The 72,089-nt window shown below is 33.4% G+C and overlaps 3 protein-coding genes across 3 annotated transcripts; 2 read left to right on the plus strand and 1 right to left on the minus strand.

The window, feature by feature from the left end:
* Window positions 1-5: 5 nt before the first annotated feature.
* LOC132719363 (DNA-directed RNA polymerase I subunit RPA1-like) lies at window positions 6-36,419 on the plus strand (the record flags this gene model as incomplete). The annotated part of the gene is given in 30 exon segments (XM_060703124.1): window positions 6-35; window positions 3,083-3,232; window positions 4,433-4,573; window positions 5,315-5,535; window positions 5,985-6,120; window positions 6,827-6,910; window positions 7,902-8,040; window positions 8,736-8,850; window positions 9,569-9,677; window positions 10,531-10,614; window positions 11,182-11,340; window positions 11,906-12,022; window positions 12,808-13,019; window positions 18,086-18,170; window positions 18,923-19,123; window positions 19,655-19,783; window positions 20,255-20,416; window positions 21,339-21,532; window positions 21,706-21,826; window positions 22,341-22,430; window positions 23,118-23,342; window positions 23,966-24,021; window positions 25,834-25,995; window positions 27,753-27,985; window positions 29,129-29,241; window positions 29,966-30,008; window positions 30,011-30,045; window positions 31,255-31,419; window positions 32,746-32,856; window positions 36,040-36,419. Coding segments are annotated over 30 exon segments (4,119 nt in total), but the record flags the coding sequence as incomplete, so codon positions are not given.
* A 2,820-nt stretch (window positions 36,420-39,239) lies between these two features.
* LOC132719361 (heat shock 70 kDa protein 12A-like) lies at window positions 39,240-50,098 on the plus strand. The gene is made up of 7 exons (XM_060703122.1): window positions 39,240-39,337; window positions 41,021-41,085; window positions 42,153-42,274; window positions 44,301-44,481; window positions 45,858-46,079; window positions 46,413-46,575; window positions 47,341-50,098. The coding sequence occupies exons 2-7, from the start codon at window positions 41,065-41,067 to the stop codon at window positions 48,399-48,401; spliced, it is 1,770 nt and encodes a 589-aa protein (XP_060559105.1). The 5' UTR covers window positions 39,240-39,337; window positions 41,021-41,064; the 3' UTR covers window positions 48,402-50,098.
* A 14,659-nt stretch (window positions 50,099-64,757) lies between these two features.
* LOC132719362 (heat shock 70 kDa protein 12A-like) lies at window positions 64,758-69,682 on the minus strand. The gene is made up of 5 exons (XM_060703123.1): window positions 69,573-69,682; window positions 68,569-68,749; window positions 68,034-68,255; window positions 67,570-67,735; window positions 64,758-67,238 (listed from the first exon to the last, which is right to left on the minus strand). Exons 1-5 carry the CDS (start codon window positions 69,659-69,661, stop codon window positions 66,172-66,174), a joined length of 1,725 nt encoding a protein of 574 aa, XP_060559106.1. The 5' UTR covers window positions 69,662-69,682; the 3' UTR covers window positions 64,758-66,171.
* Between the last annotated feature and the right edge of the window lie 2,407 nt (window positions 69,683-72,089).

Genomic DNA, 72,089 nt, shown 5'->3' on the forward strand with positions numbered 1-72,089 from the left:
AGGTTGTTCCAATCCCTGCTACAAAGTTTAGACCAGTGAGTAATTGTATACTTATTTATTCAAATACATGTACTTTGCTTGATCTATAAATACGTACCTATGTTTCAACAAGTAACTGCAAACTTGTCATTCAGAATAGTTTGTGTTGTTGGGTTTAGCATTAATAATATCTCAGTTAAATGTGGGCAGGTTTCCGAACGAATAATTGTAAATATTGTTTCATTACATGTGCTTTTTCTCCAAATCATTGCCAACCTTTAGGTGATGAGATGTATTGTTGTGTTGAGATGTATTGTTGTGTTGAGATGTATTGTTGTGTTGAGATGTGTTGTTGTGTTGAGATGTGTTGTTGTGTTGAGATGTATTTTTGTGTTGAGATGTATTGTTGTGTTGAGATGTGTTGTTGTGTTGAGATGTGTTGTTGTGTTGAGATGTGTTGTTGTGTTGAGATGTGTTGTTGTGTTGAGATGTTTGAGATGTGTTGTTGTGTTGAGATGTGTTGTTGTGTTGAGATGTGTTGTTGTGTTGAGATGTGTTGTTGTGTTGAGATGTATTGTTGTGTTGAGATGTGTTGTTGTGTTGGTTTATACAGAATTTATTATGTCTCCCCCACCTCGGGGGGAGACATATTGTTTTTGCCCTGTCCGTCCGTCCGTCAGTCCGTCCGTCCGTCAGTCCGTCAGTCCGTCCATTCTTCGTTTCCGGACGATAACTAGAGTTCCTTTTGACCTACAGCTCTCAAACTTCATAGGATGAATGGTCTTATTGAGCAGATGATCCCTATTGTTTTTGGGGTCAGTAGTTCAAAGGTCAAGGTCACAGTGACCGTTGGTCAATTTCTCGTTTCCGGATGATAACTAGAGTTCCTTTTGACCTACAGACCTCAAACTTCATAGGATGATTGGTCTTATTGAGCAGATGATCCCTATTGTTTTTGGGGTCAGTAGGTCAAAGGTCAAGGTCACAGTGACCGTTGGTCAATTTCTCATTTCCGGATGATAACTAGAGTTCCTTTTGACCTACAGCCCTCAAACTTCATAGGATGATTGGTCTTATAGAGCAGATGATCCCTATTGTTTTTGGGGTCAGTAGGTCAAAGGTCAAGGTCACAGTGACCGTTGGTCAATTTCTCATTTCCGGATGATAACTAGAGTTCCTTTTGACCTACAACCCTCAAACTGGGGGGAGACATATTGTTTTTGCCCTGTCCGTCCGTCAGTCCGTCCGTCCGTCAGTCCGTCCGTCCATTCTTCGTTTCCGGACGATAACTAGAGTTCCTTTTGACCTACAGCTCTCAAACTTCATAGGATGAATGGTCTTATTGAGCAGATGATCCCTATTGTTTTTGGGGTCAGTAGTTCAAAGGTCAAGGTCACAGTGACCGTTGGTCAATTTCTCGTTTCCGGATGATAACTAGAGTTCCTTTTGACCTACAGCCCTCAAACTTCATAGGATGATTGGTCTTATAGAGCTGATGATCCCTATTGTTTTTGGGGTCAGTAGGTCAAAGGTCAAGGTCACACTGACCGTTGGTCAATTTCTCGTTTCCGGATGATAACTAGAGTTCCTTTAGACCTACAGACCTCAAACTTCATAGCTTACCCTTGTCTTGGAAAATTCACCAACAGAAAACTGCATAGTTCTAGGAGACTTCAACATTGACCTCATTCAATATTTAGAACATCCATTGACCCACACTATGTTACGACATCGCTTTAAACAAATAATAAACAAGGCTACTACAGCACACAACACACTTATTGACCATATCTACCAGAGAGGCTTGATTGTGAAAACGAGTGGAGTCATCCCAACACACTACAGTTATCATGATTTGACATACATTGAAATTTGAGTTGTCTTTCAATAGTGTAAAAAATCTGACAATATGAACGTTTGTTTCAAGTATCATCAAAATCCTTCAAAGGGTTGAAGAGTTATGGAGCAGACACAATTTCCTTTAATTTCGTTTGTGAAACTATATATGATATGACATTCAAGTGTCAAGTAGACCTTGACCTTGGAACCAGCCATACGAAACATGTACTCTACACGTTCTCTGGATGTGGTGAATTTTTGTTTCAAGTATCTACCAGAGAGGCTTCATTGTGAAAACGAGTGGAGTCATCCCAACACACTACAGTTATCATGATTTTACATACATTGTAATTTGAGTTGTCTTTCAATAGTGTAAAAAAATCTGACAATATGAACGTTTGTTTCAAGTATCATCAAAATCCTTTAAAGGTTTGAAGAATTATGGAGCAGACACAATTTCATTTAATTTCATTTGTGAAACTATATATGATATGACCATCAAGTGCAATTTCGTTTGACGCCCGCCTGCCATACGCTGATTGAATAACCAGGATTTTCAAAATTGAATACCTGGTTAAAAACAAACAGTTTAGGAAGCATCTTCTCATACAACCTTAACAATAGAAATCATCCATAGACAGCCTTCATTGAAGTGACTACCGGGTATTTACATTATCTTATCTCCATTTCCATTCCTGTTTCCATTCACAGTTATTCTCAGCAGTGGGGGAGACATGCGCTTTTTTACAAAAGCATCCTCTAGTTTTAGTTCGATTGTGTAGGAAGCTATTAGCTTATAAACACACTTTCAAATCCGTTCCTGAAACCAACCAGTACTGAGCAATTAGTATAAAGTTTCTTGCTCATGGAAACAACGACTTGCCCCTGTCAGGGTTTGAACCCATGCGGCTAGTGATCATAAGATTACTAGTCCGAAGCGTTAACCACTCGGCCATGCCGCCACTGTTTGTTGTTGTGTTGAGATGTGTTGTTGTGTTGAGATTTATTGTTGTGTTGAGATTTATTGTTATGTTGAGATGTATTGTTATGTTGAGATGCATTGTTATGTTGAGATGCATTGTTGTGTTACATATCATTAGGGCAGAAGCTTTTGCTGAACCAAGGTTTTTGTACATATGAATGCAGTTTATTAGAAAGTTTTTGTTTGCTAACCATTTATTACTTTAGATATTTGGGACAGAGACTTTGTGCATTATATTATATTACACATACATTACAAATACATCTTGATTTTATCTTGCAGATTTCTATGATGAGTGGTAGAAAATACGAGCATCCGCAGACGTCCAACTTACTACGACTGTTAAAATGTAATTATATTGTGCAAGAGATACTGTGGGAAATGGAGAAAGCTTCGGCTAATACAAGCACAGAAGAGATTGTCAAATACTCGGTAAGTGATATGTTGATTTATACAAGTATAGAAAGTCCTTGATCAATGCTGGTAACACTCATAAGACAATATAAGTTACAACTTGCCAGTGTCTACAACAATGATGGTGACTGAAAATCTACTGAAAAGCAAAGTTAGGTAACCTAAATAAGTTTGGAATGACATCTATGGCATCTTTGTAGCAAAGCATTTCTGCCTGCAAGCATGGGATTCATTACTTTACAAAAAGTGGAGGTTGAGTGGGAGGGGGGGGGGGGGGGGGGGGGGGTGGCAGGAGTTTGTGTCTGAAAACACATTTACTTTAGCTCTTTACTCTCTCTTTTGGCATTGGTATATTTCTTTGACAAAGTAGGTTCATAGGCAGTTTAAAGTGGTCATCAGTCTTGACTATATTCTATCACTACTTGATTAATTTTTCTCCAGTATGAATCAAAGATTTTGTCATGTGAGTTATCTGCATGCATAATACATGTTAATATATTTGTAGTTATTCAGTATTTGTAATTCCAAACAATCTAAGGATTGCTGACCGCGTGGGTTCAAACCCTGTCAGAGGCAAGCCGTTGTTTCCTTGAGCAAGAAACTTTACATTCATTGCTTAGTACTGGTTGGTTCCAGGAACGGATTCAAGAGTGTTTCAATAAGCTAATAGCTTCCAACACAATCGAACTAAAATTAATTTGTATAAACCAATTCCAAATATGCTTTTTATTATTTTTAGCTCACCTGTCACTTTGTGACATCTTCTAGTAAGTGTCTACAAAAATTGTTCAAATAAAAGCCCTGGGGTCAAAACTGGCCCTGCCCCAGGGGTGTCATTGTTTTTAAATATATGTGTAAAGAAAAGACTTTAAAAAATTTCTTTTAAAAAATCCAACAAGCTAGACCTTAGATGTTTAGCATGAAACATCTTCTATTGGGTGTCTACCAAGTTTGTCCAAATAAAAGCCCTGGGGTTTAACTGGCCCCGCTCGGGGGGGCCTATATACAGGTGAGCGACTTCTGGGCCATCATGGCCCTCTTGTTTTGTTCAAATTACTGGTACTGATGTATGGTTCTTTATTTTCAGCATTGATGCATGATTATAACTATGTCAAGGTCCTAATTTTTGTTATCTATAGCTGTTACTTTTTCATTTAAATGTATGTTAAAAAAAACTTTGCAGTTTTTGTAAATGATCAATAATTAATCTTTTAACAGAGGGACGTCAACCAGATTCCAGGGAAAACATTGGTAGATAAACTGAGTAATGCCTTAACAAGGTTACAGTCTGCTGCTAATGCTGTAATTGACAGTGATCTTGATAAGCTATCTGATGATGTCAGGCCAGGTATCAAACAGGTAAATAAACCTTCCATATACTGGGATATTTTAATTAAAACATTTCATAATCCTCTAAACCTTTTGCCCGATTTTTATGCCCCCACTTAAGAGGGGGTCATATAGATTTGTCCTTGGCAGGGCAGCTGTCCCTACTGTAATGCTAGTTGTCTGTAGTCTGACAAAACCGTGGATTGTGGCACTATCCATATCCTATGAGAATATTTCTAGTTTAGAATGATTTAATCTCTGCCCACTTGTTGATAATATACTCCCCTTCTTATCTATTCCCCTGTGAAAGGTGTCCCTCTAACTGAGTCCTGAAATTTTGGCATAAATGGTAATCAATATATAAATAAGGTATGTACAAAACCATTTATAACATTGCAAGGATGAACATATGTTGATGATTTTTAAAAAGAATGAACAAAAAACTTTCTACTATGTACAGGAATTTATTTGTCTCTCACTAATATGGACTTTGTAGTCTGTTTCTTCTTGTTGAGAAATAGGTAAGTAATTACTGGTTAGTTATCCAGGAAAGTTAGTTAGGTGGACCAAAAATGCGTTAAATTTATATTACAACCAACAACACAAGCGAACAAAATTTGAAAGTGAGTTATGCAAGCAAATATTTTCTTCATTTAGTATATGAATAGGCATAGACAAGTTATATAAATCAAAGAAAATGTATTAATGTTAAAATGTTATTTAATTCTCATAATAAAAACTATTTACCATCTCATATGTTGTGGGTTATAGGTAATTGAAAAGAAGGAGGGGTTATTCAGGAAGAACATGATGGGTAAACGTGTCAATTACGCTGCAAGATCAGTTATCACCCCTGATCCAAATATAAACACAAACGAGATTGGAATACCTGAAGTATTTGCGAAGGTTTTGTCTTACCCTCAGCCGGTCACACCATGGAATGTTCATGAACTGAGACAGGCCGTAATAAATGGACCAGATGTCCATCCTGGGTTAGTAGGCAGAATTGTTTCACTTAAGTGTAATTTGTGTGCTTTCTTTCAGTTTTACATAGTTGAAAAGTGTTAAATAAAAATGTAAAAAAATAACCACCCTCAAAACAGTCATTGTTTCATAAGTGAGTTTATTATGGGAGTATTTTAATAGAACTGTAGTATTGGCATCACAAATTTTGTATTAGATTGGTCAGGTTTACATTTAACAGGTCAGTAACTGCCTATTAATATATGATTGATTTTATGGACAATTATATCATCATTAGTATGTTATTTAATGTTAAACTGAAATGTTGGTTGACACTGGTCAAGTTGGACATATTTCTTGTTAGAAAATAAAATGGCTAATTTCAAGAAAATGTTTTGTTATTTCAATGAAGTGTTTGTTTTACAGGGCTACCCATGTTATTTGTTTTACAGGGCTACCCATGTTATTTGTTTTACAGGGCTACCCATGTTATTGATGAGAGTGGTTGGGTCACTAGACTAGATGCTCGATTTCCTGATAAACGTGAGGCCTTAGCTAAACAGTTGCTTACACCAACAGTTACTAAAAATAAAACATTAAATGGTGTGAAAAAGGTGAGTATATATTATCAAGTTATACAGTTTTGTAAAAATACAAACAGCTACATTTAGTGAATAAAACTTAAAAGTTGTTTATTAGTAACCCTCATTTATATTTTGATGTCCAGATGACAAAAATCTGTTTAATGGGTCTAAATATTTTTGGACACCTTGTGGCGAAATTGAAAGTAAAATTTGTTAATGTAAGAAACTCCGCCTTTTTGTTCAATCGGAAACATTCCAATGTCAACACAGAAAGTCAACAAACAAAGCATCAAGTCAAACTCTGTTGAATTTGTGTAATAACATGCCTGGCTTTCAGTTTCGAAAAAAAAGATAAGTAGTTAAAGGGATTTAGTAAAGACATTTAACCGGCTGAATTTTTTTAATGGACTTGTCCAGCTTTCAGTTTGGAAACAGTCCATTATCAATTTTGGGGATGTCAAGAAGAAAATTTGAAATTGATCAGCCAACAATGTAGAGCCTGGTCAAACTGCACCTTATTTTATGCTGGCCTTGCTTTATACTTATGATATACATGTATGTAAAGTAATATAGATAGAAATAGAATCCCTAAAAAAGTCCAACATGGCAAAATTGAAAATGTTGTAGGCCTTGTTCAATTGATCCTGTTCATGGACAGTAATGGCACATTGATGTGTAACTTTAGACATATTTTGAAATCACTATAATATAGAAAGATTGTGTTTTATGTTTATAGGTACAGAGACATTTAAAGAATGGTGATGTGTTACTTATAAATAGACAGCCTACACTGCATAGACCTAGTATACAGGCTCATAAGGTATGTATTTTGTTTGTATGCTATTTACAAAAGAAATTGTTGGGCATGCATATCCGGTGGTTAAGGCATCCGCCTTCGGATCGGGAGGTCGAAGGTTCGAGCCCCACGGGGAGCGTTAATTGAAAGATGAATGTTTCTCGTGGGACTCGTTCCGAAATGGCCGCTTCGTGAGTCGCGAGGTAGTTAAAATGAATGGTTACCGATTTCTATCCGCCTGGCGCCTGGCATAGTGGTAGGAATCAGGAGGTACATGGTATGCAAGCAAAAGGTGTCTCATAAGTCAAAATGGCTGGCCCTTTCAGTAGGGGTGACACTATAATAAACAAGACCTTTACCTTTTTATTAGGAAGTATAACTCTGCCTGCTTGCAGCATTCAGGACCATGCATTCTGAAATATTACTCTAGTATCTTTTACTCAGAATTTTAGAAGTTAACAAATTATTTATGGAACAATGTAGACTCATGGGCCAGTATTGCCTATATGATTGATCAGCAAAGAAAGTTAAAGGCTTCCTTTAATAAAAATGCATTAATTTGTCATTGAATATAGAGAAATCCTTTCTTTTGACCAAAAAATGTGCAATATGTTTATGAAAGTGAACGGATGTTGTGAAACTAATGATTTAACTTTCTGAAAGCTGGTTAAATCAGGTACCCACATGGTGTATTTTTAAGTGTGTGAGTAAGTTATTGTTGGAAAATTTTAATTGGTGTCACTTACTTGACAAAATTAGATAAAAATAGTCCCAACTTTAATTAAACTGTTATTAAACAGGTATCTGGAGATTTATTTGCAATAGGTTAAGTGATCACCTGTAATATGGTCTTTATTGAACATGGTCTTTAGCTCTGGTTTGATGGTACTTCAAATTGTTAAAAAAATAACCCTTTATGGTCTAAGTTATGAAAATTAGAATATAGGGAGTGTTAATCAATATAAATACAGTCATGACTGGGTACAGGTCTCACATTTGTTGATGTATATTTCAGGCACGAGTATTAAAGGGAGAGAAGACATTACGACTTCACTATGCCAACTGTAAGGCATATAATGCTGATTTTGACGGAGACGAAATGAATGCACATTTTCCGCAGAATGAAATAGCTCGGTCAGAGGCTTATAATCTAGGTAATTGGTGTCTTTTTGTGTCAACAAATTATTCATAACTTAATGGAAACAGTGGAGAAAATTTTGAAAAGAAATTAAATGATTTGATTTAATGATGATTGATTAAATGATTAAAGCTTTTTAACAGTTTTAATCACAGTATAACTACATGTAGATAAATTGGATATCGGCCTTCGTGATCATATTTCTGCGCATTTGAACTTGAACCGTACATTCACAATAATGAATGCTCAAAATTAATTAAGCTCACTGTTAATGCCATGATTGAATCATACCAAAATTTAATGACATGCTTCCCAATTAAAGTAAAATACAGGTTTACCTTGTAAAACTTAGATTAGGATTTACAATCTATGTTACTGACTACCCTGGATTGATTTCATACCAAAGTTTAAGGAAACTGCGTATCAGGCTGTGTTGTTTTACTGAACATTTATTGTTATTGAGGTGATATTTCAAGTTTCCCATGTGACGTCTTAACTTTAGTTTTGTATATGACTGCATCACTCCAGAAATGCAGATTATTTTTGGTCATCACAATAGTTTTTTGCTATGCTTTGATCTCTAATTTCCTGTTATCACCTGTGCTGATTTTGCAACTAAGTAAAATAGTGGTTCTTTATACTGTGGATGATTAATTGCATGGATATTTTTTGTACTGCAACTGATATGCAAATTCTTAATTATATTTTCAGCTAGTACAGATTTTCAGTACCTTGTACCTAAGGATGGCACGCCCCTGGCAGGTCTCTTACAGGATCACATGGTGTCAGGTGTCTCCCTCACTATCAGAGGAAGGTTCTTCACAAAGTGAGTATTTTTAATAGCCCTTTTTAAATGATTCTCAGAATGTTCTTAGTAGTTAAGATACCTTTTATAGTACAGGTTTTAATGCCTCACCTTAGAAATACACAGAAAACTTTATGACAGTAACAATGATATGGACCAAAATTTATTTTAAGTATAGGTTAATCTGAAAGAAGGGTATATCTTATTTTGCTTAGAATATTGTTTAGAAATTATGTTTGTCTCACTGCTGTAGGTTTGAGCCGCGCAAGTGTCGTCAAATTCTGCATGTCAGAAAGCTATCCAGCTAGCTTATGTTATGTCGGTGGTCCTACTCAGGTGCCTGTTTGCGCCTGAAATAATGTAGGGTGTTCCTTCACCAGTTAAGCTAGAAAGTGGCCATATGACTTAAACTGTGTTGGTATGCTGTAACCAAAACCAAACCAAAAAAAAAAAAGAAGAAAATTTTGCTTTGTTTGATAAGACATATGTTTTTGAATTTATGTCATAGACATGACTCATGTTCTTCCTGGGCAATTTGTTGTAAGGCAATATCTCAAAGGCCGTTTTCCCCACCATAAATCTTAGTGGAGAATTGTGCTATTACTTACAGCAAATCAGGTCATTATTTGAACAGAAGTAAAGAACACTGATCAAGTTACTATCGTCTGCTGTATGTCTGAAATACTGTTGATTTTTAACATAAATTATTTACAGGATTATTACGTATTTTATTTTCCAGAGATGATTATTGTAGACTAGTCTATGGAGCTCTTATTGACAAAAATGGACCAGTCAAAATGTTACCACCTTCCATCATAAAACCAGTCAAATTATGGTCAGGGAAACAGGTATGGTGTATATATATTTTTTATATAAAACTCTTGAAAGGAAAGGAACTCCACTAGGGTCCGAAAGCCTAAAAACAAAAATAATTTCTATTAGATCCTCTGGGGCACTGAAAACAGACAGATATGCAAAAGATAATTACAAATATACTCAGATTCTGTTAGGACCTTAGATTATTTCATGTTAGAAAGTTCCTCATATAGCATACAGAAGTTTGTTGTTTCTACTAAGGTGCCCACCAGTGTTAAAAGTAATAAAACTGGGGTACCTAAATTCTTCCTATACCAATAAATCGGGAATGACACTGTATGCCCTTTACAGTGTTAATGTGATTTAAAATCCAAACAAAAACAAAGTAAAATGTGAATTCGGTAAGCCTTATTTTAAAACAATACTCTAACACAATAGCAGTTAAGTAAGTCGGATGGTTATTGTTTGTTTTTCAACATTAGTTGTTCATTTGATGTAAAATCATAGTCATACTTGAGAGTTTATATTACTTTATTTTGAGTATCGCTCAAGCGGGTGCTAGGGGACATGAAGGATTTTGCACTTTTTCATTAGCCCCCATGTACAGGCTCAATTAAAAAAAGTCTGCAATTTAAATGTTATTTAGTTGAAATTAATGCTTCTGAGGAATCACCTTTTTCCAGATTTTTAAAAGTTTTTGTCAGATTTATTGGGCTTTGTTCTTTTCAATGTATGTTTGTTAAACATACAGGTATTTTTCATGAAAAAAAATGTTAAAAAGGAAGAATAACCATGTCACTAATGACATGTTTTTTTTTAACCTTCAGATATCTTTATTCTTTAAGCTGTCATAAATACATGATTTCTTATTGTCTATCATTGTAGGTATTATCTACAGTGGTTCTCAATGTTATACCAGATGGTAAGCCTGCTTTATCACTTGATGGAAGAGCTAAAGTTCCTGAGAAGGTAACATAATTCACATTTACATTTATACAGCAACATTGACTAAATATTTGATGTTCACGCACGGACCAATCTAACATTGTTTTAAGATGTGTTATACCAAGATTTAACAGACAAAAAACAGAATTTAGTAGACATTAGATTGTATGAACAAAGTGTAGTCTGTTTTAAAGCAGATTTAAGGAAAAAAAAACAAAAAAAACATAGTTAATATCAGTAACTTTGTTGTGGATAATGATCTTGTGAATTTAGATTTAATACATGTAAAACATTTTGTTATAAAAATATAAACCCTTTTATACTGTTTAACTGAACTGTTGCCTTGCTGAATTTATGTGATAAACCTTCTCTTCTTGGAAGCTGTCTTGTTAGTGTAAGAGATTTCAGTTTTAAACTAATCTTGAATATAGCAGCCATCAGTACAGAGTCTGGTCAGATTGTGAGGATGGGCATTCTGGCCTGGCTCTATACTGGTGGCATAGACCTGGCATTGTTACTGCTGTCACTCTACAGGTAATACAAAACTTGTATTGCAGGTTCCTAATAAGAGTTTAAAATTGTTTATTTCAGAGTTGGATAAAGGTTCAGAAGTCTGATTTTGATGATCCGTTGAAATATATGAGAGAGAGTGAGGATGTAATTATAAGACAAGGGGAATTACTCTGTGGAGTTCTTGATAAAGGGCATTATGGTCCATCAAACTTTGGACTGATCCATTGTTGTTATGAGGTATATATATACAAGAGTCTTGCTGATTCTTTATATTTAGTTGATTAATCCTGTACCACCTAAACTTTCATGATGGATTTGCCCTGTTTTGAATATAGATACAATCCATTTTGAATTTTAGGGGATTTTGTAAATGAAATACAAGGGAAGGATTTGTAATAAACAAAAGTAAATTTTACGTTTAATCTCAAAAGAAAACAAGCCGAATAAACTATTTTGGTATTGCTTTTGCATAGAATTTTGGTCAGATTTTTTTTTTTGAACCTCACAAAGTTAACTGACAGGAATGTAGAGTGGAATTTGACTAAAATTTGTTTGTTTGGTTTGAAGTCACACTCGCACTGTATGCCTTAGTAGAACCACCACCGCTCCCTTAAGGTAGTTGGATAGCTTCCAAACGTAAAAGAATTCAGAGTCCATAGCAGGAATTGAACCTGCAGCTGTGAAGTCAACAACTTGTACTGTTATTCAATGGATTCCCTTGAAATTTTCTTAACTTGCATTTTACTGGCATATTTCTAACATTGGAAGCAGTTATATGATAGATATATTCATTATTTAACAGTTATACAGTGGTGCCGTAGCGGGACAGATGTTGACATGTTTTGGAAGATTGTTCATGAACTTTCTCCAGTGGCGAGGGTTTACATTGGGTGTTGAGGATATCCTAGTTACTAAACAGGTAATACTGTACACTTAATACAGGAAAAAACTGATGATTTCTAACTTAATGTACTAAACACAGAATGATATCCTACAAAACATGATAAACTGTCACACTTAACAGATGATATTTTTCCATGCCCACTTACCTAAACAGGGAAAGCATCATATTAGTGATCCCTGGGTTGCTGGTTCGATCATAGGGCAAGGCAAAAAATCTTGGACTTTGACTTTAATCATCAGACTAATGGTAATTTGGCTATCATTTGGCTCTCCCCACTTATAAAGAAAAATCATATTTGGTTAGTAGTCTGTCACTTGTGGAGATATTGGTAATTACCGGTTAGTTATCCAGGTTAGCTGGTTAGATGGATTGCCTATATGACAAAAAAGAAAGGACAAGAATTTTGTGTTAAAAAGGATAAAAACCAGAAAAAAATATACTGCTAGAGGTGTCTAACTGAAGCATTTCACCCTCACTGCTGTTTGTTAAGAATTTACTTAATGAATAAGTGTTAAACATTGGAAGCCATGTATGTGTGTACAGTAAGAGGGCTGGAAAATATAACATCAGCTCTGTTTGGTTGAAATAATGAAGCATATCTCTTCTTTAAGCATTAAAAGCAGGTCATGGTACTTTTAAAAAATAATTTGAAATTGTAAAAAGGTTCTTGCTTACATAGTTTATATTTTAATTGCTTTTTGTCTGTGTTACTGTAGATACATGTATAGCATTAGACTCTTGTAGATTTTAAATTTTGTATGTCATAATATGACATGTAATTTTTATGTTATCTGCATCAGGGAGACAAGAAGAGGAGGAGATTAATCAAGAAGTCTCCAGCCTGTGGTGAAGTTTCGGCCAAGAAGGCGTTAGAGCTTGACCAGGAATGTGGGGAGGCGGAACTACTGAGTGCATTAAAGAATGCCCACTTTAACAGGGAGGAGAGACAGATGAGAGAGTTAGATCAGAATATGAGGAGTCAGACTAATACTATACAGAATGATATTGTCAAGTTAGTAAAAAGTGTCCCTAGATTGTTTAACCCTAAGAATTCTAGTAGTGATTATAACTTCAATTTCAAAATATGTACTGACTTAATAGTGAACAGTTCAGACCATGGTCAGACGGTACAAAATGTGCTTGCTGTTCTTGGTCTGCACTGGTGGCATGGGTATATTCAGTTGCTGTAAGCTAACTAAGTGCTAAGCTTGCCAATTTAAACTTGTTTTTAAAGCAGCATGCCTCCAGATTCATGCTAATTTTCAAGAAAATTTTGAAAATGTATTTTAAAGTAAAATAGTGTGATAGACAGGACTAATTTTAAGAAAATATGAATGCTAGAGGCATTTTATAGTACAAGTAATATCTAGAGTGTTTTAACCTAATACGGGTATGCTGAAGACGATGAGGGTGGATACCAAGAAAATAAAATTGACCTTGACCTTCAAAAGGTCAATTAAAAATGGCCGCTTAAAAATACTAAAATAGGTCATTCAAACTATGATACAATTTGATGCAATTAATTATTCTTCTCAAAATCAAATGATTATTCAATATTCTCTAAGTTTATACAATTATTAAGTTAATTGATTATAAATTTCTAGTAATATATACGGTTAACACGTAAAAATCACCCCAAAACAAGGTCATAAAGGTCATATATATTTTTATTTCGCAAAGCATGATTATTATTATCATGTAAGGTAAAACTACATTTCGTTATTAAACTAATATCATATTTAAGAATCTACTGAATGAATTTGATACTGAAGATTTTAAAGAACTTCACTATACAATGCAATTAAGCTCTCAATATGGTTTCATATGTATATTTCACATCACACTCCTGAATTGACTCAATTGAGTGCCCATTCGTTATATGTACACATGCCAGTATTTGTCACAGTCTGAAGCATTGGCTAGGATAAGTCGTTTAGTCTTTCAATATGTTGTTTTCTGATTTTTGTTTACTGCTCAAGAATGTGACAAAGGCTGTGTCGGTCTTACAAAAAAAAATAAACGATTAGAGGGCAGATTGAAATAAATTTAATTATTAGCATTTCCAAAAACGCTAGAAATCGCCGTTCAGCCAGATTTTCGAAAAAACAAATCGTGAAAAAACCTCATTCCTGAACAAAAGAGCTAGTGTTTGTTCTCTTAAGAGAAATATTCCATAAATTGTTTACCCAGTAAAAGCCCACACACTGGATTAAAGGTTTGCATATTAAGAAAGTAGTTTAATTCTATATAAAGCTAACACAACAAAAAGATGGCGGATGGCGTGCACAGTAGGGGTCTCTTCTTGAGTTTTTTGTCTTTCAATTTGTTATCATGTGGCATTAGATAATGCATTTTAAATTGCTTATGGCAGGTGTTATTCATGGAGAAATGGTTGAATCTTGTTAATTGTATATGTCGCCATCTAGGAACAGCAACAATAACAAAACATCTAGGTAATGTAAACCAGTGACTTTAAGAAAATTAGGGTTGACTGGGTTGGAGATTCCATAGGAGACATTCTTTTTGATTTTAGGGTTTTTATCGATTCCACTGCAAAACAATAAGGTTATGAGCGTATCATGCCATGATCTCATTTGACTTTGAACCTAGGTTGGCCAAGGCTATCCGGTAATTTGGCAAACGCAACTGTAACGCTTTCATTTTCAAATCCCACAAGAATCAGCTGAAATGCAATTGAGAACCTGGTGAATATTTAAAGTTTTTGGCAAACAGGTTGTATGCTTGAGCTGAGAAAGTTGTTAGCATTTATTAGCGTGGCTTGTTTTAAAACAAGTCTATTAGGACAAGTGAACTATTACGGGTGGCTTAAAATTAACATTAGTGATCCCAACACTATCCATGAAGCCAACTCATCGGTCTGTAAATACCAACAGGACTATTTGTCCATATTTTTGGGGGGTAAATGCAGAAAATGTATGGTGGTTAGGGAGTAGTGGTGGAGTAGTGGTGGTAAGAAGTGATAAGCAATCATACGGTCATACCAGTCTTCTGATAACTCTTCTACAACTTTTATATGGGAAGCTCGCTCTCAGATTAAATAATGTTGCCGTTGATGCTGAGTGTCTCGGGGACTTACGTTTAGTGATAGTGGTGGTTATTGTAGCTATAGGAATGTCCGAGTGAGTAATGGTGGGGGAAGAGTAGTTAAAGAGTGGCTCAGCCTCTGACCATTTAGTAATGTTTTGAGTCAGGATAACTGCAAGAAAAGCGGTGCCTGAATTATATAAGTATACCTAGCTATTTTGTGTTTTATTAACAAATTTGGAAAATATTTGGATAACAAAACTTATGCAAATATGAAATATTTAGATGAGTATTCAAATACTTTTGTTTGAAATAAAATGAATGTATCACATAAGTGTGATAATACAAAGCAAATTTTTTTCATTTGAATTTGGTACGTATGTACATACAATCTCATGTAGCAGTATTTATGTGTTGATAAGTTACAATTAGGAAACACTTGGGCAATTTTAGCCTGGATGTGCATGTTGTAGTTTATCTGTTTGGTTGACGTCACAGTCGAAGACTTTGTCATAACCTACTTTGTGTCTGCTTCAAGTACAAGTTACTGTTATTAAAAAAAAGAAAGCCACAACGTTTGCATACCAAAATGGCTTTTTTTAAAGTTAATTATTCATAAATTGCGTGGTATAGGGTTTCTTGTGAAGAGAATAAAACGAGCATTTAGCAGAATTTGAAGTCATAACTATGACATCTCATTCGATGACAAAGTCAGAGGGCGATAAATGTTGCTGCCAACGAAAAAACTTTTTCTTAGTCTGCCCAAGGGTTTTTGATTCAATATGAGTTTTATAATATGCATTATTAATTAACTGTGCAATATTGGGTGTATTAGCACTTCAAATTCAGAGCTGATACATTTAGACCATGACATTATGGATAGAAAACTCAGGCATTATGAAAAATAAAACACATCCAGTACGAGAAAAGTCGGCCGTTATAAGATTCAGACATTCTGTCAGATTGACTGTTTGACATAGTCATAATGAAGCTCACGCTAAACATTTAAAGAATCCAATGCCATTTCGTTATTCATAATAATTAAAGGTTTCGTAATTGTACTTGTTATTGGTTGAGTTTGATTAATAAGTTTGAATCATTTGGTTTTATAACAATGTCATTATTCAAACAGACTCCAATTATTGGCATCATATATAGTAACACAGCTTTTCCCTAATATGATTGCTTATGGGTCAATAAATTAAATTTGTAAGTCGCTGGATAAGGCATTTTAACTGGGATCAAAATATAATCCTCTAGATGCTCATGCAGTTCAGCTAGTAGATATGTAGATGTGTATTTAGATGATGCATTAGTCTCAAGACGAAGCCTCAATCACTGACATCTGACTTGGAAACCAGTGCATGCATGGGCGGATACGGTTGTTTGACAGTAATAAGAAACCCTTCAGTGAAGCAAAATTAAATCTAAGCTGTTATTTTAAATTTCTAATGACAATACATTGTATTAATCATCCTTCTTAATATTGCCTGAATTTCAATATCGCAATGAATGAATTGCATTGGGCAGCTCTGAGGAGTAAGAGTAAACTTTTAAGAAATTTCTCAGGTGGTTAGTCAAGATTAAAAACCTTGTTGAAAGAAATACTGGCATATAGTGCTGTGCAAATATAAGTAGAAATCTAAGTAGCCACTCTTTATGCTTGTATAATGTGCCAGATAGAATACTTGAAAGCTCTATATTTAGCAGATAGGGCAGGGAAGAGTGTAGTGTTCCCTGCGTAAACCCTAAATATAGTGATGGTTCAAGGGAGTAGAGACTTTCTAAAATTTGTATCTCTTACATTCTAGTCTCTTATGCTTAAATGCCTTAAATCACTTCTATATTACTACTACATTGGCCTATAGAAAAATGTCAGCCATCTTGGATTTTTCGGTCATATTAGATTGCTTTTTTTAAATTTTGTTTTGGTGTCTAATTTGTTTTTACCTAAACATGCTTTGTGACAAATTTCAGGCTTTTCCTTTCTTTAAAAGTTTTATTTGATATAGCGTCCATTTATGATAAAGGAATTCGGCGGTTCCTATACTGGCCTTAAGAAAATGTCCGCCATCTTGGACTTTTTTCGGCCATATTGGATTGGCTTTTTTAAATTTTGTTTTGGTTTCTAATTTGTTTTTACCTAAACATGCTTTGTGACAAATTTCAGGCTTTTCGTTTCTTTAAAAGTTTTATTTGATATATCATCCATTTATGATAAAGAAATTTGGCGACCATTTTAGTGGTCACATTAAATGGCAATTTCAAAGGTCAAGATCAAGTTTTTCAGTTTGGTATCCACCTTTATCAGATTCAGCATACCTTAAATAGGTAAAATACACCAAGATACCACTTGTACTACAAAATGCCTCTAGTATCTTATAGAGGGCCAAATTCTCAAAATCAGTCCTGTCTATGAAGTGAACTAAGAAAGTAATTTGCGTATTGCTAAAGGCACTTACAATCCACATAAATTACCAAAAATAGGTCAAAATACACAATAATAGCCCTTATTCTGTAAATCACACAGTAAAAATAGCCCTAATTATGTTAATCACGCAGTAGGAATATTGTGATAAATACAGCAAAATCTGTCATTATTAATCGCACAAAACAAACAAACTTGAATCTTGAATCTTTTTACTTATCTTAAAATCTGAGAACATTTTTCTCAAGTTTGATTGTCTTGAAATATTTTGGCTCATCCATCTGAAGGCCTGCAGCTTTAAAATGTTAGTGGAAATGTTAGTCAGGGGAGACTACAAAATTAGCAGGATAAGTTGTTTGATAAGTTTTTGAATGTTGCCCTATCTTTTTGAAATTTATACATCAGATGATACTTTTAGCTGCTTAACCTTAGGTCTGTTATATTGCAATCCCTTGAAATACCAATGAGCCATTCCAAAACATAGACTGGGAAAGTCTATTATACTTGTTTTGTGGTGAAAAGGGTTAGCATAATAAGACAAGAAGTAGGTTTAAACAAAAGCAGAGATGTAAGGAATGTCGAATAAAGTTATTGTTATTTTCCAGTGCTTGTATGCCAAATGGTTTAGAGAAGTTGTTTCCAGATAATAACCTACAGTTGATGGTACAGTCAGGAGCCAAAGGTTCTATGGTAAATACATTTAAAAGTTTTGTCATTAAGTTTTATGTGAATGTAAGTTTGTGTTCAGTATCTTCATGCGTTTTCATGATGCCCATTCATTCTGCTGAAGAAATTTGTTAAACATTGATTCATGTTTGTTTTAAATAAACAAGGCTATATGTGATACCTCTCCAACAGAATGAAATATTATCACATGACATTACTTGTTTTCATGTTTCTTATATTTGGCATGATTATTATCAAGTGTCATTAAATCATGTAAAGTTCTTTGAAATATATCACATCACATAGAGGGTCCTTGGTGGCTGAGTGGTTAAGACCACTGACTTTTAACCATTTTCTCCTCATTCTTATTGATTCGAATCCCAGTATGCACTTTGGATTCTTTCTGTTGAGGAAGCTGTGCCTGAAATAACGCGAAAAGTGTTACTTGAGGTCCTTATCCTCCACTTAAAATAATAATCAAAACAAAATCAAAATATTTCATGGAAATTATCAATTTCAATCAACATGTAATAAAAAATTAAGCTTGCAGTTGTCTCAATTCATATAGAAATATATTGAAATGGTCTTAGGAAAGTTATAAAATATAAAGACTTGTTGCATAATATAATGACAACTTATCTACGTTCATAAATATGGAATGAATAATACTTTCTTTGGATCTTGTTTTTACATTCAAGAAATGCTAACCTTCCTGTGAGATATAATTGATTATATTCATTCAATGAGTTGACATTTGATATCCTCTATAATTTTAGGTGAACTGTATGCAGATCTCGTGCTTGCTAGGTCAGATAGAGTTGGAGGGTAAACGACCACCTCTCATGTTGAGTGGTAAAACATTACCATCATTTCTGTCATACGATGTCACTCCGCGTGCTGGGGGATTCGTTACGGGAAGATTTTTGACTGGTATTCGGCAACAGGAATATTTCTTCCATTGTATGGCTGGACGCGAGGTATGATTTATTGCAGAAATGTTTTGATAATATTTAAAGTGTGAAAAAGGTGCTAAGTAGTAGTTATGTGTATGATTTAGCATCTGTTTGGCAAGGCTTTGTGATTAAGGTCTTAAAACGTATTTATTTGCCACACTGTTGTGCTTGAAGAATTTAAAACATACATACATTTAAACTGATGTTTGGACAAAAAATAACATAAGCTTTAGATTATTATTGAATTTGGATCAATATTACCATACATGTCATGGTAAATGACATTAAGAACTTGTTTATTATGAGCCATGTCACGACAAAACCAACATAGTGCGTTTGCAACCAGCATGGATCCAGACCAGTCTGCGCATCCGCGCAGTTTAATCAGGATCCATGCTGTTCGCTTACCAACCCTTTTACAAGTACAGAATATGATAGCGAACAGCATGGATCCTGATCAGACTGCGGGGATGCGCAGGCTGGTCTGGATCCATGCTGGTCTCAAACCCATTATGTTGGTTTTGTCATGACGCGGCTTATTTATATATTTGACAGGGTTTAGTGGACACAGCTGTGAAGACAAGTCGTAGTGGTTATCTACAGAGATGTTTAATCAAACATTTAGAGGGTATCAAGGTGAACTATGACCTTACAGTACGGGACTCTGACAGTAGTGTTGTACAGGTACCTGCATTATATCAGTTTTATATCAATTATACCTAATTTATATAAGTTATATCTAATTTATATAAGTTATATCTAATTTATATTAATATAAGTTATATCTATTTATATGATTTTATTTAATTCCATATCCAAAAAGCAAATTTAAGCATACAATATCATTGAATAGTTTTGTCTTGATTCATTAGTGTGTGATAAATGCACAGAGGGGCACCTGACTTCTTCCTTCACCATTACAGCTTGAAAGTTGCCATATGACCCTTAACAGTGTGACTTAAAATCCAGCTTAACAAACAATCATGAAAGAACATGTATTAGAAGCATTCATTATCACTACTTAGAATTTTGATGCATAGTAATTGACCATGTGGCCTGCAAGGTGTATCCCACTATTTCTTCTTTGTATATAAAAGAATTCTCACAAATTATTTTAGAAATTAATATACTTCTTATGTATTATTTCTATTACAGTTTAAGTATGGTGAAGACAGTTTAGATGTATCCAAAGTCGGTTTCCTGATTCCTAAACAATTTCCTTTCTTACTCTCAAATAAACATATCCTCAAGAAAAAACAGAAGAAAATGCCTCATGATGAAGCTGTGGAACATGACATTAGTAAGCTGGAGGAAAAGGTAGGTGATATATAAACTGTAACAATTTCTTTGATATCTAGTCTTTGTTTTGGTAGCACAAAATTTGTATTTAGTTTACTTAACAGGTTTTGGCGAGTCTGTGGCTGACTGGTTAATGGAAGTTGTGGGTTGGAATCCGGTCAAGGACAATGGATTCTTTCATGTGTCATCAAGTTATCTAGCTGGCTTATGAAAGATCGGTGGTTCAACTTTTGAACCAAATGTTCACATGATAATTTGAACATATGATCACATGAAAGTTTGAGCAAATGATCACATAATAGTTTGAACCCATTGATCATAATATTACGATAGTTTGAATCAATTAACATATGATAGTAAAAACCAATGATCACATGGTAGATAGAAGGAATGATCTTATGTAAGTTAGAAGGAATGATCACATGTAAGTTAGAAGGAATGATCACATGTAAGTTAGAAGGAATGATCACATGTAAGTTAGAAGGAATGATCACATGTAAGTTAGAAGGAATGAACAAATGATAGTTTGAAAGAATGATCACATGATAAATTGAACGAATTATCACATGTTAGATTGAAAGAATAATCACAGAATAGTTTGAACCCAATGATCACATGATAATTTTAACCCAATGATCACATACCGGTTATAGTTTGATGAAATTACCACATGACTTAGATCTTCAGATGTAGACACATTCATTATAAACCCACCATGTTAAATATCTGCAATGGACTTGTCCATTTTTCAGTCAACACTTTTCCATCATTTTTATGAAAAAGATTCAAAATATGTGCCAGCTGGTCTGGGTCTGCACTGGTTGCATGGGTAGAATCTGTTGCAGACAGAAGGCTAGGGTTAATTTATGACTTATGTATGTGAATTATGGAAACTAATAATTTACTTTGAATGTTTATCTTTTGATTTTCCTTCATGCAGATTCGTAAGTGGCAGAAAAAGAATAAACACCATGTTCATGGTCATGTGAGGAGGTCAGGATTTCTGCAGTTCTGTGAAGATGTTGGAAATGACCTTGACCTTACTGAGGTCATTGACAGTGTTCCTGGAAGGTCAGAAAAAGATTGGCATCTGGCTATGATGTGGAAAGACTTGAGTGATAAACAAAAGAGAAAGTATGTCTGCTTTTAGATTTATACAAATATTCTTTAAGTGTATGAAAATATTTGACTGATAAATTTGGAAATTGTTGGGCTTACTTACAAGAAATTGTTTATTACTTAATTATTTTGTAAAATGGGCTTGTTCTTTTTTTGTCCAGTAATCATGATGTTTTTGTCCATTACAGATATGAGAAGAAGAGTTTACGCTGTCCGGACCCAGTACTTTCCAAGTTTTTACCATACTATCCAAATGCATTACCGGAGAAGCTTGGAAATATTATCAGAAACTTTGCAAAGACAACTACTGTAAGTTTAAACCATAACCTACTGAATTTATATAATGAACTTGTCCTGCATTGAATTTGAAACAGTCCATTTGAAATTTAAGGGATTTTATTAACAAAATTTTAGCAAATATTGAGCTACCAACAGTATAGAGCATTACCAGAATGCATCGTCTATTGATGCACAGGCTTGCCTTGCATTATACTTGTGGCAAAGGCTCATCACAAGCAGTTCCAGTAGGTTCAGGGTTAATTTATATGAATTTTCTTCTTTATGTCAAAGAGTTGTAAAGTTAAGAAATATGAATGCAGTGTATTTTACTCTTGTTGAAATGAATACAGATCTATCAAGTAGGAATTTTTTGTTTCTTTGCACAATGATTTTTATAGTTGAAAAGTGAAATTACCAAATACTTGTAGGTTTTCTGCATGCTGTTTTTATTCAAAATTTGGCTTTTGATTTGTTCTGAAATTTTTATTAACAGTATCTTACACTTTTATTATACATACTATATGATATATGACTTGTATTTCAGAATGAGAGTCAGTTCCTAAAGTTGATGAACATGAAGCTACAACAGTCTGTTATAGATCCAGGGGAAGCTGTTGGTCTGTTGTGTGCTCAGGTACTTTTTAAGCTTCAACTATCGTAGATTTTTGTTTCAGTTGAATGAATTGTTTAATTGAATAATTGAAGAAAGATCTTGAACTCTGTTTGCAATTTTTATGATAGAAGTCATGTGTCCTTATTATATATTTGATATATGGTATTTTTCCTGATGTTTCTGATAACTTAATATCACAAACATGGCATTTTTGGTGGGTGGGAGTGTGAGGGTTGTAAAATGAAATTTAAAAAAAAGTAGGCCAGTTTTCTTACGCACTTGATAAGAATTATTATCCTTGCTAAATAAAAACTCTTTTTTAATGAATGATAGTGCGTCACTGTAAGAGCATATAATATACAACAAAAATACTACAAACATTTTTTTTCAAACTGCAGCAAAAATGTTGTTCAAACAATGATGCATACAAACAAAAAACCCAGAAGTGAATAACAGGTAGCATCGTGAAACTACTATGACCAAACAAAAACAAGATATGGCCATCCAATAAGAATGATTGTTAAAGATAGGACTAGAAGAAAATATTTACAAATACAGAACTGAGAAGCTGTCATCAATAATTAACTAGTTTAAAATAATCCACTTTGGAGAAAACTCCTTTTGAAGGAAAATACCAAGATTCATGTGAAAGAATTTGCCTCAATATTATGCATATACATGTATATGATATCATCTCAATTATTTCAGTCTATTGGTGAACCCTCCACTCAGATGACCTTGAACACCTTTCACTTTGCTGGTCGAGGTGAAATGAACGTGACCCTCGGTATCCCTCGGTTACGTGAAATCCTCATGGTAGGAAGTAAGACTATAAAGACACCAGCATTAGATTTACCTGTGTTACCGGGGAATGATAACATGGCTAAAGTTAAACAGCTACAGAGGAGGCTTACTAAAGTTAATCTTGATGAGGTATATATGAGAGGCTTTGACACTTTCTGAGGAAACATTATTCATTTATATTCCTGCATATCAGATTCATTTGCTTTCCTGCATATTAGACTGTAATTGGTGTTTCCATATATGTTTTATACATGCTGGAAATATTATTTGTCAAGGGGGTGCCAGATAAGTCCAAAATGACCTCATTTTAGAGTATTTAGAGAATGAACTGCTTCCTATTAGGATGATGTCATTTTGCAGTTATGAATTAAGTTACGCTACTATATAAAAATAGTATTGAAGTTTTGGCAGTAATTTTCATGACAAATTAACCTGTTGAGGTAAAATTTACAAAATATGGTAGAATATGCAAGAAAAAATAGGTATTTATGTACATGTCAAATTTGATTAAATCTCTAATTTGCCGTATATAATAAAAAAGGATAATTTTAATTTGCTGTAGCTTTTGGCCTTCTTCAATGGCATTTATTATACATATATAAATTCAGACAAAACAAGGGAAGTGACATAACATCATTTAGAGACATCCAACTCAATAAGCTAAAATGCCGAAAAACTAAGGCCAGTTCAAATTAGTGTTTTTAATACAAATTACATGTCAAATTATATATAGATAACATTTATATTCATAGGTTATACAAAGCATTCAGGTGTGTGAATGGTTGGCCATAAAAGGAAGAATTAGATAGTAAGTTAAAACTACTGATAGTATTTGTAAATTTTATTTTTGTTTCATACATTTCTTGAAGAACAGAGAAAGTAAAACCCTTTTACTTTCACATTTAAGTTTCTTTCTGTAATTCAGTTTCCTTTTCAATTTTATTTTCCTCATTAGTAAATTTCTTGTTAGCTAGTCTATTAAAAGAATAGGGAGACCTATTGTACTCGGTCTGTGGTCAAGGTCACACTTCAGTTAAGTTTTTGCATGCAAGTTGGTATCTCCAAAACTACCAAAGGGAATGGGTTGGAACTTCAAACACTTAGGAGATCCCTGCCAAAGCGCTATAAATAAGTTGGATTTTGACAGAATTATGGCTGTTTAAACATAGAAAATTTTACATTATCTAGACTGTTGTTTTACTATCAAGAACTGGGTAGTTTTGAATTCAAAGCATGATGTTCTTTTGACACTTCTTGTTGTTTGTTGAACTTAAATCTGATATTAAGTTTTATGAAAACTAATGTTAAATTTGTTGCAGTTATGGTAAAGTTGTAAAAGTTTCCAGATTTACTTGCCCTTTTTATGCCCCCACAATGTGGGAAATATAGCGTTGCACTTGTCCGTCAGTCCGTCCGTCCGTCCGTACGTCCCGAAATCTTGTGAACGCAACTCCTCTTAAACCGGATGGCAGATTTTGCTTAAACTTACAGGGATGAACAACCTTAATGTGTAGATGGTAGTAAAGGAAGGAATTTTCGCTGCGACCAAATTTAACAGAATTATGGCCCTTTGTGGATTTTTTCACTAGATACTATGTAGAAATTTTGTGAACGCAACTCCTCTTAAACCTGTTGGCAGATTTTGCTTAAACTTACAGGGATGAACAATCTTAATGTGTGGATGGTAGTAAAGGAAGGAATTTTTGTTGCGACCAAATTTAACAGAATTATGGCCCTTTGTTGATTTTTTCACTATATACTCTGTAGAAATTTTGTGAACGCAACTCCTCTTAAACCGGATGGCAGATTTTGCTTAAACTTACAGGGATGAACAACCTTAAGGTGTAGATGGTAGTAAAGGAAGGAATTTTTGCTGCGACCAAATTTTACAGAATTATGGCCCTTTGATGATTTTTTCACTATATACTATGTAGAAATTTTGTGAATGCAACTCTTCTTAAACCGGATGGCAGATTTTGCTTAAACTTCCAGGGATGAACAACCTTAATGTGTATATGGCAGTAAAGGAAGGAATTTTTGCTGCAACCAAATTTAACAGAATTATGGCCCTTTGTTGATTTTTTCATTATATACTTTGTAGAAATTTTGTGAACGTAACTCCTCTTAAACCGGATGGCAGATTTTGCTTAAACTTCCAGGGATTTACAACCTTAATGTGAAGATGGTAGTAAAGGAAGGAATTTTTGCTGCGACCAAATTTAACAGAATTATGGCCCTTTGTTGATTTTTAGTTTTCAACTTGTGGCACATGTAGTCCAAAAAATATTTGACCTAGAGCCATAAGATTGACAGAACAGTGGCGTGTGGGGGCATCCGTGTCCTATGGACACATTTCTAGTTTGCTGTTGGTTTAAATCCTGCCAGATACTTTTAATAGTTGGACAGAGGTTCTAATCAAGGGCTGCCCATTATTGTTCCAGACTTATTGTTTAAAGGAGCTTCTTTGTAGTGGGGTTACAGTTTCTTCAAGTTTAAAAAAGAAAACTCTTGCATTAAATCTTTATATAGTGTGGGTGACAAAAGCAAATTTACCTATCATTTTCATGTGTTTATGCCATTTCCACAAAAGAATAAAGGTAATTTATTTTTTTCCTTTCAGTCAACGAAGAAGAGTGTTTAGAATACGTTTAAATTTTCTACCGAGAGAGTGTTACAAAGAACGATTTATTGTTGTTCCAAATAAGATATTAAAGTTTGTGGAGAAAACATACATTAAAAAAGTGGTACAACTGATAAGAGCTAAAATCAATGCTCAGAATAAGTAAGTAGATTGGTGACTTTATATATGAACGATTTTCAAGTTTACCATGCTGGTACTGAAAGTGATTGTTAGTTGCCATCAGTATAGATCCAGGCCACCTGCAATGTAGTACGGTCTGACCAGGCTCTATTCTGTTGGTAGCTTAATTTTTGTATTTTGTTATTAAAATCCTTAAAATTATTATATAGAGGATATTTGTTTGTTTTGCATGTAAGATTGAAATATAATTTCACTGAGTGAACACCAGATGCAATATTTTCACGAGTGGCGTAGCCACGAGTGAAAATATAATAGCTGGTGTTCACGAATGAAATATATTTCAATCTTATATGTAAAACAAATAAATTTTCTTTTTATTTCATGCTTTTTAAGTGTTTTTAGTATTTTTTTCTGATTTTGCCGCGTAAAGTCGTGCATTCTCCTTCGTGACGTCATCACATCATGACGTCACATCATCAATTTTGAAATATAGTTCTGTTAAATTTCTCTAATTTTGCTTCATTTCTAACATGATGTATGGTGACATCGACTTTCTTTTCCTAAAGAAGCAAAATTTACGTTTGACGGCACTTATTTCAGTCTGTAATTCCATTCAGTTAAATTTTCTTTTCATCCACATTCAGATATAGTCCGGCTACAGTGAAAATTATATTTTACAAATTTCACTAGTGGTTTATCAGAATATAATCATCTGATATATTACAATAAAACACTGGAAAGCATGAAATAATAGAATCCCTTAAGCTTTGAATGGACTGTTCCGAATTTAAGGTAGTCTTACTGTAACGTTTTCCTGCCAAAAAATTTCTAACATCGGCCAATATCATAGCAAATCTGTACTTGAATTGTCGGAATGTTATTTTTTTCCAAATTTTGAGCATTTATTATTTACAATCACTCATCCTTTATCCCTATGTACTAAATTCCAATTATTAATGGATAAAAATTATTGAATACCGACGATAGTGAAAAATAACATTCCGGAAAATGACCGATTTATTACGATATTGGCCAATGTTAGAACTTTTTGGCAGGAAAGCATTGCAGTAAGACTACCATATTGTTGGACAAATTCATTGCAAACATTTGGCAGATAATTGGTAAACGGAACTGTTCAATATTCAGCATATTTATGCAGTCGGACTGGAGATTAAAGTGTTTATAACTCAATAATATTGTATGTGTTTAGATATAGAAATACATCATGCAATGGGTAGTTAAGAATTTAAAACATGTTCAATGCACGAATTTGGCATGGTAAAAGTGTTTAATGATCATAAATAGCTCATAGTAATGTTATTTTTATGGCATGTACAAGTGTTCAGACTATTTATTGCATTCTTAAAGTGTTTAACCATAGATGACAAGTTATTTAAAAATAACAAACTTTCGTGTGGACAGATACATTTAAATGGCTTCTTTTTATATGTTTGCTAACAAAATAATGAGAATTTTTTTCTTTTGCAAGCTATCTAGGTAGCTAAGTAAATGGAACACCAGTCGTTTTGAGATGCTTGTGTTTGACTGAAATAAATCTGAAAAGAATATTAAAGCACACATGGTATTCCTCCATTCATAATTATAAGAACTTGGGCTTTGCCTCTGTTACAAAAAAGGTCACTGTTACAAAATAAGTCTTATTTAGATGCAGGAAATTACTTTCACCTTACCCATAGTTGTGCCTTATTAAACTGAAAGAATTTTTTAAACTTTTCTTACCCATACAGTTTTGTTTAACACTGCTGTCATTTATACAGGTTGCTGTCAACAGGCACTCAGAAGCAAAAATATCAATCATCTGCCAAGGAATCAGAATCTTCTAAAACTAATACAAACATGGATGATGACGACGATGATGATGATGATGATAAAGATATGGACGCTGATGATGGAGATGACACAGCGAATAATCAGAAACAGAAGAAGAAAGAGGAACATGAATATGATGAGGAGGACGAGAATAGTAGAGACTCTCTTGATAAAGATCAAGGTATTTAATATGAAAATAATGTTGTTAATTAGAAATGGTGTTTAAAGGAACTCTACTGAGGTCCTTAATCATAATACCATAAAAAATTTAAATTCTTCCTTTGGACACATGAAAATTGAAATTCTTACTGGGTCACAAGATTTAGAAACGTATTAAAGATATAATAAGGAATATACTCAGAAATAAATTGAAAATTGCTTTTTTCGTGGTTCTTTGTCTTATTTTAGTTAAAAGCATTTAAACACTATTCATGGTTTTGGTCATTTTGCATACTAAAAACGATTGTTCTTGAAAAATGAAATTAGCCATTGAACTGAAATTTTGCAAACAAATTATTAGTCCAGACATACATCAAGTAATATACAAATCATGACCAAAATATTTCCAGTCCTGTTGTGTGTAGTCCCTTTAAAATCCCTTTTAATGATTTATTGTTTCTTGGGCAAATTGCAAACTTAAAGTGTATTGATATCATTATTTTTTATGTTTTACTTGTTTGTTCTTTTCTGTTTATTAAGTGAAACCTTGTGTACTTGTGTGTTGATTGTTACCATACTACAAAGTATAAGTTTTTTGTTACATGTATTAAGAAATATTTAGTGTATTCAAATACTTCATAAAATAATGTTTCAATATTCAATATTTTATTAAAATAAAGCCTTTTGTAACCAAGTGATTTCTTTTCTATTTCAAGACACATGGTTTAGAAAATGGGTCCATATCACTTTTCTACATAACTTTAAATTAAGATCCTACAAAAGTTGTTTGGTATTATCATGTAAAAAAACCTATTTAGTTTGTTTACCTATGATCATTGAATACTACATTGCTTAATTAGGCAGGTGGTTGGTACCAGCAAAAGCTTGAATGACGCTACAGTCAAACATGTGAGTAAAGACCAGCCATAAGAGCGGCCAAATATGGTCTTTATAAACAAGTGGTCTTTTTTAAAGAGATAACTCTTGTATATTTATCAATGAAGGTATGTCAAAGAGTGATCTTTATTAACAGAATGGTCCTTTACTCAGGGGTGGCCATTAACACAGCTTTGACTGTATATGACTTTTTAACAATTGTAACATGTAGGGTATAATCATTACAAAAGAAAGAGGAAAATGTTTATATTTTCTTTATTTCTTGTAGAAGATGAGGATGTAGATATGGAAGATGAAATACCTGAAACAGAAGATATAAATGAAGAACTAATTGAGGAATATGAAGAGAGAGAAAAAGACAATCCAGAAAGTCGTATAAATGTGAGTCCATGTCCAGATTTTAAAACAGAAATAAGACAACATCAGTAGCTTCAATTATAAAGCATTTATTTCCATCTAACAGTTTGTTATGAAGACATTATGCATCTTGCTTGTAACAATTGTGCCAATGTCATACACTCTTAAAGGCCTCTTACGCCTCAGATATGCTATCATTTTTATTTCTCTCAAACTTTCTATTTTTGGTATCTCGTTTACAGTTTCAAAAAATAAAAAAAAGCATAAGAAAAGACATATGCCACATAGATTTAACTATCTTTTACTCCTTTTGCTCTGTTGGCAATGGGTACAATCTAGTGAATGAGTATTTTGTATGGAAGTCAAAAATACTACTTTGTTTACATTTTGCTCCCTTTTTCAATTGTTTAACATCTAATTTGATCTAAATTCATTATTAAAACATTATCAAACACATGTTTGACATTAATAAAGCATTACAAAGATATGGATTTCTGAAGCATAATTTACTTGTAATATATTGGATAATAAACACACTCAGTGATCACAATTATTTTGTTTGTTTGCTTCAAATCTGTCTACAAAGTCTTGCAAAAGTTTAAGTTCTATTAAACAGTTTTTTATTTCATTCAGCCTGTATGTATTTATGTAACTTTAGCATATACTTTTAAGTACATCCTTTTGAGGTTTTTGACAGAATTTTACATTAAGATATTAATATGATTATAAGTTAATATGTTAATTTCAGGCTGTTTTACAATGTGCACCAGAGGTGGATCACTATAGATATGATAAAAGAAAAAACGTTGGTGTGAGGTCACAATTAGTGTAAGTCTATAATTAATAAAAGCATTATTTTATCCTTATCCAGCTAGCTTAGTGAAAATTGTATGTTCTATAGTTCTGTAGTGTCTAGGGGTGAAGTGTCTTGTTCCCATTCATTACAGGTTCTCAGTTATGTCTGGAATAATTGTAGCAGGAAAAGAGCTAGTTTAGACTATACAGTGTCAACATGACTTAAAATTCTTCAAAGGAAAACAAATCTTAGCAAAGTTTTATTGCTGTTTACACTGATTAGCAGATTAAGGTAGTGTTAGGTATATACAATTCTTACTAAGAAATTCATGATGAAAATATCAGCACTGGTAATGTTTTGATTGATCACATTAATTGTATGGTTTTAGTTGAGAGGTTATATAGCCTAAACAAATTGGTTGCTTGCATATATAACCCAAGTAGCTAGATTATGGTTATATTGCAAACAACTGTTTATATATATATGGCCATATAACCTGTCTAAAATCTTTATAACAAATTTATAATTAGGAAACTTAATTGTTTGTGTGAAAAAATGAAATTTATACTTAATAAATTGACAGCAGCCATGTATATAGTTTATATTAGCATCATGATTATCCAATGAAAAGCAATGTTACAACACACAGTATTTTAATAAATTATATATGTTATCTATTGCTGCTATAAATTACTTATTTGGGTAAGTTTGCAGCAATATGAAGGAATAATTGTTTTGTAGTGCCAGTAAAAGAGGAGAAATGTTAACCTGAAATGATAATAATATTTCAAAGTCATTTGTATGCTACATGCTATACATTGTGTATAATTGATTTTTTTTTCACCTTTTGGGGTATAAAGATAGTGATATAGCATAATTATATCTCACAGATAAAAAAAAGTATCTGTAAATAAAGTTGATATCTTCTTCTTTTTCTCACACTTATTTGAGAGCATTATAGGAGGTCAGCGTTTGTTGCCCATAACTCTAACATAGTTTTTGCCAGAATTATGGCCCTTTTTGAACTTAGAAAATCCTACATTATCCAGGCTCTTGTTTCACAATCAAGCAATGAGAATAGTCAAGCACTCTGTCTTACTGACAGCCCTTGTTTTTTTCACAGTATCACTGTATGAGATATACAGATAATAATATTGCTTATATCTTTGTAAAAAAAGTTTCTTAGATTAAGTGGTGTAAATGTAATTGTATAATGTGTTGTTCTTTTTTCTTTTTCACAGTTTCCCTTACAAAACAGTAAGATAGATCTACTAGCATTGTTAGAATCGGACCTAAAGAAGCATGTTGTACATGAAGTGCCAGGAATATCTCGCTGTATCCTTGGTGAACAAGACGGTCCACATGGTAAAGAGATGCATCTAAAAACAGAGGGCATCAATATGCATGTAAGGATAAACTTTATGTTGGTTTATACATGTACAGTCCGGCCCCGGTTATTCGACAACCCTTTACTCGAATACCCGGCATTATTTGAAGTGGATCGGCGGTTCCGTTTTTATCTCTATATAAAAGAATATAAATACGAGCGTATTATTCGAAATGAATTATCCGAATTTTTCTATTATTTTTCGAAGTAAAATTTCGGTCCCGATTATACAATTATGAAAGAATTTCACACCTATTATTCGAAGCCAGCCTAATTATTATTCGAAGTCAGACTAATTGACGCAGATCCACTCGCTGACCGGTGGACTTGTGAAAAATATCAACAGTCATGCGTGTATTTAGACAATCATGATAATAACTCTTTGTGTGTTTTTTAATCAATTTAATTATCGAAAATGAAATTAAAGCTATGCACCGTGTCCGATTTTGTTACTGTTATTGTTTTGAAGATGACAGCAATAATTTTCATACGTAACATATACATGTATATGAATTTGTCAAAACAATCAAAACATTTTTTTTCATTAATTGTAACGCTACATGAGAGCCTTTATCCTTAATCGAAAATACCAGAGTTTAGCTGTAAACGTAGTGACAACACGGCCATTATCAAGGCTTTGCGCGAAACGAAACGATACATAATTTAGAATAAAATGCAAGTATTTATGTCTTCAATGTCAATACAATAATTTTTACGCATCTTTTCTTTAATATTTATTTTTCTCGATTACAGGGAGTAAGTGTGTTGTAAACGGTAGTTTTGCTATGATTGGTCGAAGTGGAGTAGTTTTTGTCTATCACAATATTTCGATTTCGATTATTCCAACCCATCGATTATTCGAAGTAAATATTCAGTCCCAGACACTTCGAATAAACGGGGTTGGACTGTATATAAAATTTAATATAATAATTGACTGCATGAATGATAAATGAGCCGCATCACGACAAAACCAACATAATGGGTTTGCGACCAGTATGGATCCAGACCAGCCTGTGCATCCGCGCAGTCTGATCAGGATCCATGCTGTTTGCTATCTGTTTCTTTACTTATTATAGGGTCTGTAAGCGAACAGCATGGATCCTGATCAGACTGCGCAGATGCACAGGCTGGTCTGAATCCATGCTGGTTGCAACCCCATTACGTTGGTTTTGTCGTGAAGCAGCTCAAATAATTCACATGTTAAAAGGAAAGTTCTGTAAATACTCATTATAACATACAAATAAAAAAAAAAACTTTGCAAACTCAAAATTAAGAAAAGAAGAATAACTTTAATACATTTTTTTAAAGAAATATTATTATAGTGATAATATTTGTATTATTACAGGAGTTATACAGGAATGCAGATATTTTAGACATAAATCGTTTATACTGTAACAGTATACATGATATTGCTATGACATATGGTATTGAGGCAGCCAGTCGTGTGATCATTAAGGTATGAATGATTTCATTCCATCTCCTTAGCTATAATGGTCTTATTTTATTTACATGCTTCAAAAATACATGTAGTTTATTTGTTTATTATGTCAATTCCTTTTTAGCTCAACTATTCGATAAGAATAAGTAGAGCTATTGTAGTCACCCGAGCGTCGGTGTCGGCGTAACCACTTATGTTAAAGTTTTTGTAATAGTTCAAATATTTTCAAAGTCCATTGACATATGGCTTTGAAACTTTGCACACTTGTTCACCATCATTAGCCCAACCTGTAAACAGGAGGAGGTAACTGTATCAAGCATTTTGACAGAATTATGCCCCTTTTTAGCTCGACTATTCGATAAGAATAAGTAGAGCTATTGTAGTCACCCGAGCGTCGGCGTCAGTGTCTGCGTTGGCGTAACCACTTATGTTAAAGTTTTTATAATAGTTCAAATATATTTTCAAAGTCCATTGACTTATGGCTTTGAAACTTTGCACACTTGTTCACCATCATGACCCAAACCTGTAGACAGGAGGAGGTAACTCTATCAAGCATTTTGACAGAATTATGCCCCTTTTTCTACTTAGAATTTACTTTAAAGTTTTTGTAATAGTTCAAATATTTTCAAAGTCCATTGACATATGGCTTTGAAACCTTGCACACTTGTTCACCATCATGACCCCAACCTGTAGACAGGAGGAGGTAACTCTATCAAGCATTTTGACAAAATCATGCCCCTTTTTCGACTTAGAATTTACGTTAAAGTTTTTGTAATAGTTCAAATATTTTCAAAGTCCATTGACATATGGCTTTGAAACTTTGCACACTTGTTCACCATCATGACCCCAACCTGTAAACAGGAGGAGGTAACTGTATCAAGCATTTTTTTATACTACCAAGCACTAATAATAGTCGAGCGTTGCTGTCCTACCGACAGCTCTTGTTCGACTTAGAATTTACGTTAAAGTTTTTGTAATAGTTCAAATATTTTCAAAGTCCATTGACATATGGCTTTGAAACTTTGCACACTTGTTCACCATCATTACCCAAACCTGTAAACAGGAGGAGGTAACTGTATCAAGCATTTTGACAGAATTATGCCCCTTTTTCTACTTAGAATTTACTTTAAAGTTTTTGTAATAGTTCAAATATTTTCAAAGTCCATTGACATATGGCTTTGAAACCTTGCACACTTGTTCACCATCATGACCCCAACCTGTAGACAGGAGGAGGTAACTCTATCAAGCATTTTGACAAAATCATGCCCCTTTTTCGACTTAGAATTTACGTTAAAGTTTTTGTAATAGTTTTTGTAATAGTTCAAATATTTTCAAAGTCCATTGACATATGGCTTTGAAACTTTGCACACTTGTTCACCATCATGACCCCAACCTGTAAACAGGAGGAGGTAACTGTATCAAGCATTTTTTTATACTACCAAGCACTAATAATAGTCGAGCGTTGCTGTCCTACCGACAGCTCTTGTTCGACTTAGAATTTACGTTAAAGTTTTTGTAATAGTTCAAATATTTTCAAAGTCCATTGACATATGGCTTTGAAACTTTGCACACTTGTTCACCATCATTACCCAAACCTGTAAACAGGAGGAGGTAACTGTATCAAGCATTTTGACAGAATTATGCCCCTTTTTCGACTTAGAATTTACGTTAAAGTTTTTGTAATAGTTCAAATACTTTCAAAGTCCATTGACATATGGCTTTGAAACTTTGCACCCTTGTTCACCATCATTACCCCAACCTGTAAACAGGAGGAGGTAACTGTATCAAGCATTTTGATAGAATTATGCCCCTTTTTCGACTTAGAATTTACGTTAAAGTTTTTGTAATAGTTCAAATATTTTCAAAGTCCATTGACATATGGCTTTGAAACTTTGCACACTTGTTCACCATCATGACCCCAACCTGTAAACAGGAGGAGGTAATTGTATCAAGCATTTTTTTTACTATCAAGCACTAAGAATAGGCGAGTGTTGCTGTCCTACCGACAGCTCTTGTTATGCTCCATCTTCCAATCTTGCATCTTTCATCCTATGATCCATCTTTCTTGCTTCCATCCTTTCTTCCTATGCTCCATCTTCCTATCATGCATCTTTCATCCTATGATCCATCTTTCTTGCTTCCATCCATTCTTCCTATGCTCCATCTTCCTATCATGCATCTTTCATCCTATGATCCATCTTTCTTGCTTCCATCCTTTCTTCCTATGCTCCATCTTCCTATCATGCATCTTTCATCCTATGATCCATCTTTCTTGCTTCCATCCATTCTTCCTATGCTCCATCTTCCTATCATGCATCTTTCATCCTATGATCCATCTTTCTTGCTTCCATCCATTCTTCCTATGCTCCATCTTCCTATCCTGCATCTTTCATCCTATGATCCATCTTTCTTGCTTCCATCCATTCTTCCTATGCTCCATCTTCCTATCATGCATCTTTCATCCTATGATCCATCTTTCTTGCTTCCATCCATTCTTTCATCCTTCCTTCCAATGATCAATCTTCCCTCCCCTCCCCCTCTTTCATCTTCCTTCCTTCCTTTGTTTGTCCACTATAGTTTACCATGTAATCAAGCTGGCTGTATACAATATAAGCCATTTCAAGAATTAAGAGTAAATAACTCCACTAGATAATGCAGAATAGGTTTTTGTATATGAAGTCTTCATATATGTAAATATATCATATAAATGGCTTTTAGTGTGTCAGAAAGAAGCTTGACTATTTCTTAAAGAAGAAAGGTATATTAGTAACATGTAGACAGTGAGATATTCAAGAAATAGCAAAAGAACCCATGTGACCCAAAAGTAGCCATGTGACTGATCAGCCAACGGTTTAGAGCCTGGTCAATCTGCACGGACGTACAGGTTGGCCTGGCTGCATACTGGTGGCAAAGGCTGGTCACTTTAAGGTCAAGAATGTTATAGGTAAACAACTAAATGGTCACTTGTGACAATAATATTCTTTCATTCCATTTCTTGTAACCTTATTTCAATTTTTTATTTTCATTTTTTGTTTGCTTTTATTTTATTGTTTTTTTTATAAGGAATTGCAGAGGAAATAACTGGGCTACAGATATATAATGAAACCTCTGCATATATAACCTTTATAATTTTTAAGAATGTGTTTGTAGCTTTGACTTGAGGAATATATAATTTAATATTGTAATTTTATATTCTATCAGGAGGTTCAAGCTGTATTTGCGGCCTATGGTATCGAAGTTGACTACAGACATCTATCTCTCCTAGCGGACTACATGACCTTTGAAGGGTCGTATAAACCATTTAACAGGATTGCCATGGAAACCAATCCATCTCCTTTACAAAGAATGAGTTTTGAACAGACTATGAAGTGTTTAGTGGATTCTACTGTACAGAGTCGTGTAGATAGTCTTACATCACCGTCGGCACAAATTGTGCTAGGTGCGAACGTTTCAAGCGGCACCGGATCTTTGGACTTGATAATGCCCCTGACATTTTAAATGATGTGAATATATTAAAAATAGTTGTTACAACCTATAAATATTGGTTGCCACATGTGTTCAGAAATAAATTTGAAGTTTTATCTTTTGACTGTTCTTTTCTGTAGTTAATACGTTTTTTGGATTGTTCAAGTTTTTTATTCTTGAAAAGAGTGCCCAAACTATAAAGATACCATATGTGATGATTGATGGTCTAAAATGTTAAATTGACTTTCAAAAAGAAAACAAGTGGCGTTTTTTGTTCTGAGGACACTGCTTTTCAAGAAGAACAAATCTTGATTCAGTGTGAGTTTCAGTGTGAGTTGTTATGCACTTAGAATAGAGTCTTAAAACATCAATAATTTTGATTGATCTTAACTTCGTGGATTAATGGTTTGGTCATAAAATAGTATGACAAACAAATGGGTGATTCTTACCATGGACCAATGAGTGGGTCTTCAGTAAATTTTTTATAAACTTTAAAACTTGAGAACAAATGGATGGAAATAATTAACATTTTCACAAACCTGTTGCAGTGTTGTTAAACATGGACCAATAGGAGATCTTAAAAGAACGCCACTGAGGTCTAAAATTGTTTAAACTTGAAATGTGGTAGATTGCATAGATCATCTGGGACTTTTTAAACGGAACTTTATGAAAAAGAAAATAATGATAGAAGAAGATTTAAATTGATATTAAGTGCGATTTTAAGGTCAATCTTAGGTCATTTTGAACAATACAAATGATGATTAAGGATAAAATGGAGTGAGTGGAAGCTTGGCAATTTTGCACACAAGTTATTGGTCTTGACGTACATTGGATGTTATAAAAATCTATAAAAAATATTTTTTGCCTCGTCCTGTTAAAAAACTCAGTGGAGTCTGATACAGAACGTGAACGTAATAATAATTATTAACATCTTATGAACCAAGGGGTTACTCTTAAATATCGCTCGTGAATCGATGCATCATCTTTTGAGTGCAGTAACTAAATGTTTCAGCTGTGATATTAAGTTTTATGCATTTTACATGGAGCTTTCACCAAACCTAAGGAAAATGGTCTATGTGGGCGAAAAGGATTTTTTTTTTTGCATTTGCATGAGATTGAAGGCTTGAAATGTTTCCTACAGAGATTCATATTACAGAATGTATTTCCACGCTACCTTTATAAACAAAAATATTTATAAATCCAAGCTGAACCCCCCCCCCCCCCCCCCCCCGTTGAAGAAGAGGAGGTATATTGTTTTGCTTATGTCGGTTGGTCTGACAGACAGGTTGGTCCGTCTTTCTGTCGGTAGATAGACCACATGGTTACCGCTGATTATCTTAAGAACTATCACAAAGTCTTGCGAAGGAACAATAATTAAGAAATATGTATTAATATTAATAATTAAGGAAGTTAAACCTAGAATGATATTAGCCACTTCCTTACATATTTGTTACAATACCTGTAGCATGAGGAATGATTTGCTATAGCGTTGCATAAATGTTTTGTAGAGTCGTGCACGCGTAATTTCTTTTATCATGACTAAAGCTAATTGTTAGAACTTCCATTTTACAGTATATGGCAACATAATAGAAATGTTACATTTTATTACATTAAAAGTATATCTGTACGTTTCCACCGATTGAAAATACAAGTACAGGTACATGATTTAAAATTGCATTAAAGATAAAAAAAAAAACGTTTCAGGTTTATTAAGGATATGCTATGCTCACCTTTGAGTAAAATAATTTTATCACAGAATTGAGTAAAATAATTTTATCACAGAAATTTATAGAAATCTCTGAATTCTTAATGGATATGTCTTACTTGAATAAAAGAATGCTATGCATGGGAAGCTGCATTCCCTATTACAGGTTAAGTAAAATTGTTTATTTCTTTAACAAAACTGCCAGTTTGTTTTTGATGACTATATATTCGTTCGTAATGTGGCCTCCAATAGGATGCTTTGAGTGTAAAACATAACGTATCTACTTTGTGCGAAGTCGAAACATGTTGATTTTATATTACAAAGAAACAATGAAGCAAAATTCAATATTTTCAAATATCAAATTTGAGTATAATATATCTTTAAGTATTCTCATTACAAAATTGAAGCAGCCACACTGAAGCCCAAAAACCTTAAATCATAAAATTAAAAAAAAAAATCTTCCGTATTAACTGGGACTTATAACGGAAAAAATATGAAATAGATGATAAACAAGAAGTATCTTTAAAAAAAGATACACGGCCAAACTAAAACTGGTTTATTTGCATATCATGGAAATAGTATCATAAAGATTATGATATTGAGCATATTTTTTAATTTTACGCTAAAATGTTTAAAATATTAAAGTCATATGCAAATATTGGCACATACGAAGTATTTAAAAAAGAAACAAAATGTAAAGTATGATGTAAATCCTTTTAAAGTAAAGAAGTCAATATATATGATCTACAAACAAAACAGTTGATTTAATTTCGTACTCAATTTTTTTTCGTCTTAGTTCATTTTACCGTTATGCAATTCTTTTAATTCTTTTATTGTGAATGTCGTTTTAGCTCAAAGAAAAACATTTAAGTAATTGAAAATTTTATTAGAAAGTTTATAAATGACAACCTTTTGTAGATACGAAATACCCGAATCAACAGATTTGCTACACCTTTGGAAATAACGAAAAAATTTAAAGACTTTGTCCTTTCCAAAGTAAAAACATTAAATTCCAACTAATTAAAAATGAATATGTGAATATAAAAGTTATAACAAATGAAAGTCATAAAAATGACCTGATTGTTTCAAGTTATGTAATTTTGAATAAACTATTAAAATTATGGTAAATTACACGTTCATTACACTTCAATAATCGCTCCCCGACTATTTCTTAAATTCACAACACTTAAGTTTATATTTATCATTTACGTAAATATACAACCAGCGCATGCCCATTGCGAACTATATCATATATTACTTCCTTAATTGGAAAAGGAAACTATTTGGGAACGTTTTAAGCAGTTATGACGAGAAATCGCTTTTAATGAGGTATTTTCTTTTTTTAGGGTTGATTGTTTGATAAATTGATGGATATTAATAATAATATATTAACAGAAATATATAGAATTATAATAAAAGTAACATTTTATTAACCAGAAGCATCTTTACAACGGCCATAGCGTAATAAAACGTACTCGCGAGGGTAGAACATTTGAATAAATCGGTTTAATTCGAATAAGATTAAATTAAATGTTTGAATATTTCATGAATTTGTTTATGTGCTGGAAGGGACAGATCTAGAGCTATAACAGTATTTATCCTTCAGGCAAAATTCCCAGGTGAAAGAATTATGAAGAAGAATTTCTTGATACTATCGTATTCATGAATAGACCAAGCCTTTTAAGACCCGGCTGTATTATGTGCCAGTTTGATATGCTAAACACTTCAGAGTAACGATAAATAACTTGGGCTATTTCAAGATAATTTTCATACCATAACTATCTCAAAATCCCTGAAATGAATAAAGAGCAATTTCAAACAAGATTTTGTTTACATAAATCTAGCGACTGTAGGTAGGTATATATACTTTTGCGGTTTGATCAATCAATAACGTTTATCTTTGGCATACAACGGCGATTTATCCAATCTTTCCTTTTGTTTTGATAACAAAAATAATATACTTCCTTTCCAAGAAGTGCAAGGTAGAATTAAAAAGCTATTGTGAACATTGAAAATGATATTTTAAAATTCCTATATAAGTCGTACTTTTCTTTTCTGAAAAAAGAAGGAAATGTAAACATATTTTTTTTAACAAATAGGAAAGGTACATTGTACGGAAGCGTCCTGGTGCCAATTCATAATGTTCTATAAAAAATGAACTCCTACGTAGGAGATTAAAAAGCCTAAGTAGGAGTTTGTAACTCCTACTTAGGACTTATAAAGTCCTACGTAGGTTTTTATAACTCCTACGTAGGAGTTTATAAGTCCTTCGTAGGAGTTTATAAGTCTTACGTAGAACTTTATAACTCCTACGTAGGAGATAAAAAAAGCCTTATTAGGAGTTTGTAACTCCTACGTAGGACTTACAAACTCCTACGTAGGACTTTACAACTCCTACGTAGGAGTTAAAAAAGCCTAATTAGGAGTTTATAACTCCTACGTAGGACTTTATAACTCCTACGTAGGAGATATAAAAACCTAATTAGGAGTTTTAAAGTCCTAAGTAGGACTTACAAACTCCTACGTAGGACTTTATAACTCCTACGTAGGAGTTAAAAAGCCTAATTAGGAGTTTATAACTCCTACGAAGGACTTTATAACTCCTACAAAGAAGAACACTTAAAAAGTCCTACGTAGGAGTTATAAACTCCTACGTAGGACTTTAAAACTTCTAATTAGGTTTTTTTTATCTCCTACGTAGGAGTTATAAAGTCCTACGTAGGAGTTATAATGTCCTACGTAGGAGTTATAAACTCCTAAAAAGTCCTACGTAGGAGTTTGTAAGTCTTACGTGGGACTTTAAAACTCCTAATTAGGTTTTTATATCTCCTACGTAGGAGTTACAATGTCCTACGTAGGAGTTATAAACTCCTAATTAGGTTTTTTTTATCTCCAACGTAGGACTTATAAAGTCCTACGTAGGAGTTATTTTTTATAGAAAATGTTAAATTGGCACAAGGACGCTTCCGTAACATTGAATAAATTTCAAAACATATTTTTAAATTGTTTCAGTGAATGCGGCAACCTATCTCGTAAAATTGGAGTCTGATGTGAAAATGGCAAGTGCGAAATCGAAAGTAAGAACAATCTAGAAAAGAACAATCTAGAAAATTGTACTATGTACATTTGTATATTATGTGAATTCCCAAAGCATGTTTTTCTATTATTCCAGCACTGAAAAACAAACTACTTAATATACGATTATAACCTATATAGTATTGTGAGTGCTATGATAAAGGGTTAACTGTCAGATGATGTGATGCAAACAAGACATGACATTTTATTCTATTAAGTCAGAAATTCATATTGCTTATGAGGACAGGTGATTAATAATGTTTTAATAATGGATTCAGAGCAGCTATTAAAGAAAGTAGCGCTAAACACTCAGTGGTGTGTCGTAAAGGTAGCAAAATGTAAACAAAGTGACATTTTGACTTCCATACAAAATACTAATTCACTATAATTATACCAACTACCAAATGTTGACTGATCTTAAATTTCCTGTTACCATGGCAACGAGGGGACATCTCAAAATTGCCAAAATCACTATTTTGCATTGATTTTTTCAATCAAATTATTTCAAAGTGCAGCAACTTCTCAATGGATTGAGATAGAGTCAAAGGCTTGGGGGATCGGGGAGGGGTGCTGCTGCCCCCTTGAAACCCCTAAGCAGAAAGGGGCACATCCCACCTCTGGCACCCCCTGATGATCTTTCTGATAGGGAATGGCGCCGAAAAAGTGATCAATTTTTTAACCAAATGTCACAGTGTGGAGAAAAATGTGCAGCCTGACCGGGATCCGAACCCTGGACCCTCGGAATACCGTACATCGACTCTACTGACTGAGCTATCCGGCCGCTTACACATCATCTCCCCTAAATAGTGAACAGTTCTGAACCGTGAAATACTCTCATGCTATATTGAAATCTGTCCTCGACTGTCACAGATTAACAGAGCAATGTGAGTTGATGTGAAAAGAAGTCTATATGAAGTAATGGGTTGAGTAAAAAAGGAAAAGAAAAAATAACATTATATTCATATGAATCTCGTACCATGGACAGTACTTTTTAGCTGAAATTTATGCTTGCAAAAAAACTAAACAACAACAATTAAACCATTAGACATGTTTCTATTTAAAATTGCAGAGAACTCAAAAGAAAAAGTTGATGGTTGCAGCTATTGATTTTGGAACCACATTTTCTGGCTGGGCTTTTTCCTTTGACCATGATTATAAATCGGATCCAACAAAAATATCCTGCAAACAGTGGTAGGTAAACAACATTAATACACTTGTTACTATATATAGTAACAAAATTGCCTATGATTTCAACTGATTATGAGTGTCACATGACCTATTATGAGTTTGCGGCCCGGGGCCGAGAACTAGTTATCAGCCCGCAGAACATGTGCACGTGCACAAACTGAAACAATGACGTCATATTTTACGTCATCAAACAGTTTACTGTAAAAGTGAAAGTAGGTTGTCAGCACGAATCGCTTTATTTTTATTATGAGAGCTTAAGCGTATTTAGTACAAACACATTTTTGTTACTATTGAAATTTGAAGAAATAATACGACAAATTCATTCCGAAAAAAATTAAAATAAAACTTGCTTCTAGATTCTAATGCTTTGAACACACAAACAGTACACATCTCTGTACAGAAGACAAGAATTTCAACGTAGAACTTTTTGTTGTTGTTTTTTTTAAAATGCTACTATTAGATCTACCAAGTGTATTAAAGACATTAATACACGTCAGAGTAGGGCCGGAAGGTGATAATCGGCCCTGAATGAATAATGGCCCTGGGGCTAAAGCCCTCGGGTCCATTATTCATTTTGCGGGCCGATTATCACCGTCCGGCCCTCTCCTGCCGTGTATTAACCTCTTAACAACAACAACAATAACATATCACTTGCGATTTTGCAACTCTATAAAAATGGTATTGCACGGCCGTGCTATATTATGACGTGACGTCATTTGCGTTATGCAAACATAGTGTAAAGACGCGCTAAATGTTAACGTTACATTATTAAAACAGTCTTCATTATGGATGTGTAATAAATAGAAAATTATATTCGTGTAGGTTCATTACTGAATTAAGTGAACTCGATGAAGGAAATAATATTTTGCTCGCATACTAGTAATATAATTATTATTCAACTCGTTAAAGAAGTTTAGTATTGAACCCACACTCATTTAATATCATCTATATATACAATGAAACATGAGACAAGAACCATTTAACGCCCCTCGATTAACATCATTTGATATGTACAATTCAGTAATTATGAAGTCTTGATATTCTTTTTGTTTTTAAACTAATTGGTGCTCCATTTATATTTACTATTGAATTTTGTAACCGATTATTTCGTGCATCTTCATTTGCACAATTTAATCACATAATTTTAACCCTACACTACTTAACATCGGTTGAATATTCAATCCATCACTTCCTTATTCAATCTTTAATGGTTTTTGAGCAGTTTTTCATTACAGTTTGTTTTTTCATTTGCAACTTCAGCTTTCACATCTCTCATGCTGTTCAACCTGTTGCTTTTAGGCGTTAGGGTTATTAAGCCTAATACTAGGCGTATATCATGGTTAGAAAAATGCTAACCGTTTAAACGGCGACGTAATAACCGTGGTAAAACGTTTAACCGACCGTACTAACAAAAACCGTAGATTTTCAACATTAACTTTGTTTCTTTATGACAAGATATGCCATTTTGTTCATATTTTGAAGTACTCAAAATGATTACAGTATATATCCGAATATAGAGTGACTATTTTCCGCTAGGGTGATACCGTATTCCATCAGATCTGAAAAATACATTGCTGTATACAACTAAAATACAAACAATTGTCATATCTTGTCATAAAAAAACTAACGTAATATTTAGAATCAATTTAAAAGTTTTCCGTTTCTTAGTCAAACATTACCGGTTATTGAATTTTCTAACCGATTTTCAGGTAAAAACCGACCGTACCCATTTAAACGGATAAACGTGACACCCCTACCTTATACCATTATCCCCTATGAGCAAATGCAATCAAACCGAATCTGCAATTTACACTTAAACGTATTTACAATTGCTTTATTGGATTTTGGGATCTCCTAGTTTCCAACAAATTATAGTATTATGTAGATATACACAAGCTTTTTCTCAAATTACTTTGGAATGTTTACGGTATTCTGATAAGAACAACTGAAGACAATACTGGTATATTAGCCAATGAAATCTTTGCACCATCTTTACCAAATACCATTTATGTATCACTCTCCATGATAGGAACAGTGGAAAGAATATTTCTATGAAAGCACCCACAACAGTTCTAATACAACCGGATGGACACACACTGGAAGCGTTTGGTTACGAGGCAGAGGACAGGTACGCGGAGTTAGCAGACGAAGAGGAACATAGAACATACTTTTACTTTCAACGCTTCAAAATGATGCTGTTTGACAACAAGGTGATAAAACAAAAATATATTTTACTCCTAACTTAATAGTGACGATAAATATTTCAATCAAAGTCATAGAATTGTATGTAATAGTGAAGTGGACAGTCCTATAAATTACATACATGTTGAAAGTACAATAGGTAGTTTTGTAATAAGCCCTCTTTTTATGCTCCCCGAAAAATTTCGGGGGAACATATGGTCGCCGCCTTGTCCGTCCGTCTTTCCGTCCGTCTGTCCGTTTTAAATGTCCGGGACATAATTTTGAAACAACAAGAGGTATCAACATGAAACGTTGTAGCATTGAGCAGGTCTGCAGTGCACAAGAACCGTAACTCTGCCTTGCCTTATTTTTGAGTTATCCCCCTTTCCTTATTTTACTCTTTGAAATTTGTCCGGGACATTACTCTAAAACTATAAGAGGTATCAACATGAAACTTTGTAGATAGATCTTATTGAGTAGGTGTGCAGTGCTCAAGAACCTTAACTCTGCTTTGCCTATTTTTTTAATCATCCCCCTTTGTTTATTTTTACACTTTGAACTTTGTCCGTGACATAACTTTAAATGTGTAAGAAGTATCAACATGAAACTTTGTAGGTAGATAGATCTCATTGAGATATCAACATGAAACTTTGTAGGTAGCTAGATATAATTTGATAGAACTGAAATGCTTAAAGAACCTAAACAAAGCCTGGTCTAATTTTGGAGTAATTCCCCTTTGTTCATTTTTACACATTGAATTTTACCCGGGACATAACTCTGATATCACCAGGAAACTTTATAGATAGATAGTTCTCATTGAATAGAAGTGCAGTGCAAAAAAATATAACTCCGCCTCTCCTAATTTTGGAGTTTTTGTCCTTTGTTCATTTTTTTTATACTTTCCTGTGTCCAGAACCTTCTCGGGGAGCATCACCCGGTACAACCGGTTCTTGTTTTTAAAGGATATGTAAACATTATATCTCACTAAACATAATCATAATTGATTCCAGATCAATCATCGATAAAATCTAGTATTGCAGTTAAAAATATTTTATATTATACAACGGTTTTCACTCTGGTACCTGTTGGTTGATTAATTGATATAAAAATTGATTAATTTGTGCAAAGGAGTGTTTATTTTCTATTGCAATATTGAAATCTAAGCCTTTTTAGCAATTATATAACTGTTTGTTTTTTGTGGCTGCTCGTATTATCCGATTTTGCATCTTTGTCTAAGTATGTTTGTCGTGCCTCCGCGATTGAAACGTAATGTGCAAATTACTTTTTCAATTTGGATATACATTTTTTAACATATTTTGTAAATTCAATTGACTGCCGAAAACTGTGACATTCTTTATCATTTTAACATGTAAAATGAATAAAATCTGGTTAAAATCGTTTGCAGAATCTAACTAGAAATGAGGAGCTTGAAGATGACAAAGGTAAACGCCTGCCCGCTAAACGTGTATTTGCTATGGTGATTAGATATCTTAAAGACGATTTGCTGAAAGAATCTGAGAAGAAACTTGCTGGAGGACTTGAAGAAGAAGAAATACAATGGGTGTTAACTGTGCCTGCAATATGGACCCCGCCAGCTAAACAGTTTATGAGGGAATGTGTCATTGAAGTAAATAATTTTTCCCCCAGAAAATGTGTTAAAGTGTTTTTATCATATTGTTAATCGTTTTTTTTAATCAAAGTAAAATGTTATTGTTATAAATTTGTTTTTTCTAACCTTTTGAACAAATTTGAGTACAATGAGAAAAACTACATACTATAATCATTTAACAGAAACAATAATGTTGTACACAATCACTGTTGATTTTACTTTTAACAATAAGAATAATTTTGTCAGATAAGCATTATTGATATATATGCTCTATTAAATGATTTGCGGTCAGAATCCAACTTTTCTGCGAGTTTGTTTTCGATAATGAACTAGATGTTTATACTATTTTAGGCTGGAATACAGTCACAAAATCTTTTGGTAGCCCTTGAGCCAGAGGCAGCTTCTTTATATTGTAAATACCTCACAATACAGAAACAGAAAGATGGGAACGCAGAGTCACAAGTACTATCTTCATTCGAACATGGTGCGAGGTATATGGTTGTCGACGCTGGAGGTAACTATGTTTATCTTTAAAACAAATCTGGATAAAAGGTGATCCATTGGAAGCATCAATCAGAACAAAATTACCTGAAAATTGCAGACTCGGTTTGATTGAGTCTGTGCATGAGACATAATGAAAAATTGCAACACCTCTTACGTCCAAAGCACCGGCTTGAGAAGTACACAAAATTGTCAATACTAAAAGTATTAGAATCAATGATCCCGAAAGACCAGAAGAATGTAATAACACTGAAGTGAAGTGATAAGACATGTTACATTCCGTAGGCCATTATCATTAAATGTATTTTTTGTTTTACGATGTTAAATGCAAATGTTTGATTACTAAAGTTCAGTTCGCATTTTGTTTGTTTTACTTTGATACTTCTATTCAATGTTTCTTAAGTATTTAATAAAGTCACTTTTAACCCAAAACAAAACGGTTTTTGATTATTTCTTTGTCGATTTATGTCTGTAGTTACATGCACTTGGTCATGCAATTACAGTTGATTTTAAATTGGCACCCAAGCATCCGGCCAATGCACATGTATACATAAAATTTAGAAACACAACAGCATCATGTCATGGCAGTTTGTTTGGGTAGTACAACATAACATAATATACATGTTTACAGATGAAATTTTGTCATATAAAGTTGTATACAGTAGGTCGTTAATTGTATGTCACGTTTTATGTAACGATGTATATTAAGCTAAGTTCTTTTAATATTCATTTGTTTTTACCGTTATACCACAGCATGTTAATTAATAATTTTATATAGGTGGAACGATTGACATTATAGTCCATGAAGTTTGCACTGATGGAACATTAAGAGAGATATATCAAGCTAATGGTGGAAACTGGGGCGGTACAACAGTTGATAACGCTTTCCAAGATTTTTTGACAAGAATCGTTGGAAGAAATGTAATGAAAAGATTTCAAGATGAACACAAAGACGATTTCCTCGACCTTCAAAGAGAGTTTGAAGTAAAAAAAAGGTCTATTAAGCCAGATCTTAAATCGAAAGTAAAGCTTAAAATACCTGTTTCGCTCTCTGATATTTATAAAGATGTAAACTCAAAAAGTGTAATGAAAATAATTGAGAAAGATGAGTACCTTAATGGAAAAGTGAAATTTATGGCAGATAAGGTTTTGTTTGACAGCAATCTGTTTAAAAACCTTTTTAGTTTTGCAACGGATCATGTTACAGAGCATTTGAAAAATATTCTACACAAAGAGGCAACAGCAAATACCAATACAATTTTGATGGTCGGAGGTTTTTCAGAGTCTCCAATGTTGTTTGAAGCGGTAAAGGAAACGTTTAAAGGTAAAAACGTATTACTACCTGAAGATGCAGGTCTCTCTGTTCTAAAAGGGGCAGTAATTTTTGGACATTCCAGAAAAGACATTAATGTAAGAATTAGTCAGTATACTTACGGATTCAAAATGTATGGTCCCTATAACCCAATGATACACGCAAAAGAAAAGATATTGGTTAAAGCTAATGGCGAAAAAGAAGTTCGTGGTTGCTTTATAAAACTGACAGACATAGGGCAGATATTGTCATTTAATGAAATTTCAAGGAAACATGAAGCGTTTCCACGTGACAAATATACGGGGTTTAGCTTTAAACTGTATGCTTCGATTAAGAAAGACCCTACCTTTGTGTATGAGGAGGGTTGCTTCAAAGTTGGAGAGATAGTTGTCGACTGCAAAGATGAAAATGGAAAAATTGGAGGTGCTACAGTTCAGATTATGTTTGGTGGAACAGAGTTAGAGGTACAAGCCTTTCTTTTATCCACAGGCAGAGAAACAAAAGCAACATTTTGTTGTCTCGATTAGCCAAAATTCTCTGAAGGATTATATATATTGGAAAATAATCTGTTCAATACACTGTTAATGACTTAAACCATTGTTAGAGGTTTGATGATAATATAAGAATATCTTATGTTTTGGACGAATGCTCAACCGATCAGATTGAGCATTAGGTTGAGTGGATAGTTTAAAACACCATAATATAAACGTATTCCTACATTCAAAGCAAAGTAATATAAGTAAGTTAAATATCACCATTTGATTGTTTTCGTTTTTTAAAAAAAACTTTTGCGTCCAATAAGCTACTGAATAATTATGAGACTCATTTTATATCCGTATTTTGTTTGACGTCATAGGTTTATTAACGATAGATGTGACGAGATATAACATGTAGCACACGACTTCATGTCATTAGATTTAATAAACTTTGTTTCATTGGTGTCCTTGTATGACGTTTTGAATAGCAAGGTAATAAGGAGCAAGTACATATCTGTATTTGAAATGAAGTTGCTTTGTGTTACTCTAACGAGAAAAAAATCACAGACATCAAGTCCTAATTATTGTACGAATGAAACATTCAAGTATTAATTAAATTATTTTTTCACAATTTATGTTTTTGTAGTTTTAGACGAACTATCATTATTAAACATAGCATGCAATATAAGATGTTACAATAATTTTATGTACCGTTAGATTAAAAAAACGACACATCAGAAGAATTAGTTTTGATGGTATACATGGGTGACATAAGTGTGTTTTTAAAAAACAATGACGCTCAAACAAAAATAAAATAACAACAAAAAACAGACATAATTTGAATTAACAAATAAATAAAGTGGTGACCGGAAAATGTATGTTTGAAATATAAAAAGTTCTATAAATGGATATATCTCATAAGGAAATGAAGGTTATAAATACTTGAGAAATGTCAAAAAGGAAGAAATTAAAAGATGAATTCACTCGCAAAATAGATTCAGCCGATGTTTCCTGAGTAGATATTACGTGCGCAATCATCATCTTTTCAAACAGTCTGAAAGCTTACACAACTACAACTTTAACAGATGTCTAACGATCAAAATGTTATGTCATATTATCCTGCAGATGCTGACCTTTTTGGTAAAAATTACAGGGAAGAACTGATTATTAGAAGAATCTTCATTGGTCATTTTTAAATTACAAACTGAAATCAGGGCTAAAATAAAATGTAAAATAGTTCTTGTTATTATAAAATAAAACGTACAAGATATTTCTAAAATAAAAAGGAAAGACTATATATAGTTCTTTATTTTTCTTGTTAAATTGCTGGTGAACCGGTTAAGGCCGGTTAACAAAGATTTGACATTGTTTTATATTTTTTCTTTTTCATCATAGCTGTTCGTATGAAATTAGATAAAACGTTTAAAACTTGTTTGTTGAGATTTAACTATTCATTATCATTTATTTCCATTTGCAACATTTCATGTGTGATTCATTAATAATACTCTCAAGATTCATTAATAATACTCTCAATATTGCATATGATTATATTAAATCGAGTCAAACTGTTAAAAAAAATATTATTAGGGACACCATGACAAATACAGTAAAATCGAAGTTGTCCTACTTTGAAGTAACATCAATATCAATTTGCTTATAATTCAGTTTCTATGTTTACAAAATGTTAAAGTATTTACTTGTAACTTCAAATTTATGTTTCTTATCATCACTCACATCAGTTGTGGCAAGGTTCATACTTATAGCACCTGTAATATCACAATTTTCATCATTAAACTTTCATGAAAAGATGTTGTTTGTTTTCAATAACTTCTTTATATCTTAAATTGTCTGTTTCAAACTTCAAGTACATGTTTTTATTATAACTTAAATCATGTGTGAGAAGAATACTCCATCTTGACTATCTCTAGAATTATGTCCCCTTTGAACTTAGATTTATTTCTTGAAAATATTATTTTTTACTGTAACTTCTTCATGTCTTAAAAGGTTTACTTTAAACTCTTACATCATAATATTATGACACAGTTTGTAAATCTAGCGTTCATATTTCCCAGAAGTATCCCCCTTGAATTTTGAATTTCCTTATTTATTCAATTACTTCTTTATTTCTTTATGGATTTACTTCAAATTTCAAATACATATTCATGATCAACACCTACATCATAATGTGATTTGATTTATTAATCTAGCGTCTGGGTTCCCATGATAATTTTCATATTGAATTTGGAATTTATTTAAAAAAATACATTTTTGGTGCCCCCCCCCCCCACACTTTAGCGGGCATGGGACATTTAGATTTGCCCTTGGCCGTCTGTGCGTCCGTCCATTCTCATGTTTTGTCTCATGTAACTCTAAAAGTTTTTGGGGCTATAGTCAATAAAATTTACAGGAATGTTGATCATCATATGAAGCTGGACACCTTGAGTTTTTGGTGTGCATATTTTTCAGTTAAAGTTATTGTCCTTGACTAAGTATATTTTTTTCAACTTGTTGGTACATAGATAAAAAGTATTTGACCTGGAGTCCTGGAATTTTACAGGAATGTTAATCAGCATGCATAGAACTTTAAGCAACTGGGGGTTTGCTTCCGCATTTTTTCAGTATTTGAAGAGTTTATGCAATTGACTTAGTAAAAGACTTGTGTCGCGTGTAGCCCAAACATATAAGTAAATTCAGTGGATTGACAACACTTTAATGTGTAAGGGACACCCGTGTCCTATGAACACTTTTTTCTTTGTTACTATATATTGTATGATAATATAAATTGCTATATTTTTTTATCACATTTCATCTTTATTACTCTAAATGACTTAAGATAATATTTCTTTGTCACTTACACATGTATGGCAAGGCAAATAAGTCTAGCATCTTTATTTCAAGAGTTTAATTTACTTTTAAAAATTTTGCTTTTAAACATGTTTTATTCTGGTTCTGTCTATAACCATGGAATTTTAAATAATTGCCCTCTGTCTGTAAGCCTGTCTGTCTGCCAGTGCGTCCCCTAAGATTATTTCCTGAGATAATTTTATAGAACTACTTGGAACTGTCCAACAAATTTACTTTAAATAGAGAAACGGTAAATTTTACATGTTTTGCAAACAGTACCATACTGCAAAACAGACTGTCAACATCGTCAGTGTAGGTGTCATACATCATCGAGTGTTTTGCCCCGTTATACCTAGGACACTCATATATGGTGGGGCCACGGTGAGGTCAAACAACTGTGTGTTGACAGTTAGCACCAGCTCCTTTCATCTCTTCTGAGCCATAACCAACATGATGCCCTTTAACCTGCACTACTGACTTGAGCGGATGGCTTGGTTTTCTGATGGCTAGTGATTCCTATCTCAGTCAGCTTCTTCGACATTTACTTAGCTTGGAGGCCTCTAGTCCCGATTTCTACAGGATATAGCAAGGCTTTCCACCCTTTCTTTAGTTAACTGGGTGTACTTGGATGATTTACATTCGTAGACCTCGTCAAGAGACGTGTGCATCAAACTACAAACTTTACGATGAACTAACTTTGTTAGGGATCCCACTGGACTTACACCTCAATGCCATTTCGGCGCCTCCCCCCTATCCATAAAATACATTTGCCAGAAGGGGGATGTGCTACTCATGTTTGGGGGTTGAAGGGTGGCTGTAGTCCCCCTCATCGCCAAGAAAAATTTGGACTTGTGAGGGGCTTAAAATGGCCCACGGTCAATCTTAAGGTAACGTGTAACCAACGCTGAAAAGCCTTTGACTCTATCTCAATCCATTGAGAAGTTGCAGCTCTTGGAAATCAATTTTGATGGAAAAAATCAACGCAAAATTGTAATTTTTGGCAATTTTGATATGTCCCCTCGTTGCCATGGTAACGGAAATTTAAGACTGAGCATGTCGTTACAAAAGCGATGGTATAGTTAACATATATGCTAAGTTTAATTAGTATTGAAGCTGTTAGTTTTATAGCAATTTTAACTTGTAACGGGAGACTTTCAATGAAAACAGCCATTTTTCACAAAATGCTCATGCAGTAATTGGTTAAGCATAACGTCACTATGTTGTGTATTATCGAAATCTCAATATTGTGATGAAAATCCTTTAGATACCGTTATGTTTAATGACATTTGCATGAAAGAAGTATGTGGTCAAATAATAAGCACAGTCAATACACCTAGTTATTTTACAATCATTTACTAAATTTATCTACCATGTCCAATTTAAATATTGTATTTAATAATGTTGTCCATTTTTTCACTTTCAAAGACATTTAATTGAGAATTCATGTAGGAAATGTCTTAAAACAAATCTACATCAGTAACTTTCTGACAACCAGTTTCATTATAAAGCATTCATGTGTATAAAATTGAGTATGTTATTTTCAGATGCGGGCGGGGGACATTCCACAGTCAGTATTTTCTTCGTTAAATTATATTATCAATAAAAATCTTGCTGGGATTGCCGCAGAGGAGATGAAGTTACAACGTTATTTTATTCTATTATATTTTTTTTTATAAGCTAACCCTGTTAACCTTCTCTGTTAGGCTTTTTCTCGTTAATAAATTGCTTTTTCTGCATTTATCAAATGTTAACTTTGAACTTGATGTAATTTTACAGCAATTATTTTTAAATTAATATTATTATAATGTATGTGGTCAAAGTAAAAAGCAAATATGAACAAACTGGAAAAAATCAAGAATACAAAACGAAACGGAGGCTTTCAGAATTGAATAAAAATAACAAACAGAACAGAAGGGGGGGGGGGGTGGGAGGGGGGTTAATAAAATATCCTAAATGATACTGAAAAAGAATTTACTATGGATAGCTGGGCGACTTTAACAACGAATTATAGATATAAAAGTGTTCTAGAAAATGTCCTACTTTGTTTAAACAGTTTCCCCTTTCTTTTTCCTCGTTATTTAGTTTGGGACATTTAATGTGTCGGAATGGAAAATGTTCAATTCACCAGATTTGCTTGGCTTTATGTCTTAGTAGTAGCAAAGTCGTCTCCCTTTTAATAATATAATTGTGTGTGTGTGTTTGGTTTGTTTACCCTCGCCACCGGAATGAACCATATGGGCGAGCACATACTTCATTTAAAACTTGCTTAATTTATATGGGAACTAATTTAATTTGTCTACAGTTTTATCGGTACATGTGTTTACGTGTGTGCCATAATTCCTACCACAAGTTCGTATAAAAGTACGTAACCCATGATAGGAATAAGATGGGATTGCTCCCATACTAAGTTAAAATGACGTGTATTTAAAAAAAAAAAGGAACAGCATATTTAAATTACCTAAGGTTAAAAGGGCCGAGACGTTTATAAAAAGCACCGTCTCTTATAACAGGTCAACTATTATAATATTCTATGATTAAAATGAGAGAAAGAAAGTCTTGTTAAAGCAATGTCAGGAACGCATTTTCCCAATTCAATGTGGCTAGTTATTAAAGGTCTAATTTGATCAGATACATACACAAAGGAGTGTCAGAATATTAAAAAACAAGTTTGTTTTAGTGTGGAAAAGATAGATTTTAATAATTTTCTAGTATATTTCACCCGAACACCTGCTTAGTTAAAGATGTTCTTATTGGTCTAAAAGTGATTGCCTCCTTTGTTCTCATTGGCCGAAATTTCTTTATTTACAAAATAAGGAGGTCAATCCGATTTTGTGATATTTTGCAAATTTTCTTAATTTTCGGATTGACCTATATCGACAAGTTTGTCGCGCGAACGTGATAGAGATTTAGCAGGTGCCCTTAACACTCCATTGTATTGCATCTGTACAACTATTAACAAATAAGGATAAAACAACAAAAAGCTTGTAAAATAGCAATTTTTAAATCAATGGTCTAATCTAGATTAGAAAATTCCCAAAATATGGCTATTAAGTAATATCTTTGTTACCCTTAATGTGATGAAGTGACCTTTTTTAACAAATATAAGGCCACTTCATACTTGAGTGTATGCGTATAACTTATGCTCCATATGGGGGAACACATACACTTTTATGTTTTATATACAGGACAAAGAGAAGAAGTAAAAATAAACACAGGACGGGGGAGTAAGGATATTTACACTATATGGAGTCTTTTAACATTAAGGGTAACGGTAGCCTTCCTTCCCAATTTTGTTCGACCACTTGATTTACATTTTAAAACAATATCTGGCATGTAGACCCAATTAAGATAATTTGATTAAAATTTATAATATCACATTGTACTTCCGTTTCACGGCCACTTCTTAGGGCCACAGTTAAAATATATAAATATTAAGACTATGTAGTATACATATTTACAATTAAAAGTATAAGTCTACATGCCTAGACAACATTTAAAACTAAAAGAGTTAAGTATAGATTTGCAACACCGTCCGCGTCCGTCCGCGAAATGAGGATTCGAAATACAACTTGGTTAATAAGTAAATATTATCTCAATCATAGCAGTAATAGAAATTCTACTGGCAACCTCACAGGATATTGTATACCACATTTTACCCAGTGAGTCTAACCATCCCACTGAAAGTAAAACTCCCTCCCGATAAAGGCGAAGGATAGATGTTAACCAGCAGCAAAACTAGATACTTATTGAGCAGTTTCTTTCTAGATAGAGAACAATATCATTAAAAGTTATAAATGTCAAAAGTGACAAATACGTGCATCCATTACAACCTATACAAATTAATAGTTAATTAATTACATAATTTTGTTACATTCCTCCTTCCACCCCCGGATAGACGACCTGGATCTTTTGTTTAATTATATGGCAAGCCGAAATCAGAACCGGACCAACGTACCAACAACGACATGAGAGGTCATTTATTAATTTAGAAAAACGAAAAAGTTCTGAATATCCTTAACTAAAACTCGAAAAAATCATTTTAATATACTGTGACCAATCATATTGTCCCATTTTTACAATTTATTGAATACTTTTAATAATATAACCCTTTGTACAACAATTAAATATAGTTTGTGAGCCATTCGGAACTGCCTCGGCCATTATCTATAATAACTGACGGAAAGGGCCGAGTAGTCGCGATTGGTTTGTGAGCATAAGTTTCGAATTGGCCAGGATCGAATTTACATATAAGAAACACATCTGAAAATAAATCAAATATCTGAGCTTATAAATAACTATACATGCTATATTTGAAGTTTCTGCGTTTATAATTGTCATTTAAAAATTGGGAACAATTATGGTGTTGCTTTAATATTTTGAGAGAGAACCTGCGATATTTCATGATAAACGATGTTAAAATGCCTGCTTTCTTAAGTGAGATTAATTATGTCATTCAACATTGAAACCGTCTTTGAACATGTTTTGTGTCCATATTTCATATTTGAGCCGTGCCATGACAAAACCAAGACATGGCATATAATAATCGGTGAATTATTGCCGTCGCTGTGACTGTTGTTTCACAACCAGTTGCAGCCGTACCTTTCGAAAATGTGCACATCTTAATTTCCGTTACATTTGTGCAGAAAATGGAGTTGTCGAAGTAATAGGAACAAGTACATTTTGGCAAGCCAAAATTCATAAGTCTCTGACTATATTTCAAAAAAAAAAAAAAAAAAAAAAAAAAAAAAAAAAAAACAGGTGCAGACGACAAAATTTTGTCATATGAATTCGCGAAAGCAATTATTTTGTACCTTTGAACTAGAAGCATATGTGCTTTTTATCTGCTTTATTATCATACCTTTTATAACTGGACAGAGATAATTTATTATTAGTTGTGTAAATTGATCATCATCATCATCATCATCATCATCATCATCATCATCATCATCATTATCATCATCATAATACATATAATTCATTCGCATAACTTTTCATAATCGATACTATAAGATTAGACATTTTTATTCACTGATAACATAATATATATAGCATAATGAATACGTAAGGAAGTATATCTCGGACAAATCACCAAAAGAATCAGCGTTGAAATTTTGGAATAAAGTGTTCCCCAAGTTTTATACATTCACACAAGAATAACAAGTTAGAAAGAAAGTGAAAACAAATTGGCTTATCTCCCGTTGACCACGGTCATTCTAACGTAATGGCGATTTCCTCCCTTTAACAGTCGATATCTCAATAAAAAGGCTAATGATGCTGATACAAAAGTCACTATCTGCTGCGCTTTGATTTTATTTCTATCTTCTGCAAAATGTCTTTCGATGTGACGAAACAGCAGCACGTTTGGGGGATTTACTTTCTGAGAAGAAATGATCACCGGTAACCGTATTGCTGTAATATCTCGTATATTTATATATCCCCAGTACCAAAGGGCGTAGGAGGTGTATATACTGAACCTTTTCTAGAAGCAATTCCCTGTTCATCTAACGGGGCTCTTATTTCATGAAATGAAACAGTATAGTACGTTTCTGATTTCTCCGTAAGAGACGGAGTTTTTTTTTTCATTTTTTTTTTATTCATTTCAATTTCTTTATATAACTGTATGAATTAATATAGAAAACTACTCTGAACATTCGTGCACATTTCGTTATGAAATTTACTACTTTCGATATTCATGTTTGCTTCAAAACGTTCGCAACGGTTTGGCATGCCATAATGCTCTTACATTCTCGTTTGATTTGCAAGTTGGTTTGTATGCAATATCAAAGTAAATCACATATTTTCTACCGAAAATGCTTAGAACTCGACCTATTATTGAAGTAAGAGATCATTCGTGCATAACTTTGCCATCGCATGTCAGCAGCGCAGAGCTCAAAAATTCCCTTCCGGACAACGTCTCTAACAACGGGACGTGTGCATTTAGCAGCACACTTACGATTAACTTATTTTGTTAGTGATCGCACTGGACTTACATTTCAATACCATATTTCATATTTGAGCCGTGCCATGACAAAACCAACATAATGCGTTTGCGACCAGCATGGATCCAGACCGTGCAGGCTGGTCTGGATCCATGCTGGTCGCAAATGCATTACGTTGGTTTTGTCATGACACGGCTCATATGGCTATTATTGGCAGTTTTTGCCTAATTAGATGTTCTACTCAGACTTATAAAACACACGAAATAGCTCACTTCTTGTGACAATGATTTGTGCCCGATTGCAATGAATTATTGTAGTCATTCTCTTAGCAGAAGATCTAAGCTGTTATACAAGACACAACATATAATTTTTGGCGAAGCATTTGTGCCACAGTGATCATTGTTTCACAACCATTATCATCCGTTCCTTGCAAAAATGTTCGCATCTAAATTTACGTTGAAATACACACGAAAACGCGATCATTTATAAGATACACTTTGTGACAGTCATTTTAGCTCGATTGTAAGAAATCGCAAATATTCTTAACGCATGGGTATTAGCTTTCTAACAAGACATGGCATATAATAATCGGTGAAATTATTGCCGTCGCTGTGACTGTTGTTTCACAACCAGTTGCAGCCGTACATTTCGAAAATGTGCACATCTTAATTTCCGTTACATTTGTGCAGAAAATGCAGTTGTCGAAGTAATAGGAACAAGTACATTTTGGCAAGCCAAAATTCATATGTCTGACTATATTTAAAAAAACAAAAACAAAAAAGAACAAAAAAAAAACAAAAACAAAACAGGTGCAGACGACAAAATTTTTGTCATATGAATTCGCGAAAGCAATTATTTTGTACCTTTGAACTAGAAGCATATGTGCTTTTTTATCTGTTTATTATCATACCTTTTATACCTGGACAGAGATAATTTATTATTAGTTGTGTAAATTGATTATCATCATCATCATAATCATCATCATCATCATCATCATCATCATCATCATCATCATCATCATCATACATATAATTCATCCGCATAACTTGTCATAATCGATACTATAAAATTAGACATTTTTATTCACTGATAACATAATATATATAGCATAATGAATACGTAAGGAAGTATATCTCGGACAAATCACCAAAAGAATCAGCGTTGAAATTTTGGAATAAAGTGTTCCCCAAGTTTTATACATTCACACAAGAATAACAAGTTAGAAAGAAAGTGAAAACATATTGGCTTATCTCCCGTTGACCACGGTCATTCAGAACCTAACGTAAATGGCGATTTCCTCCCTTTAACAGTCGATATCTCAATAAAAAGGCTAATGATGCTGATACGAAAGTCACTATCTGCTGCCTTTGATTCTATTTCTATCTTCTGCAAAATGTCTTTCGATGTGACGAAACAGCAGCACGTTTGGGGGATTTACTTTCTGAGAAGAAATGATCACCGGTAACCGTATTGCTGTAATATCTCGTATATTTATATATCTCCAGTACCAAAGGGCGTAGGAGGTGTATATACTGAACCTTTTCTAGAAGCAATTCCCTGTTCATCTAACGGGGCTCTTATTTCATGAAATGAAACAGTATAGTACGTTTCTGATTTCTCCGTAAGAGACGGAGTTTTTTTTTCATTTTTTTTTATTCATTTCAATTTCTTTATATAACTGTATGAATTAATATAGAAAACTACTCTGAAGATTCGTGCACATTTCGTTATGAAATTTACTACTTTCGATATTCATGTTTGCTTCAAAACGTTCGCAACGGTGTTTGGCATGCCATATGCTCTTACATTCTCGTTTGATTTGCAAGTTGGTTTGTATGCAATATCAAAGTAAATCACATATTTTCTACCGAAAATGCTTAGAACTCGACCTATTATTGAAGTAAGAGATCATTCGTGCATAACTTTGCCATCGCATGTCAGCAGCGCAGAGCTCAAAATTCCCTTCCGGACAACGTCTCTAACAACGGGACGTGTGCATTTAGCAGCACACTTACGATTAACTTATTTTGTTAGTGATCGCACTGGACTTACATTTTCAATACCATATTTCATATTTGAGCCGTGCCATGACAAAACCAACATAATGCGTTTGCGACCAGCATGGATCCAGACCGTGCAGGCTGGTCTGGATCCATGCTGGTCGCAAATGCATTACGTTGGTTTGTCATGACACGGCTCATATGGCTATTATTGGCAGTTTTTGCCTAATTAGATGTTCTACTCAGACTTATAAAACACACGAAATAGCTCACTTCTTGTGACAATGATTTGTGCCCGATTGCAATGAATTATTGTAGTCATTCTCTAAGCAGAAGATCTAAGCTGTTATACAAGACACAACATATAATTTTTGGCGAAGCATTTGTGCCACAGTGATCATTGTTTCACAACCATTATCATCCGTTCCTTGCAAAAATGTTCGCATCTAAATTTACGTTGAAATACACACGAAAACGCGATCATTTATAAGATATACTTGTGACAGTCATTTTAGCTCGATTGTAAGAAATCGCAAATATTCTTAACGCATGGGTATTAGCTTTCTAACAAGACATGGCATATAATAATCGGTGAATTATTGCCGTCGCTGTGACTGTTGTTTCACAACCAGTTGCAGCCGTACATTTCGAAAATGTGCACATCTTAATTTCCGTTACATTTGTGCAGAAAATGCAGTTGTCGAAGTAATAGGAACAAGTACATTTTGGCAAGCCAAAATTCATATGTCTGACTATATTTCAAAAAAAAAAAAAAAAAAAAAAAAAAAAAAAAAAAAAAAAAAAAAAAAAAAACAAAAAACAGTGCAGACGACAAAATTTTGTCATATGAATTCGCGAAAGCAATTATTTTGTACCTTTGAACTAGAAGCATATGTGCTTTTTATCTGTTTTATTATCATACCTTTTATACTGGACAGAGATAATTTATTATTAGTTGTGTAAATTGATTATCATCATCATCATCATAATCATCATCATCATCATCAATCATCATCATCATCATCATCATCATACATATAATTCATCCGTATAACTTGTCATAATCGATACTATAAAATTAGACATTTTTATTCACTGATAACATAATATATATAGCATAATGAATACGTAAGGAAGTATATCTCGGACAAATCACCAAAAGAATCAGCGTTGAAATTTTGGAATAAAGTGTTCCCCAAGTTTTATACATTCACACAAGAATAACAAGTTAGAAAGAAAGTGAAAACATATTGGCTTATCTCCCGTTGACCACGGTCATTCAGAACCTAACTTAAATGGCGATATCCTCCTTTTAACAGTCGATATCTCAATAAAATGGCTAATGATGCTGATACGAAAGTCACTATCTGCTGCGCTTTGATTCTATTTCTATCTTCTGCAAAATGTCTTTCGATGTGACGAAACAGCAGCACGTTTGGGGGATTTACTTTCTGAGAAGAAATGATCACCGGTAACCGTATTGCTGTAATATCTCGTATATTTATATATCTCCAGTACCAAAGGGCGTAGGAGGTGTATATACTGAACCTTTTCTAGAAGCAATTCCCTGTTCATCTAACGGGGCTCTTATTTCATGAAATGAAACAGTATAGTACGTTTCTGATTTCTCCGTAAGAGACGGAGTTTTTTTTTTCATTTTTTTTATTCATTTCAATTTCTTTATATAACTGTATGAATTAATATAGAAAACTACTCTGAAGATTCGTGCACATTTCGTTATGAAATTTACTACTTTCGATATTCATGTTTGCTTCAAAACGTTCGCAACGGTTTGGCATGCCATATGCTCTTACATTCTCGTTTGATTTGCAAGTTGGTTTGTATGCAATATCAAAGTAAATCACATATTTTCTACCGAAAATGCTTAGAACTCGACCTATTATTGAAGTAAGAGATCATTCGTGCATAACTTTGCCATCGCATGTCAGCAGCGCAGAGCTCAAAATTCCCTTCCGGACAACGTCTCTAACAACGGGACGTGTGCATTTAGCAGCACACTTACGATTAACTTATTTTGTTAGTGATCGCACTGGACTTACATTTCAATACCATATTTCATATTTGAGCCGTGCCATGACAAAACCAACATAATGCGTTTGCGACCAGCATGGATCCAGACCGTGCAGGCTGGTCTGGATCCATGCTGGTCGCAAGTGCATTACGTTGGTTTTGTCATGACACGGCTCATATGGCTATTATTGGCAGTTTTTGCCTAATTAGATGTTCTACTCAGACTTATAAAACACACGAAATAGCTCACTTCTTGTGACAATGATTTGTGCCCGATTGCAATGAATTATTGTAGTCATTCTCTTAGCAGAAGATCTAAGCTGTTATACAAGACACAACATATAATTTTTGGCGAAGCATTTGTGCCACAGTGATCATTGTTTCACAACCATTATCATCCGTTCCTTGCAAAAATGTTCGCATCTAAATTTACGTTGAAATACACACGAAAACGCGATCATTTATAAGATACACTTTGTGACAGTCATTTTAGCTCGATTGTAAGAAATCGCAAATATTCTTAACGCATGGGTATTAGCTTTCTAACAAGACATGGCATATAATAATCGGTGAATTATTGCCGTCGCTGTGACTGTTGTTTCACAACCAGTTGCAGCCGTACATTTCGAAAATGTGCACATCTTAATTTCCGTTACATTTGTGCAGAAAATGCAGTTGTCGAAGTAATAGGAACAAGTACATTTTGGCAAGCCAAAATTCATATGTCTGACTATATTTCAAAAAAAAAAAACAAAAAAAAAAAAAAAAAAAACAGGTGCAGACGACAAAATTTTGTCATATGAATTCGCGAAAGCAATTATTTTGTACCTTTGAACTAGAAGCATATGTGCTTTTTATCTGTTTTATTATCATACCTTTTATACCTGGACAGAGATAATTTATTATTAGTTGTGTAAATTGATTATCATCATCATCATAATCATCATCATCATCATCAATCATCATCATCATCATCATCATCATACATATAATTCATCCGCATAACTTGTCATAATCGATACTATAAAATTAGACATTTTTATTCACTGATAACATAATATATATAGCATAATGAATACGTAAGGAAGTATATCTCGGACAAATCACCAAAAGAATCAGCGTTGAAATTTTGGAATAAAGTGTTCCCCAAGTTTTATACATTCACACAAGAATAACAAGTTAGAAAGAAAGTGAAAACATATTGGCTTATCTCCCGTTGACCACGGTCATTCAGAACCTAACGTAAATGGCGATTTCCTCCCTTTAACAGTCGATATCTCAATAAAAAGGCTAATGATGCTGATACAAAAGTCACTATCTGCTGCGCTTTGATTCTATTTCTATCTTCTGCAAAATGTCTTTCGATGTGACGAAACAGCAGCACGTTTGGGGGATTTACTTTCTGAGAAGAAATGATCACCGGTAACCGTATTGCTGTAATATCTCGTATATTTATATATCTCCAGTACCAAAGGGCGTAGGAGGTGTATATACTGAACCTTTTCTAGAAGCAATTCCCTGTTCATCTAACGGGGCTCTTATTTCATGAAATGAAACAGTATAGTACGTTTCTGATTTCTCCGTAAGAGACGGAGTTTTTTTTTCATTTTTTTTATTCATTTCAATTTCTTTATATAACTGTATGAATTAATATAGAAAACTACTCTGAAGATTCGTGCACATTTCGTTATGAAATTTACTACTTTCGATATTCATGTTTGCTTCAAAACGTTCGCAACGGTGTTGGCATGCCATATGCTCTTACATTCTCGTTTGATTTGCAAGTTGGTTTGTATGCAATATCAAAGTAAATCACATATTTTCTACCGAAAATGCTTAGAACTCGACCTATTATTGAAGTAAGAGATCATTCGTGCATAACTTTGCCATCGCATGTCAGCAGCGCAGAGCTCAAAATTCCCTTCCGGACAACGTCTCTAACAACGGGACGTGTGCATTTAGCAGCACACTTACGATTAACTTATTTTGTTAGTGATCGCACTGGACTTACATTTCAATACCATATTTCATATTTGAGCCGTGCCATGACAAAACCAACATAATGCGTTTGCGACCAGCATGGATCCAGACCGTGCAGGCTGGTCTGGATCCATGCTGGTCGCAAATGCATTACGTTGGTTTTGTCATGACACGGCTCATATGGCTATTATTGGCAGTTTTTGCCTAATTAGATGTTCTACTCAGACTTATAAAACACACGAAATAGCTCACTTCTTGTGACAATGATTTGTGCCCGATTGCAATGAATTATTGTAGTCATTCTCTTAGCAGAAGATCTAAGCTGTTATACAAGACACAACATATAATTTTTGGCGAAGCATTTGTGCCACAGTGATCATTGTTTCACAACCATTATCATCCGTTCCTTGCAAAAATGTTCGCATCTAAATTTACGTTGAAATACACACGAAAACGCGATCATTTATAAGATACACTTTGTGACAGTCATTTTAGCTCGATTGTAAGAAATCGCAAATATTCTTAACGCATGGGTATTAGCTTTCTAACAAGACATGGCATATAATAATCGGTGAATTATTGCCGTCGCTGTGACTGTTGTTTCACAACCAGTTGCAGCCGTACATTTCGAAAATGTGCACATCTTAATTTCCGTTACATTTGTAATAGGAACAAGTACATTTTGGCAAGCCAAAATTCATATGTCTGAACACTATATTTAAAAAAAAAACAAAAAAAAAAAAAACAAACAAACAAAAAAAAAAAAAAAAACAGGTGCAGACGACAAAATTTTGTCAAATGAATTCGCGAAAGCAATTATTTTGTACCTTTGAACTAGAAGCATATGTGCTTTTTATCTGTTTTATTATTATACCTTTTATACCTGGACAGAGATAATTTATTATTAGTTGTGTAAATTGATTATCATCATCATCATCATAATCATCATCATCATCATCAATCATCATCATCATCATCATACATATAATTCATCCGCATAACTTGTCATAATCGATACTATAAAATTAGACATTTTTATTCACTGATAACATAATATATATAGCATAATGAATACGTAAGGAAGTATATCTCGGACAAATCACCAAAAGAATCAGCGTTGAAATTTTGGAATAAAGTGTTCCCCAAGTTTTATACATTCACACAAGAATAACAAGTTAGAAAGAAAGTGAAAACATATTGGCTTATCTCCCGTTGACCACGGTCATTCAGAACCTAACGTAAATGGCGATTTCCTCCCTTTAACAGTCGATATCTCAATAAAAAGGCTAATGATGCTGATTCAAAGGTCACTATCTGCTGCGCTTTGATTCTATTTCTATCTTCTGCAAAATGTCTTTCGATGTGACGAAACAGCAGCACGTTTGGGGGATTTACTTTCTGAGAAGAAATGATCACCGGTAACCGTATTGCTGTAATATCTCGTATATTTATATATCTCCAGTACCAAAGGGCGTAGGAGGTGTATATACTGAACCTTTTCTAGAAGCAATTCCCTGTTCATCTAACGTTGCTCTTATTTCATGAAATGAAACAGTATAGTACGTTTCTGATTTCTCCGTAAGAGACGGAGTTTTTTTTTTCATTTGTTTTATTCATTTCAATTTCTTTATATAACTGTATGAATTAATATAGAAAACTACTCTGAAGATTCGTGCACATTTCGTTATGAAATTTACTACTTTCGATATTCATGTTTGCTGCAAAACGTTCGCAACGGTTTTAGCATATCATATCCTAATGATGCTGATACAAAAGTCACTATCTGCTGCGCTCTGATTCCATTTCTATCTTCTGCAAAATGTCTTTCGGCGGTATTTGGAGCTGATTTTAATCAGATTGCTCGTACACGGCACTTGTTTGTAACTTTTAAGTTCTATGTGTGTAATATATTGCTTTATTTGAGAAAAAAAAATTGTAGTTGTAAGTTTATTTTACCATCACCAAAGTAACGGAGAATAGAAACCTTGTTGCACATTGAAATAAACATACAAGCAAGAACATCTTTTTATTTTAAAGTCATAAGCGTACAATCTATAATTATAAAGCTCATTTGGCTGTCACAAAATACGTTGAGTATTATTTATGAATGGTAGCAATGACACCTGTTTCTTTTTCATGACAAAAAAGTTTAAAAAAGAACAATACAGAAGAAGAGACAAATGACTTAATGATACTTTATATTATAGGTTTTTTTTCTGATCCTTTAGGAGTTTATTGAATACCTGACGGTTAAATATTGCTTAAACCGGTGCTAGGCAACGTAAGAGATGTTCTGGTTTATTGAAATTGTATAAAAATGAAGTACAATTTTTCTGTAATGTTGGGATGGAGCGAATGTGCCATTTTATGAGGCAAAAATCTACAGTGATTTTTATAAAATAATTTAGTAATCTGGTGCATGTAAAATCGATGTTTTCAATCAAATTTCCTTTCGATGATACTATTTTTTGTTACATTGATAAAAAATTTAGTCCTAAAATTTAGTCGGGATCATTGTGTTGAGAATTGAGTACCGGTCAAGCCGGTGCTAGGGGGCGTGAGGGATGTTGCACTTATTCATTACCCCCCATGTACAAACTTAATCAAACCGAGTCTGCAATGTTCATGTAATTTTGTTGTGATTAATGCTTCCGAGGGATCACTTTGTTTCCAGATTTTTAAAGAGTAATTTTAAAATCAATCAAATTTAGTCTTAATTTGTAGTTTTAAAATAAATTACATTGATGTCTATACATGCAGTTTATGCAAGTATGCCATTCATCGTATCAATGAACTTAATATGGATTTTACGATCTTGCGTGCACAAAACGTTTGTGTGATGGTACATGCATTTAAATCTAGCCCACACATTTGCCTAATTAAGGTAAGTAAAGTATCATAAATTTTCAATTAAACAATGTCATATAGGTCACATCTTATTGAACATTTTCACTTATTCTTAATATTTTGTTTCCAATCATATACACTTACATAAAAAGTGCAGCAATAATTGTGCAGACGTTAATTTTAATCAAGGAAAGTAAAAGTTGATTTTGTCTGTTTACCCGTGTCTTTATGAATTGCCTGGACTTCGAACTCTGTGCCACAACACATAATCTGTACCATCACTACCCGCTCAATCTTTCCAATTTTCTTTCCAGAATCAATATTTATTTCTTCTATTTTAAAACAGTCAGGTTCATCAACAAATATAGGGTTTAACCGTTTTGATGCATATAATCTGAGGGTAAATTGTGTTTCGTCATTACGAGGTTTAACATCTTTATTTCTCGAAATTTTGTCAGCTGATAGAATTTCGCCTACCTCAATCAACTTTGCAAAACAACCTAGCACTAGTTTTTGACCATTTGAAATTGTTATTATCTCTCTATCCATTGGATGTATTATTGAATTGTAAGTACTATACATTTTAAATCCATATGTGTACTGACTTATTCTGTCTCTAATATCTTTTCTATGGTGTCCAAAGATAACTGCCCCCCTCAGAACTGAAAGTCCAGCATCTTCAGGAAGAATAATATTCCGATCCTTAAATGAAGACCTTACTGCTTCAAACAACATTGGAGACTCTGAAAAACCGCCGACCATTAAAATCGCGTTCGTATTTGCTGTTAGTTCCACTTCCAGAATACATTTTAAATGTTGAATGATACTATTATTTGTGGTGGTGAAAAGATTTTTAAACAAACTACAATCGAACAAAGCTTTATCGGTCAGAAAGGTTAGCTTTCCACTTAGTTTTTCATCGTTTTCGATGTTTTTCATAATACTTTCCTGGTTCATATTCTTGTAAATATCAAACAGCGATACAGGAATCTTAAATTTAATCTTTGATTCAAGATCCGGCTTGATAAACCTTTTTTTCAGTTCAAACTCTCTTTGAAGGTCGAGAAAATCGCCTTTGTGTTCATCTTGGAATCTCTTCATGACATCTTTTCCAAAAATCCCGGTAATAAAATCTTGAAAAGCCTTATCAACCTTTGTACCACCCCAGTTTCCACCATTAGCTTTATATATTTCCTTTAAAGTTCCATCGATACATACTTCATGGACGATTATATCGACAGTTCCTCCTTCAATTAAAGTAGATATATCTCTTTGAATTGTGTTGCGTAATAAGACATGAGTATGTAAAGAAATATATCACAAAAATATCTTGTTACCTAACATTTATTGCTTGTGTAGGAGTATTGTTTGCTTGAATTGATTTACAGAAAAAAATTAAAGCTACACCTGCAATGATTGTTTCAATGACTGAAACGTTTACTAAATGTCCATGCAAAACAAATATATATGTGTGTCCAGGTTAAAGGAAACAAATAAATACACTTAAACTTCGTCAAATGTAGAAGTCTGAGCACAATTGTTGTTTATTTAATATAAAAAAGCTCGGACAAAACATACCTCCGGCGTCGACAACCATATATTTTTCCCCAGGTTTAAAGGAAAAAACAACTTCAGACTCTCGGCGATTCTCTTTATCTTGTTTCTCTATCATGCGGTATTTACAATACAGAGATGCTGCCTCTGGTTCTAAAGCTATCAACAGATTTTGTGACCGTATACCTGCCTGAAATATATGTATTACCAAAGTTTCACATTACTTTGAACAACTAGAAAAATGACCAGTGTTTGCATATGGAAAATAAATATTATTTGCAATTGTTTCATGTAAGCTTGTAAATAAATTACCACTCTTGATGCAAACCAATATTTTCATTCCAATAAAAACAGAAAAGTTAATTTAAATGAAAATTGCCAGTTCTATTAAAACATCTTATCCAAGAGAAAGAAATATGAATGGATAATTTTTGTTTCAAAATACTGGTATTAAATACTCGTTTAAGAATCTGTCTAAAATGATTTACTTCTACAGCACATTCTCTCATAAACTGTTTAGCTGGCGGGGTCCATATTGCAGGCACAGTCAACACCCACTGTATTTCTTCCTCTTTTACGATGCCAGTAAGTCGTTTTCTCGAGTCTTCCATTAAATCGTCTTTAAGATACTTAATTACCATAGTAAATACACGTTTTGCAGGTAAACGTTTTCCACTGTCATCTGCTAAATCCCCATTTCTTGTCAGGTGCTACAATTGATTTCAAACATGTATAAAATAAAAGATCCATGAAATAGTATTATTCTGCATATTCATTTTAAAAGGTTGGATTAAAAACTGTTTGAATAAATGTGCATCAGACACATTCTTCTGTCTAAGCACTATTTAAAAATGTCCTATGCACGATTTGATTAATATAAAGGGTACACAGTTAATTTTGAAGAAAAACCTTTTGATCTTGTCGTGTTGCGTTGCTATGAGAACCATGTCGTTGATGCATAAAACAATGTCACAATTTGTATTTCATAGACAAATGGATTATTCAAAACACTTTATTATTCACCTTGTTGTCAAACAGCATCATCTTGAAGCGTTGAAAGTAAAAGTATGGTCTATGTTTCTCTTCGTCTGCTAACTCCGCGTACCTTTCCTCAGCTTCGTAACCAAACGCTTCCAATGTGTTTCCATCAGCTTGGATTAAAACTGTTGTTGGTGCTTTCATAGAAATACTGTTTCCACTGCACCTATCATGATGAAAATACACATTGGGTGTAAAGAATTTTGGAAGGTTGTTATTAAGTATTGCACATTTCTTTATTAAGAAAATGCCAGAAACACATTTAAAATGAATTTTTCCATAATAGAAGGTTTGTAATATCATGAATTATTAATATTGTTATAGCAAAGGGTATCATATTTGATATCAAACCACGGAAGATTTATGTACAGATGATGTTGATTAGTATTAGATATATGATTTAATATTACATATCTTTATGTAGCAGATAAAACATTGTTCTAGGATAAAATTTTGTTCTGCGTCAGATAAATGCTCATAATAAATCACTTAGAACTAACTCTGTTAACATTTTACTTTTAAGAAATATTTTATAAGAACATACAAACGAAAATTTTTATGCTTGTTATCAACATTTGAAATACTTATGGGAAATGTGCCTATTGTAGACCAAAACACGTAACAAGAGGGCCTACATGGCCCTGGATCGCTCACCTGAAAAATAGGTCAAAAGGTCAAAGTGGAACCCCTTTACACCACAGAAGTACAATTTGAAAACAAGAATTGTTAAAAGAATCTTTTGGTTGTAATGGCAAACAGAGGTCTTTATGAAATTTATTTCTTTGAACAACTTTGGTAGAGCTTCATGCAAGAACAATCCCTGCACAGTTTCAACAAATTTGGCCAAGGGGTTTAGGAGAGAAATTGTTGACGCACACACGATGTACAACGGACAATGGGCCATCACAAAGGCTCACGTTGAGGACATTGTCCTCAGGTCAGCTAAACATTAATAAGGAAGACTGTTACAAAGCTTTGATGCGGCCTACCACTGCTTGCAGGATATTTTTGACGGATTAAAATCAAAGGAATATGCCCATCCGGAAAAGGTTGTTCCGAAATCTATTGCTGCTACCATCAATTTCTTCTTTTCGGTTTCAAATATCTGTCAATCATAAAAAGTGAATTATGTATTTTTTCATTTTGGTATACGCAGGATATACGTTAAATAGTTCTGATAAAACAACTGAAACAATGTAATTGAGTATATCTTATGAAAATTTTATGCTATATCACAAATATCCAAAATATTAGTATTTTTTCACTTTTATTTAAGCATAAGACTTACATCAAGACAACTTTATTTAAATTCTAATATTAAGGACATCCATAGTGTTTCAAAATAAAAACTATATCTATAATGTTTTATCAATAGTTAAACATAATATTCTCTACTTGCAAATATTTTCATCAAAAATAAATAAATAAATAAATAAATTCATACAAACTCTTACTTTCGAGTCAGCACTTGCCATTTTTATACTATGTCCAAATGTGTTGGGCCAAGTGTCATGCTTAAATTTTAACAATATACACGACGTATAAACTGGTAATTTACACACTTATTTATTATTTTCTACTTGGCACTTTTTTATGGAGCAAGCGTTTGAAATCCTTATTCATATTTAGATTGTTAGATATTCAAAGACCAATGTACATTAGCAAAGATATATCAGGATTAGTCTATTTACTTTTTACCTTATAAACAAACTGCTTCAAAAGTTATTAGTCAAAATCTACATGCGTAGGAACTATTTGCAATTCTTTACCCTTTTTTACATTGGCAAATTCTTGTTATAGTGATGCACATTAATATAAGAATACAAGTTTTTTTTTCGCTTATCGTTCTTGTTATTTATGTCATATAAACAGTGTATTATCAAGGTTTTCACACATGCGATAATTATATTTGATTAGATAGGCTGTCCTACAACCTACAACACATACAGATAACTTTGTTTATAGTGATAACATAAAGATAGTTATGATTTTATTTAACAAATGTACTATTTATCTATACATGGCTTAACAGTGAGAATCCTTATTACTCCAAAGATATAATTAAATGTCATTATATCTAAGCCCTGTGGCCTATAAGAAAGCTAGTCATGTGAATGGCCAGTTGTATAACAGAGACTGCGATCCTGCAGAATATGGGATTTCAATAATTAATAAGAACTGGCCTTGTACCACAAAAAAGAATACATTTAGTCTGAACATACATAAAAATCATACCAAAACCATGTGTCTTCATGTAAACTGTGCAAAAAAAACATTAAACTGATATTTTATATACACTAGACAAAGTACGAGATCTATTCATATCACTGTTACACCATAGAAAATTAAATGGTTGTAGCTTATATAATGACAAGAACAAATACTGATAATAGTTTGTATTTACCTGTGCAGGTCTGTAAAGAGTTGGAAAAATATACTTAGAAATCCTCAAAGGTAACGAACTTATTTGAAATTCGGAAATTTCTCTCTTATATATTCCATTTATGAAAGTAAATATTTATCTTTGTCTCATCACGCATGCGAAAATGATGACATTAATGTTAGTGATAAACGAAATAAACGACAAAGTAAAACACTACGGTGTCCTATTTCGTCCACAATATTACGCAAGTAACATGCGGTAATTATCGCCTTAAAAGGTCGGAATTTAGTACTTAATTTCGCATGTCATATATTTCGCTAGTCTCTCGGGCGAGTCTCTCAGGCGCCTTTTCTTGAGAACAGGGAATCATATACTAGCGACATTGGAAAACTTCGCCTCGATAATTATCGTCTTAATTTTCGTATTGATGAGATAAATATCGCACTGAAGAACGCTTATTATCGCATAACAGATTAGCGAAATTTAGGCACACGATAATTATCGATTCTTAAGGGCGAAATTTAGACTAAATTTCGCATGTAGTAAATTTCGCTAGTCTATCATGCGATAATTCGCGCCCTTCAACGCGATAATTATCGCGTGAGGCAAAAAAAATACGAAAAATAAGACGATAATTATCGAGTTGAAATTGTTAAATTTCGCTAGCATAAGTGTCCCTGGTCAATAGGAAAAGCAATAAATATCGCTTGAGAGACTAGCAAAATTTAAGACATGCGAAATTTAGTTCTATCGCGTGTTAACTAGCAAATTTTTTGGACGAAATAGGACATCGTAAATTCACATTGTCAAAAAAGTATAAGCGATGAAACAGTAGTTAGCATAGTGCTTACAAATCATACCAGGATTGTAATAATGTTTTGATCGTATATAGTTATGTTAATGTCAGTTTCTGGAACATTATTTATGTTTTTATTTATATAACAGTCGACAAAACAAAAACAAAACAAAAAAGATAACGCGTATTTAAAGTGACAAATATGATTCATTTTGAGCTGAATTAACTAATTATTTCAAAAGATTGATCATTTAAACGGTTATTGATCAATAGACCTTTTAACGACGCGGTCCGTTGCTATGAAAAAATGACCGGAAGTAGTATTTT

Source organism: Ruditapes philippinarum, unplaced genomic scaffold (genome assembly GCF_026571515.1).
Source record: "Ruditapes philippinarum isolate M1 unplaced genomic scaffold, ASM2657151v2 ctg8827_1_1_1_1, whole genome shotgun sequence".
NCBI classification, from domain to species: domain Eukaryota; kingdom Metazoa; phylum Mollusca; class Bivalvia; order Venerida; family Veneridae; genus Ruditapes; species Ruditapes philippinarum.

Coding starts and splice junctions, on each gene's coding strand:
- LOC132719362 (XM_060703123.1), bottom strand. CDS start 69,661: ATGGTAGCAGCAATAGATTTCGGAACAACCTTTTCCGGATGGGCATAT. Junction 68,750..69,572: donor AAAATATCCTGCAAGCAGTG/GTAGGCCGCATC, acceptor TCATCATGATAG/GTGCAGTGGAAACAGTATTT. Junction 67,736..68,033: donor TGAGAGAATGTGCTGTAGAA/GTAAATCATTTT, acceptor CATATATTTCAG/GCAGGTATACGGTCACAAAA.
- LOC132719361 (XM_060703122.1), top strand. CDS start 41,065: ATGGCAAGTGCGAAATCGAAA. Junction 42,275..44,300: donor AAAATATCCTGCAAACAGTG/GTAGGTAAACAA, acceptor TCTCCATGATAG/GAACAGTGGAAAGAATATTT. Junction 46,080..46,412: donor TGAGGGAATGTGTCATTGAA/GTAAATAATTTT, acceptor ATACTATTTTAG/GCTGGAATACAGTCACAAAA.